This window comes from Talpa occidentalis, unplaced genomic scaffold, assembly GCF_014898055.3.
Source record: "Talpa occidentalis isolate TD23 unplaced genomic scaffold, MPIMG_talOcc4v2.1 talOcc4.10, whole genome shotgun sequence".
NCBI lineage: Eukaryota > Metazoa > Chordata > Mammalia > Eulipotyphla > Talpidae > Talpa > Talpa occidentalis.
In genome coordinates this window covers 92140488-92212576 of record NW_023600993.1, presented here as the reverse complement: position 1 = coordinate 92212576, position 72089 = coordinate 92140488, and the positions used below count along the sequence as shown (strand labels likewise).

The following is a 72089-nucleotide window of genomic DNA, read 5'->3' as shown; positions in this document are numbered from 1 at the left end:
GGAGCTGACCAGTGCACAGGTCACCATACTAAACAAGAGAACAGAGGGCAAACAACCTTCCTGCTTTATGTTCAATTATTTCTAATTCTTCTTAGGTCAAAAAAATATTCGGTCTATTGTTCTAAAGTCCCCCACCCCCCACTGTTGTTGTCTTCTAATTATTTCTGCAAATGCATGTTTTAAACAAAGATGAGAAATCTGTCAAATGTCTAGAGAGACGATACAGGAACCCCCATGCGGGCTTTGTTGCCGATCACATGTGTTTCCCTTTAAAGTTCAAGTCAGTGTCAGCAGAGAAAGATGGGGGGCAGGACCGCTGAGGCTACAGTAACATTAATAGTAATAGTATGTTTCTCTTTCACTTTTTAGGACCTCAGTGATGACATTGGGCCCATCAGGGCAATCCAGAATAATCTCCCCATTTCAAAATTATCAATCACATCTGCAAAGCCCCTTGTGTCATGTAAGCGAACATACTCACAGGTTCCAGGGATAAGAATGGTGACACCTTGGGGGCCATTATCCTGCCTCCCTCACATGCTCTTCCTTCTAGGCATTTTTTTCCTACCTAGCCTGACAATATTTAAATAGATATTAAATCAGGATGATTTTCAAATCCTCCCTCCCCTGCCTTACAAGATGAAGAGCCATTTTTATGACTTGAGAGAAAGCAAGAAGAAACTAAGAGCTTTATTAATATGTAAGATAATAGTACTAACAATAAAAATAATAGCAATAATAATAATAGCAGCTAACATTTATTTTGTTCTTAAGCCAAGCAGTGTCCTATAATCATATAGATGCACTCATTTTAATCATTAAAATAACTCTGCCATGCTCTGAATGTTTTTATCCCCTCCAAGAAATTCATAAATTGAAATCTTAAACCCCCAAGAAGGTGGTATTAGGAGGCGGGGTTCCTGGGAGGTGCTTAGATCTTGGGGGTGGAGCCCTCATGAATGGGATTAGTGCTCTTTCATAGAAGGGACTCACAGAACTCCCCCACTCTCCCACCATGTGAGAGCACAGTGAGGAAGCTTTATTTATGAGCCAGGAAGTTGGTTCTCACCAGACATAAAAATCTGGTGCTTGATCTTGTACTCACAGCATCCAGAACTGTGAGAAATAATCCTCTATTCTTAAACTCTACCCAAACAGACTCCGATAAAGCCTATAAGGCTTTGTTATTACCATTCCCATTTAAAAGGAGTGAGACTGAGGCATAGAGATAATAAATTCTTAGGAGAATATACAGCTGGGCAATTTAAGGGGCAGGATTTAAACCCACCCTTTGTGGTGCAAATGTTCATTGCTTTATGTACTAAGCTCATTAGTGTTCTCCAGAGAAACAGGCAGTGGGCTAAAGAGAGAGAGATTCTTCATGAGGAATTGGTTCACACAACGATGGAGGCCAAGAAATCCTCTGCAAGCTGGAGGCCAAGGAAATCAGGTCCAAGTCTGAAAACCTGACAGCCAGGAAAGGCAGAGGTTTAAATCCCAGCCCAAAAGCCAGAGAAGATGAGTTGAGCTGTCCCAACTCAAGCAGGTAGGCAGAAAGCAAAAGGAACACATCCTCTTTATTCTACTTTTTTGTTCTCTTTGGGGTCTTCAATAGATTGGAGGCACCTTCCCCCGCCCCCCACCCCACTCCATCTGCTTTTATCTGAGGCTACCAATTCAAATTCTAATCTAATCTGGAAATGCCCTCATAGACACACCCAGAAATAATGTTTCTTTCTTTTTTATTTTAATTGAGGGGACATTAGTTTATATCACTGTTTGCATGTTGGAAGTATAGGATCTCCCCCCTCAGGTGTTGTTACCACACCGCACCTAGCACTAAAATGCCCATGGACCTCTACATAGTGCTGTCCCCACCTTGCTCCTTCCTTCCCCCTGCTGGGTGTTATTGGACTTTGGGAGAAAGCTATTGACAATTTTAGGAATTTGTAGAAAGAGATTTTAGGATTTTTTTTCCTATATAGGAATTTTCCCCATGTAATGACCAGTGGCTCTCTCTCCCTGGACCCTGCAGGGACCTCCATGAGGCCGCAGAGACCTCCGTGAGGCCACAGCACCATCAGTGCATTTGGAGTCGGCTGGGTCTTTGCTATTTTTACTTCTCTGACTTTTGCTGAGAGGAGCCTTGAGGAAAAAGAAAGGAGACTCAGTTTAACTCAGGGTTCTGCACCATTTACTGTCTCTGCTGCTTTTGATTTGCTTCCTGTTTTTTTTCCTTTTTTTTTAATGTTACAACATGAGCAGTTTCCTGTAATAAAAATATTTTCCAAAAATGTGGCTTGAACAGCCGCCTAACATTTATCATCCAAATGCCCCATAACTGTTTGTGTAAGCGACAGTAATTGTGCAGGGCCAGGATGAATGGCCAAATTGAAGAGCAGGGTTGTCCTCGGGCTTCAAGGTGGCTCTTGCACCCTGGGGCCCAGTTGAGAGAGTCCTCCAGGCCCCGCAGTGTCCCAGACCCGAGGTGTGACTTGAAGCTAGGGTGTTCCCACCAGGGCGTGGCAGGAGAAGCAGTGATTGCCTGCAGCAACTCTCTCCAGTCTGAGCTCCTTCCCTGCACCCTCAGGAAGAACAGAATAGACTTCTTCTCTCTTGAGGTCATGTTGTAAATGTATGCAGAGTCCACAGCCCCGGGAAAGGCCCAGAGGCCTGTGGTGTGGGATTTGTACAAACTTTGGCACAGTTATGTCAAATGAAAAATCCCCAAACCAGTCACTTCCTCAGACACAGAAATAAAGTGACCCATCACCATTCATATTTTTATGATCATTATTATTTGCCCTAATAGTAGTGACACTTACTGAATGTGTGCCATCTGGCAAGTGTATTACCTGCTTTCAATCAATTCTTCTTTAATCTTCATAAGAAACTCACGGGGGAGTTATCAGTCGTCTTCGCAAAAAAGGAAGGTGAGGCTCAGAGAGTGCAGCTTCCCTACTGAGCTCATGTGACAGCCATGGTAAGTTGGGTCTCAGGCTCAGGTCTTTGACCCTCAATTCTATACCCTTGACCTTGGATGCAGTGCCACTTGCATAGGGCCTGATCTGAATGGCGTGGGTACATAACCTGACGAAAGAAACTATGCAGGATCTCCGCATTGCTGAAGTCAGGGCTCCCTACTCTTCCTGCTGTCCCCATGCCCCCGTTCCAGGGGCTGCACCTTTGTTCTCTGCACCTCCAGCCAAGCACCAGACCCCTCCTGGCATGGAAGGACAGCCCATAACCCTGTCACCCAAGTATCTGCTGCTCATCCTCTCCAACCCCACAGGACACTGTAAGATAGCAAAGCCTGGCTGAGAAAACTTGGTGTATTACCCAGGGCCTGGCCCTAAGCCAGGATTCTCCAATTTTGCCCATTGGTGGTGGGGTCCAGGCTAGCTTTAGGTTTTTATGTCTCATTCCATTGCACACACATGTGACTCATTTGCCCAGGTTTCCAGTCTGTTTACATAAATTCTGCCTTGGTATTTAGCAATGATTTCAGGGAGAAGGATGGGAGCAGGTGAGGGACTAGGAAAATAAAACATTAAGCATTTATTAGACATAACATGTTAATAGTGTTCACTTTACTTTCAAGTAAAAATCCTTATTAGCTGCATTGCTCTGGCTGTGTGCATTTCAATATTCTTTTATTTATTTTTCAGAAGTAACTATAAATTTCATTCTTTATTGCTAAATAAGGTAACTGATGCTCATTAAGAAGGTTTGAGTCTCTGTTATTTGTATTATAAATAAGACAAGAAAAAGCTCTAATATCATTGCACTAGGAGTCGAGAATGCCAGGATCTTAGGAAAAAGTGGTAATCACTTATTACTTATTATAATTCATTAAGCTTGTAGGAAATATTTAGATACTTAATTGGCATTTAACAAGATAGCTATAGAGAGTAAATGAGACATTAAATTCTCTTCTTAAATGCCCATTAGGTTTGCTTTAGAAATTAATTGATATCTAATTCATTTGCTATCAACTATTTTATCCTTTGCCAGCTGAGAAGTTCAACATATTAATGATAAAGAAAGGCAGGAGAAGGGGGGAGCTTATACTTACTGAGCTCTGCATCAGATTAATTTTAAAACCAAAGGTCTTCCCAGCACCTTAGTTCCCTCAAAGGGATACTGTCATGGGGCTCAAGTGGAGAGGGGCTCTGACCACATTGCCCAGGTGCAACTGTCTGAACCCTCAACATTAAAGGACAGTGAACAGCACCTGGGGGAGCCAGAAAGCCTTTGATGAGGAACAGGTGAGCTGTCAGCTAAACTAAATGTGTATAAATGACATCCAGGAGTGGCTAGGAAGCAGCGTGGGGGCTAGTGGTTGTTTGTAAACACCAGAGTCGGGACTGGGCACAGGGAGAGGATGTTTCACATTCCTCCAGACAGGTGAGCAGAGGACTGCAATAATGATGTGGGAACAAGGTGATGAGCCCCTCAAATCCCCTAGAAGAAAGGACTTGCTGGGCCTCCCTTGTAGCATAAGGGGTTAAGCACAGCACTGTAAAGCTATCCGCAGCTTCTGCAGCACGAGTTCAATCCTCGGCCAGGGAGGTGACCCACATGGTGCAGCAGACCTCTCCTGGCTCACCCTCTGCTCTCCTCAGCAGTGTATTTCTGTAGATCTGCCTGTTCCGCTCCTCACTCTCTCTGGTGAATTCTCTCACCCCCCACACCTCTGGCTTACTCCCCAGTTCTTGTATGCATAATAAATAAATCTTAAAAAAAAAGAAAGGACTTGCTGCCCCAGCCCAGGAGTCCAGTGCAAGAGTGCTGGCCTCAACTACATAAATCTGCTCCCAAAGCCCACTCCTCTTGGACAGGAGGAATCATTTCAGGCCCCCTAGGACAGCTCTGTTGCACCGAACATCCCTGACAGTCCCGAGAGCTGGCTGAGGCTTTGTGGGTGATGATAGTTCAAACGTCCCCTTTGTCCAGTCCTGCTTCCTCCTCTTTCCTTCCAGTGATGTGGATTCCTTATAAATATCCCACACACCTGTCTCTCTGTCTGCTTCTGGAGAACCTAATTTGTAACACAGAAGGAAGAATGAGGGTGCTTTTTCCAATGCAAGCCACCTCCCTCAGCCCGTCTGGTGGCCCTGGCAAGGCATCAGCTCTGTGTGTGTGGGGGGGGGGGGGTGTTTGCTTTTTATTTTACCTTTCCTGTTCTGTCTCTGTCGTTGTCTCTGCCTGGAGTTAAGTCTCTTACTTAAGGAAATATTTTCTCTTCTGGCAGGATCTGCCTGTCCATCACCTCATCTGTCCCTCCTTCTTTCTGGGTAGAGGATGATCCACACCCCAGCATGCATGGCAGTCAAGTATGGCCATGTGAGTGAGGCCTAAATAAAGCTCCTGGGCAGAAGTGGCATATGGTTTCTTCAGTGCTGCCACACCTGCTGCCTGGTCCTCCCAGGCTCTCCTCTTCCTCGGGCACCAATGACTCTAACTCTCAGTGAGATGTTCCCAATGGAGATGCCCTCCTCAAATGAGGAAAGCCATTCTCCAAGTGAGAGATGAACTTGTCTGCTCTCAAGTCACCAAGATTCGATGGTTTGTCAGTTACAACAGCAGGTGCTGGCCAAGAGGAGACAGTCCTATCAGATACCACCCCCCCCCACTGCCAGGCACTCTGCCACCTCCCTGCCACACCACCTACGAGACCCTGCAGACCTCACATGTCAGAAGGACTCCATGTTCCCAATGCACAGAAGTCAGGAAGAGCTTTAAAGAATATGGAAACGTTATCTTTCCCCCTCCCTCCTTGTGATGATGTTTTGATGAATGTGCCTCAGAGTAATGCTATTCATACCCTAACAGAACACCATGCATCTGGAGCCCATGCTCTAGAGTTTGACCAATCCAGCCTCCTCAGGGGTTGACGCAACAGGTAAACAGGATCCACAACCTTAAGTTCTACTCAAAATCTCCCTTCCTCTTTTGGTGGCTAGACTTCAGATTTGAGTCAAGCTTATGATTCCTGAATCTCCCATCCTCAATCAAAATTTTCCGTTGAGACTCCTCTGCTAGACCTTGGTTCAAACAGACTTCTGTTAAGAGTATTGTTAAAATGCCAATACTCGCCCACTAACACACCCACCCACTCACATACTCCCATGTAGGACTCTATGAGGACAGGGAACTCATTGGCCTTTTTCGCAACTGTCTCCCAGCATCTAAAACTGTTTTTGGTGTTTAGAAGATACACAATGATGTTTGTTGAATGAATAATTGATGCATGAAATTGAATAAGTGCACAACTTATCACCAGGAGAGATTATTTACAAGGTCTACACTATAGTCAGTATTGGGGAAGACAGTGCCAAGCAACAGAGTTTGTCAATTAGATGTCCTTGAGAATTCTGTTTCTGTTGCACTCAACTCTTAGTTATCCACTTCTGTTGCAACCTATGATGACTTTTTTAAAACAAACTATTTTCAGTGAAAAACCTCAAATATAAGCTATAAAGCATACTAGCCAAATACTGCAAAGTCTTTACCAAGACAAGGTAAGAAGTAGACATCTCATATTTCTCCCCACACCTCAAGCATAAAGGGAATTTTTCTAGAAGTAACAATGAGGGTCTTAAGAACTTAGTCCAGTGGTCCTTTGATTAGAGCCACATGACCTAGGGAAATGATCAGAACTCTAGAAACTTCAGAGGAGGTGGGTCTAGAAAAGACACTGTAGAGATACACTTATTCTCTCTTACTAGCTTCCTGAATGAGAATGGTGCCAGGGCAAGGGAATGTAAAGTAGGCAAGAATCATCACAGGGTTCCTGTGTCAAAGTCTTACCACCCAAAGTGTGGCCTGAGGACTCTCTGCACGTGACAGTTCATTTTATGTGTCAATGTGGCTGACCGGCCATGGCACCCAGATACTTAGTTTAAAACTATTCTAGATTTTTCCATGAAGGTATTTTTTGGATCCGTACACTTTGAATAAAGCAGCTGTCCTCTGTCATGTGGGTAGATCTCATCCATTCAGTTGAAGGTCTTAAGAAAAAGACTGAAGAGTGGATCTGCCAGCAGACCAACCTTGGAGCAGAATTGTGGCTTCCCTGGGTCTCTAGCCTGCCAACCCAGCATGTGGATTTTGGACTTGCCAGCCTCCAAAATCATGTGAGCCAATTCCTTTATATAAATCTCATTCTCAATTCTTTGGAGAAGCATGAATGGAGAACCATAACTCTGGAGAACCATGACTAATGTGCCATTCAAAAAAAAAAAATCTCTTAAATTCCTTTTCTATGTCCTTTGTCCTATAATCTCTTGTCCTCTAGGAAGACAGGAACGTCTGGGCCCCTAAATTCATGGTCTGTTCTTCTCATCTGGCATTTTGCATTGACTAACATATAATAAGTTTTATAAGTTATAGTTACTCTCTTTATGTAGCTGAAATGGACATTCCAGGGGGACAAAAAACTGCCTAATAGGCATTAGCACCAGTTCACAGCTTCTAGTGAAGCACCTGGCTCATTTAAGGTGAGAGAGAGTGGAATGAATTACTATACTAAATGTAAGAGGCACCCAGGAGCTCATTTTTCCTTCTTGTGTCAACTCTTGAAGGTCTCTTACGACTAAATGTGCTCCAGTATCTTCGTGATGGGACATCGAAGTCATGTGAAATCAATTACTTTCAACATTATACCAATAAAGTCTTGTCTACATGCCAACAAAGCAGCTGGAGTTTCAGTCAATTCAGCCAACTGTATAAGACAATCAATGAATTGACAGGTGGTCCCTGTGGTCCAGCTTCTGTCTTTCATGCCATGCTACATGGTCTTCACCTGCAGCACTTAGTATATATTGTCTTTAGATTCTTCACTATGAACAAGAAAAGAGAATGTCTCACTTACCCCTGGTTCTCAAACATCCCTCAAGAGAAGGATCACCTGGACATCTTGTTTAACCTGCAGAATTTTATTGCTTCCCACCATGCCCTCCCTCACCCCACCCAAGGATTCTGATTTCCTGGGTAGTAGATGGGTCCCTGGAATCTACTTGTTTAACAAATTCCCCCAGATTATTCCCAGGTAGCTTGTCCCTTGTCCTTATGGAATAACACTAAGGTAGAGAATCTGGGTTTCTCAACTACATTCATTGACAAATGTAATAAACTTGGGTTGAAATAGTTATAAGAATTACTCCTTGGCCTTTCCCCTGCAGTCAAAAGGTTATTTTCAATTGCTTTAATCCCCTTGACTCAGAGCTAGGTAGTCTTTGCTTGTTGGTTCAAAGGCTTTCTGAAATATGATCCACTGACAAATTGTTGCTTCTGTCTCAAATATAAGAAGTTTAGCTCCGCTGGCTGTCCCAGACATAAAGAAAGCCTCTCAGATCCTAGACTATGGATCTTGATTAAATCATTTCATACTCAGCAAATGCAAACAAAAGTTGTAAAAGACCTAAGAAGAAAAACCAAGGAAAAGAATATCTTCAGATTTTCCCTTGCCCTCATATCATAAAAGGATGCCTCATTATACCAATCCAATTTTGAGGCACTCTTATGAATCCTAACAAAAGAGCAGCCAGTTGATGTCATATAGGAAACCAGCCAAGAGCTCCAGATCCACCACCTCTGACTTCACTGATTCTCCAAACCAGACTGACGCAGCCCTCTGACAACCTCAACTGAGAACCAAGCTCAACTTTGCGGGTTACACAAAGCTCAGCTTATGCAAATTCTGCCTTACACTGTCAGACACAACATAAGGCACAACATGAATCAGTGAGGTTCATATCACATAGTGAAATAGAAAGTGCTGGAATGATTCCCATGCAGCAGGCATGTGGGATAAGCAACAGTGCCTGTAATAAGAAACCTCCTCCCATTTCTGCTGTTCTGTTCATTCTCACTGCATCAATTCTTTTGTTACTTCCCCTTTTATTGCACCCTAATTAGGGGATAAAAGTACTAATTCCAAGAAAGTCCATAGAAAGTGGCTCTAAAATAAAGCTGGTAACTAGATTTGGTTGATAGATTTGATGCCCATGCCAACATTTAAAAATTAGAAAAGAGAGGGAGGCTATTTTTGCTTATATCAGAGGAACATAAATGTATCCCAAAGTAGACTCAACCTAAGCAAAAAGTATAGGTGCATAGAACTTTCTAGAACAGAATGAAAGTTTGAACCAACCCTAGTTCTGTAGTCAGAACTAGGCCCAGGAACCTGGGGACCATAATAACTATTCAACAGAGCAATTAGGTTCGTAATTCAGCAAATACTTAGAACCTGGTTCATAGGTTGGGGGACTTTAAAGGAAGAAACAGGAAGGGAATAAAAAAGAACACTAAGAGAGGCCTCCCTTGGTGGCGCAGGCAGTTGAGCACCGCCCTGTGAAGCTGTCCACAGCCTCTGCAGTGCCGGTTCGATCCCGGCCAGCCGGCGAGGATCCCACATGGCGCAGCAGACCCCTCCTGTCTCACCCACTGCTCCCCTCAGCAGTGTATTTCATCAGTCTGCCTGTTCTTTTCCCCACTCTGTCTCTGGTGAATCCTCTCACCCTCCCACACATCTGGCCTGAACCCTGGTTCTTGTATAAATAAAATAAATCTTAAAAAAAAAAAAAACACTAAAAGGATGGAGGGGTTCCTGCCACAGAGGGGACCACTGTAGACCAGAGTTGGCAAACTTTTTTCTGCAAAGAGCTAAGAGAATGAATATTTTTCGTGAGCCTTAAGTCTTTGTGGCAACTATACTGCCCTCAGAGAAAATATGGATATGATTCTATTCCAGTAAGACTTCACCTGTGCAACCAGGTGGGGGGCTGGATTTGACCTTCAGGCCATGGATTGTGGGTCCCTGGTCAAGATTAAGAGCAATCAAATTTGTAGTAATTATTTCTGCTGGAGGAAACAGAAGAGAGGAAATGAGTGGAACTTAATGAGCCAGGAAAAAATATTAATATGAATTGCCAACTGTCAGGCAGGTTCTGGTGTTGGGTAAGCAGGAGGGGACACAAAACTGAAGGAGGAACTTCCTCTCAGAACCCTGCAATCATGCAAACTTGGTGCCAGATGTGCTGACTGATGTCCATTTAGATCCATTGCATAATTTTACCCCCCAGGACATCCATGGGAAATAGTCATCATTCAATCTTTTTTTTTAAAAAAAGATTTATTTATTTACTTATACAAGCACTGGGTACAGTCTGAAGCACGGGGGAGTGGGGGGGGAGAGAATTCACCAGAGCCAGAGCGGGGAGCAGAACAGGCAGAAGGACGAAGTACACTGCTGAGGGGAGCAGCTGGCGCAGCAGGAGAGGTCTGTCACACCATGTGGGACCCTCGCCAGCGGCGGGGGATTGAACCAGTGCTGCAGAGGCTGTGGGCAGCTTCGCAGCCCAGCGCTCAACCGCTGTGCCCCCAGGGGAGGCCCAGACCACCACTTCTTTTACTGATGAGGAATTCGAGGTTCAGAGAGGTTAAGTGGCTTGCTCGAGGTCACCCAGCCCAGAAGGGGCAGACTTCAAATTTTAACCCAGACCTGCAGGATCTTGACACCCATGTTCTTCAAAATGACCTTCTGTAGGCACTATGCAGGCTAAGGTCATTTTGCATAAAGACCACAATGTGAACAAAGACACAACATCACAGAAATTCTTACCATGTTCATGGATGAGCAATTGTCAGAAAGTTTTTGGAATGCTAATATGCACAGAGATAAAAAGGTTGTTGAGGAAGTGCTCTGAAGATGAAGGTGAATCTTTGGGTTGGAGGCAATAATTGGAGTGAAATCAAGGCAGCAGAGTCCCACTAGCTTTAAATAAAAGTTTCTTCCTGGAACTCGAGGTGACTGGTCTGGTGGCGGGAGGGTGCTGGCTTTGTCTGTAGCAGTCAGCAAGCACTTTTTTCCACGGTAAATTCACAGCAAGCATGCAGAGTGATAAAACGTCAGTGACAAACCCAGAGCAGTCAGGTGGGAAATCCTCCCTGAGTTATAACACCTTCTCATCGCTCACACAGACTTCCTTCCAAGCCACACTCCCGGTGCAGACACTTTGGCACTATTTTGCCTTCCACCCAGCTCTGCGTAGGTAAACCTTTGTAAGTGTTTCTCCCCAAGCCCCAGCGCACTGCGAGGGTTAATCTAGTCATGTCAAGATTCTCCTCAGATGCCAGACCAACTCAGCGTCAATTTGACACAGATTTCTTTGGGGGAATCTGGGTTAATCTTTCTGGGCGAGCTGTCCATTTGACAAGTGGGCGAGAATTCTGGAATCAGCCCTGTATACCTCCTGCATCCCCCCTCCCACACCTCCAGACTTGTCTGAATTAAGAATCTACAAGGGCAATTAAATTTAAAAAAACGATCTGATGTTTACAGGCTCTCATAGGTAATTCTGGGTCCCATTTTGTTTAAAGAATTTAATTTAGAGAGAGGCGTCTGTGGGATGCGGGGTCTGTCCCAGATGTCCACAGGAGACGAATTGAAAAATGCAAATAGCCTGGCTGGCATCGGTGGCCAGAGCAGTGAGGCTACTGGCTTCCTTGGGCTTTCTCTGCCCCTCTGTGCTTGTGGACAAACAAGTGATGCTTCCCGTTCTGTCTCTACACCTATATGCTAAATAAATTCAGGGTGGCAAGGTCTCTTAAGCATCCAAAAGATGCCAGCCAGAATGGAATGCAGTGTCCCTAATTGGGTTATGAAACAGAAAAAAAAAAAATGGACAAGAGTGAAAAGCTGGTAAAATCCAGAGGAAGTGGGGAGTTTAGTTACTAGTAATATGGCCGTGTTAATTGCCTAGTTTTGACCAGGTGACCTACCATGTTATAGAAGATGTTAACATTAAGAGAGATGGGGTGAGAGGCATGCAGGAACTCTCAGCCTTTCTCGTTGCTCCTTTTCGATAAATCTAAAATCCTTCCAAAGTAAAAGTTGTGTTTTATCAAAGTGCTAGAGGTCATCAGTCCGGGTTTCCCAAACATTGTCTGCTCTGAAGATTTGAAGAGTAAAGTTGGTTGCAGCCCCAATCCCTATAATTCATTCTCTCAGTCTTTTATGTGCTGCACCATTTGCAGTTACTCTACATATTTGTCTGTTGAATTGTGTCTGTTTCTCCCAGTAGAACCTAAGTTGCAAAGAGAAATTCAGAGGCCATTTCATCTCATCTCTGTACCCTAATTCTGCTTCCTGGGAGGGTGCCACCTTGGTATCAGTGTGCAGCAGTAAAATCTAGTTTCATCGGGGCCTCCCTGGAGGCTCAGCGGTTGAGCGCTGGGCTGCGAAGCTGCCCGCAGCCTCTGCAGCACCGGTTCTTTCCCGGGCCACCGGCGAGGGTCCCACATGGTGCGCAGACCTCTCCTACCGCCCGCTGCTCCCCTCAGCAGTGCACTTCGTCAGTCTGCCTGTTCTGCTCCCCGCTCTGGTTCTAGTGAATTCTCTCACCCTCCCATGCTTCTGACTGTACCCAGTGCTCGTATGAATAAATAAATAAATCTTTTTTAAAAAATCTTGTTTCATCTAAGAATCAAAGTTCCTACTTTCATTTCCATTCCTTCCTCCTAAGATCTTCTGGAGCCAGGAACCCTGCCAGCCATTTCGACACCAAGCACCACTGAGCCCAAGGAAGTTCAGAGAGTGGATGGGGTTGGAAACGTGTGTCATATGTGCCTTCTGTCTGTCTGGAACATGCTTGATGCATCCCAAACACCTTCAGGTTGAATTTCAGTGAGTATTGAACAAAAATAATCATGTGGATAGGGCTGCAAGATTCCATGGTTACTGAGGGAGGAATATGATTGGGGCGGGCAGGAAGAGAAATAGCTTTGGGTGCAGAAAGAGAAACTGTCTGAAAAGTTCTTCTAAAAGGAGAAAGCAAGATACAGGAGTCTGGAGGATTCCAAGCCAGTGGCCAGGAAGGTGTGTCTAGAATAGCTATTGACACAGCAGGCAACTTGCTTTTCCCCTTCACCTCTGCCTGGCTGTGATCTCTGCAACTCCTGTCTCCCTCTTATGCTACCTCAGACAAGAGACAACATTCTCTCACATTCTGACCTTCCTTCCTGTGCTTGTCATCAACTTCTCTTTGGTTCTTCCTCCAATAATCACAAAGTAATTTTAATACCAATAATTTACTAGGGACCCATTAAGACAAATTTTACAAGTATCAGTCATCTCATTTGATCTTTACGTCATAGTTCATTTATATCTTATGGTGCCTTAGCTTTCCCCCTGAAGACATATGAAAAATATATATAACTTTAGAATTGAACTGATGTAATAGTGCTGGGCAAGAGAAATGATCAAAGCTATGTAATTTCTACTGAAGTATCTCATAAAATCAGAATGCTTCAGTTTATGAGGGGGTCGCCAGTTCTCACTGGAAGCCAGAAATCCATGAGGGGAAGAAAGAGGGCTTATAGAATAAACAACCCCAAATTCAGTGAGAAAGCTGCCAACTCTGCTTGGTAACTCCTGATAACTTTGTCTTAACACCATCCTGCAACTGGTGTGAAAAGTTAACGTGCAGACAAAACTCACATCAGAAGCATATCATGAAATGTTGCAGTAGAAGAATTATTTCTTGTGACCTAAGTAAATCCACAGCAAACACTTATAACTTCCCAGATGACTGGGACAAATTTACTTTCTTTTCTTGTAATTCATGTCCAAGTTGACTGAGATAATCTGAGACACTTAGATTAATGTCAAATAATTTTGCATTGTTTGTTTTGACATGTATATTGCATTACAACCATAATTACTCTAAATTCTGGATTTTGCAGTTATTTAATACCATGACTTCTCACTAATGGATTTTTTCTTCTATGTTGAATCTCTTCCACCAGATTACTTAGATGAAAATCTTCCTTTGAAATGAGACTTTTGCAAATGGTTTCCTTATGCTGTTAAACAGGCAGCTCTACCTTAGCTAGGCAAAGAATTTTTCTCAATATTATTCAATATTATTTTCCTCAATAGCCATTTTCTATAGCATTTGGAATCACACCCCCCTCTCCCCGCCCCGCAATAGATCTGAGGTCTTTCAAGGGTTTGTTCTGTTCTAAAATATGTACACAATTGGGAGTTAGCGCTGGCAATGACAAGATTCTTTGCCCAGTCTCCTGGCCAAAAATAAGTTTCCAGTGCTAGGCGTGATCACCTAGAGTGTTTGGTGGAGCACAGAAGTACCTTCCGAAATACCCATGGGCTTCCCTTCCAATCATCTCTTGCCGAGAGATGTTGTTCTACTGGCTTCTTTTCTGGGCCTCGTGTGGAAAACTCTTGCATTACATGTGGGAATCAACTGCTAGGTAGGTCCATCCTTCAGTCCATTCTCCTCTGAACTCTATCTTCCAGGAATGTGTTGGTAATTCTAACATATGAGTGACACCTTTCCCCTGTCTCCCTTGCTGACATACAATTTCTTGTTATTTCCATCAGTAATATATCCCCATACGATTGGGTCCTGTGGTAGCTATTCATGTCACACTGTCATGTTTCTCTTTTAGTTTCTCTATAGTTTGGGAGCATAATATAGAAAAAGAATGCTTTGTCTTCAGTTATCTTTATTTTTGGAAATCTTAGAGATTAGGAACACCAGGACAGGACCCAGACATCACCAAGTGTCTAGCACAAGCTTAACTTGCTTCCCAGAAAAAGGTACCCACAGGAAAACTGAAACCTTTAAACTAATGGCAGATGTTGCAGATGTTATAGGAAGCATTGTTTTCCGGGTACCCAAATTTCTAGATGAATAGGAGAAGGAATCCATCTCTCACCTGCATGTCTGACAGCGTGTAGATGAAGCACCCATCTAAGACAGTAGGCACTAAACAAATATGTGGTGAAAAATGTCTGGCTGGCTGACTCGCTGAAAGACTGGATTTTTCACTTCTCATCCAGATGTTTTGGCTTCATGGAGGCCCTGGCAGAGTCTGCCAAGCTGATTTGTGATCTCTGAGTGAAGGGTGATCCATGAGCACGGAGCATTATACCGGCAAATGAGTACACGGCTCCGTTGTATGTGAAATGAGGTCTCCCCGGCTGCCACCAAGGCGTGTGACAGACCTGCCTGTCCACTTCCAAGTGCCTCTGACAGACGAGCCCCCCATTTGCATACATCTCATGATGACACATGCTGAAACTGTTAAGTTATTATTAGTACTGATAATGGACTCTTCCCCAGGAACGTATTCATAGTTCTAATGTTGTCACTGCAGATTGTTTTGCTGTTAAGGAGAAAGCCTATGAGGCATAAATATTTATGTCTGGATGGATGTCAGATTCTTTAATCAGGAACTGGATTGGTTCTAATTGAATCTTGGGACATATTTAGGCGCAGTGTTGCTGGTGTGGCTTTGGGCTCCATGTGAGCAGAGGCCCCTCACATCCCCCGCAGGGCTCCTGAGAGTGGTGCCTCTCTTAGATGTGTAGGTAGCTTTTCTCTTAAGCGGTGCTGGAAACTTAGCTGCACTGGGGAGAAAGCCTTTTGGAGGAGAATGACAGGGCTTTCCAGGACCAGATAAAGGAACTGTCACTGTCTAGAGCTGGCTTCCCAAAGGCATTTTACAAAGAGAACTTAATTCAAGCAGGCATGAGACTGCAATTTCCATAAAGACAGAGAAAGGTGACCCCCATGTGTGTGGGGTCAATCAACATACTGATGGTGAGAGGTAAAGCCGTCAACTCTCACTCCCACGTGCAGCACCCTTGGGAGGCTGGCTGCCTGCACCTTTCAGAACAGACTTTTGTTAATTCCCAAGTTCAGCGGAGCCTCGAAGAACTCAAACTTGGAGCCAGATCAGCTGGGTTCAGTGTCGGCTTTGCGGTTTCCCAGCTGAGCACACTTGGGCACATCATTCCTTCTCTTTGGCCAGGTTTCCTGTCCTCGTAGGAAGGGAACACTGTTGTGATGTAGGAACTAACATTCAGCGGACACTTCCACAGGCCAGGTACCCTTGCAGGTGTTCTACAGGTGCTCTTTCGCTTAATCCCAGGAAGCAGATGTGAGCACTAGCTCCCTTCTGCAGATGCGGAAATTGTGTGTCAGATCTTGGGCTCAGCAATTATAAAAAGGTGAAGATGGGGCCTCCCTGGTGGTGCAAGGGTTATAGTCTCTGTGCTATCAAGCTATCACCAGCCACTGCAGCATGATTTTGATCCCTGACCAGAGAGCTGACCCACATGGTACAGCAGACCTCTCCTGTCTCCCGCTGCTCCCCTCAACAGTGTATTTCGGTAGATCCACCTGTTCTGCTCCCCACTCTGTCCCTGGTGAGTCCTCTCAACCCCTGAACCTCTGGCCTACAGCCCGGTTCTTGTATGCATAAATAAATAAAAATAAATCTTCCAAATAAATTATTTAAAAAAAGGTGAAGATGAAGAAAAAACAACCCAGGTCTTCACAGTCCAGTGGGGTGTAGACAGGGGAGAAAGAACCCCACCCAGCAGGGAAAGGCTGGCCAAGTGCAGGAAATTGGAAGGGACCTGAGGCAGCACCTGTGGCAGGTGGTGAGCCTATGTCCTGGGGAGGAGGAGCCACAGGGGGGCCTTGAGCTGTTGTGAGGCTCACAGAGGCTGCCTGTCTCACAGCAGTACTGGTGAAGTCCTTGAGGCAGGCAGGTCAGTGAAACAGAAAACTGGGCATTTCAATTTAGGCACTTGAGGGCTCAATGTCAACCTGGCCACTTTCTTTATTAGCATCCTGGTTATCTGTATGAGGAACAGAATGTGTTGCCCTGATGATTAAAATAAAAAGACCAGCAACAAAGTGCTGGCAAGAGCATAGAGAAAAAAGACTTCTCTCATACTGTCAGTGGGGATGTAGGCTGGTCTAGCTCTTATGGAAAGCTGTGTGGAGGTTCTGCAAAAGACTGAAAATGGACTTACCCGATGACCCAACAATTCTACTCCTAGGGATCTACCTAAAGAACACAAAAACACTAATTCAAAAGGAAACTGCTCTCCTATGTTTATTGCAGCACTATTTGTAATAGCCAAGACATGGGAAAAACCCATTTACCCCCAAACAGATGAGTGGATCAGGAGGATGTGGTATATACATACACAATGGAGTACTACTCAGCAATCAAAAAGATAAACTTATGCCATTTGCAGCAACATGATTGCAGCTCAGTGAAATAATCCAGAAAGAGAAAGATTAAATATGGATGGTTTTATTATTTACATGGAATATGAAAAACCATGAAAAAATAAATAAAAGTAAATAAAAAACTATGTGTGTGAGGCACATGGTAAGTGCTCAGTAAATGCCCTGCCCTTGGCACTGGGCTACCTTTGTGATGCAGGGAACAGGCAGCATCATGATAGTCAGGGGACAAACAGGGGTGGCAGAAGCCAGTGCTGCCTTTGCACTGAAAGACCTGGACTACCTCGTGTTTATCAAGTTGTGCTGAATTGTCATCGGTCTCCAGCAGTCCGGTTGGAGACCAGGTGAACTATTTGAAGTCTCTTTCTCCAATTTCTTCAGTGCCAGCTGCAGAACCTGGTGCCTCAATGGTGCCCAATTAAGGTTTGTTGCTGAATGCAGGGGTGGATGGGGAGCAACTGGGCTGACAGCCAGGAGGTAGGTGATAAAGTAAGAGATCCCCAGAGAGGAAATTGGCCTTTAGATCTGGTGAGTTCAGCCTCCTAAGAAAGCTAGTCTCCCTAAATGGCCTTGAGGAGGACATCCAAATAAAGCAGAGGACATCCCTAAATGCCAGTCCATCCGCCGAAGGGGCCTGAAACTAAGCTGGTTGGCTTGGTCCACTTGAGGTGAAGCTATTTCATGAAGGTTAAGAACCAAGAAAGTCAAGGCCTCTCCCTATCAGGAGAAAAGAATTTCCAACACCCCAGATACCCCAGATAAGACTCATCGCATGACAAAAATATGCCATAACCCATATCAGACCCCAAAGGACACCGGTACTTTTCCCATCATTTAGCCATTTTGGGGGTGAGACTTTAAAAAAGCATTTTCAGAAGGCACATCATGTGCACTTTCAGATAAAAAGAAAATAAAACAAAGCCCTGAAGACAAGATGCCTGAACACACACTTAGAAGCAAACTGACCTTTGGGCTGGTGGTACCCTTGGGCGGCCCCTCCAGGTGCTCCCTCCCCGCTGACATCACAGCTGGGGCACTCAGAGCTGGGCAGGAAGAGATGCTTGCTGCTTCTCCTCATTTCCCAGCCCTTTGGTGCTCCCAGATGTTTTAATTACAGAGGAAAGGGAGCGGATGATTCTGGCCATATGTCTCCATTCCACACAAATAAATCTCCTCGGCGTCCCGCGCAGCTCTGTGGCATCGCGACTGTCCCACCGAAACTGATGCTGTCGGGCCTAATCACCATCTTCAACCCTTCAGTGAGCATGTTAATTCAGGGAACACCGGCTGGGCTGCTGTCCCAGGGAAATACTCAATCTAGAAACAATTAGGCTCATGTGGCAGCGAGATGCAGCCCCCTCCTCTGGGGAGCTGGGTGCTCACTCCGCCTGAGCAGGGCAAGCCCACCCAGTATGGAGCCAGAGGAGCACGCAGCACAGGGTCAGGACACAGCTCGAGAGTTTTCTGCTGGGACTTGGGCAGCACCAGCAACACCGAGAAACTCATGCATTAGGCCAGATTTATGGTATGCCCGTGGCAGAAATACCCTGTCCCCTAGGACTTTGGGAAGGACTCTAAGGAGACATCACACACACACACACACACACACGCTCACTCACTCACTCACTCACACTCACGCACAATTTACAGTGAGTTTTACTGAGGAAGTAGCAAAAGCTGACAGACGTATTTAGCATCTGACTCACTTTCACCAAATGCTAAATTTGCTTTACATCCGGGCATCGCCATGCAGAGATTAAGGAGGATGAACTCAGAAAAGTTGTATATGGTTTCTGGTTACCAGTATGGTTCTCTGTTTTCTACAGTGCTGTAGTGCCAAGGAGTAAATATCCAGAGACTGATGTTTTCCAAGTGTATCACATGCCGTAATGGAGCACGCGCATCTTCAGAGAACATCTGATGAGGTGCTAAAGTGTCTGGTCCCAGGTATGACCCTCTCAGATCAGGGTATGAGCACAGCCGGCACCCTAAGGCTTTTCTCCCACCCTTTTCCAGTCAACATTCACCCCAAAGGGAACAAGTGGTCTGACTACTCTTCTTGGGTGGGTTTTGCCCCTTTCTGGTTTACCTGTAGATGGAATCATCACAGAGTCCTTGGCAGGTGCTTCTGCCATTTGCTGTGTGAAGCCATAGTTCTCTCTCACTAGCTGCGTACATCTCATTTGAAAACACCACACTGCATTCTACTAAGGGTGGGTGTTGGGATGATTCTGATCAAAGCTGTTGCTAGGTAAGTTTTTCACATGTGCATTCATTTCCTGTGGGCATAGACCCCATATTTCAACAGTTTTCAGAGGATGTTTTTACTCCTTACTTGCTGAGATCCATTGTTTGGTAGTTATAGGAAGGTTAAGGGAGTGATTCGCAGGCAAGGATGCCATTTGTTACATTCAGAAAACAGGCAGAGTTGCTCTGAGCAGGTACCTCCAAACACTGGTGGCCTCTCCATAGTTACAAGTGGTCCAAGTATTTTGAGAGGTTTTTTTCCTAAAATCCCCTGCCACTCCACCCCATATCACCCCTTGTCCCTTGACCTGCAGGGCCCCAGGTGCTTTGCATGAATGGTGAACCATAAGCATATCCAGTCGCAGGAGATGTGGAGCTATCCCCCACAGTGTTACCTGTGGCTTGGGCAGGTGGGTACCCAGTATTCTGATGATAGGCAGTGACATAGGGGCCACTCACGACAGCTGAGATGCTATTTCCTCCAGTTGTACTATCTGTGTTTGGTCCAGGTAGGCCCCACTAATGGAAATTAGGAACACCAGGTCCTGCAATTGTCGGACTACTGTTGTCCCCAACAGAGTATTGGAAAGATGGGTTCCATGTGTGGGGGACATATGTGCAAGTAGCAGCGTGTTTACGCTTTGGAGTGGGGCTGGCATTTGAGACCACAGTGGGTGCAGTATGGCTAGGTGAGCCCCAGTTGTAATAATCAGAGTTGGAAGCAGACTTGCCTCTTGTCCCATATGTTTTGTTTGTGGTGGGAGTTGCTCCAGGTGTAGGATATATTCTTTCTCCAGCAGGGCCCAAGATGTTCTGATGGAAATTGGGATCACTGGGGTCTCCAACCATGGGAATGGTGCTGTCATTCCCTGTCTTGCCACTCATATTTTGGAAAATTGAATTCCACATGTACCAATCATAAGTAGAAGCAGACATGTCTCTTGTCATATATGTTTTGTCTGTGGTAATGTTTTTTCCAGCTATAGGAATGGGGTTGTCATTTCCTGTCTTGTTATGTGTGTTTTGCATCATAGGTTGGTTCCAGGTGCTTGGATTTACAGTGGATCCATAAGTGTGTGCAAATGCAGACATATCTCTGTATTGTCCTACCATAGTTGTACTAAAGTTAGATGGATCCTGAGTGATAAGAGAAGGAACAAAGGCAGGCTGGATGCCCTTCTTTTTCCTACTCTACAGTTGAGCATTTTCGATGTTGGAAAAGGAGTTGGGCATGTGTTGGATATACTATCCCCAGAGCTCCCACCATGCATAGGGGCCACATGTCCCATCAACCCAAGTGGGTCTGGGCTCATGGTGGCATAGTATAAGCTGTTGTCTCCGGTTTTAGAAATACTGGTAGCAATTCCAGAATTAGTGATAGTGGCTGTGCCAATGGAGACACTTGGGTTGGCAATCAAAGGCTGCTTGGCACTTACAGTGGAACCAGCTGTGGAATCTGACAATGTCAAACCCATAGAGTCCTGTTTCATTGTGTTGCCAGCAGATGGCTGGGCTACTGCAGGAGAGCCTAGGTCCATGACATTTGCTGGGGCTACTACTAGCTTTCCCGGTTGAGAAGAGCTGTCATACCCATTCATATCTTTGGTCCCCAACTTAGGCAGAGTGCGAGCTACTGGGCCTGAGAGGTTGGAAGTCACAGTCAGTTTTCTGTCTGATTTTGTAGGTAAACTGGTCGAGATGTGGCTAGAGGCAATGCTGTCACCAGGTGGAGGCACTGTACAATGTGGGATATGGCTCTCAGAGGCAGGGGGAGGTGAAAAGCTGACTGCTTTGTTTGGAGGAGTGGTGTCCAGATCTTCAGTATTGGTATCAGTGGCAGGTGCTGAGGTGCCACCTGCTAAACTGTGAGCAGCTGTAGACCCCATGGGGGATGGGCTGAAGTAAACAGGAGCCTTGGGGAGAGAGGCTTTCTGCTGTTTGTCATGAGTTGTCCCAGATTTGGGAAGGGAGGTATGGGGGCTAATGGGACATTTCAAATATATGGGGGCCATATTGGGGGCCACCAGCTTGGGTAGGCTTTTGGGAACTGGCATTTTGGCAGCATGCTGCTAATGCACAATGAACTTGGGAAATGAGGGAGATCCCTCACTGGATCGTGGGTCAGATCTGAAAATAACAGCCAGTGAAGGGGAAGCAGTATCCGTGTCTGTGACATCATCTGCATCTAAAATAGGTTGCGCAGATAGAACGGCAGATTCCTTGCTGTCATGGTGGGAGGGGCAGCCATAGGAGTGGTGGGCTGGACAGCAGAAATAAGGGTCTAGGTAGAAGGGTCTGGGGAAGTGGAACGTAGGACAATGGAAAGGGGAGAATCTATAGACATAGGTGTTAGGGATTCATTTTTGCAGGCACGTGGCTGGAGAGAAGTTGAGGGGCTCTGAGGTACGGGGATGTCTGAAATACGAGATGTTGTAACTATGATTGAATTTGAAGTGCCTCCAGTATTAATCAACAGGATCTTCCAAACAGGATTACAACTATTTGGAATAAAATTATCAACAGCAACAGGAGGTGAATTAAAGACTGTGGCTCCTCTTATCAATATTTGCTATCTGAGGTGGAAGAAAAGACACAATCTGCAGCCTGACAGATTATGTCAGCCAGGACAGAAGTAGTATTGGGGACATGCATAGTGGGTAATAAGGAGACATTTGGGCAGAAGAAAGAAGAGGTAAGTTGAGTAGCACTACGGCCTAAAGTGACCTCTGTTTCACCCTCTGAGATTTGGATCAATTGACCCTCAATATTCTCCTGTGTGTCCAAGTTATTGGCCACAGCTAGACAGGGGAGCTTAGACAGTGAGGGCATCTCACCTCTGTCCCATAGAAGCTGCAGTGGCATGGGCAGTGAAAGTAGAAGTGGCATGGGCCTTTTCCATTTGCAGGCCCTACTGCTGGCAGATTCTGGTTATGTTGATTGGATCTCGTTGATTGGCTATCTGAAGACTTTTTGCCCTGTATCTCCTTCTGGGATATCGATGTAATTGGAGAGCTAGGCAGGTGGTCTTCAGCCAACTCTTCCTTTGTTGACATCTGTGGTGACAGGAAGCCACCTAGGGTTGGGTTAGAGAACACAGTGGCATCCTCTTCAGCCTTCTTGGGAGGCAGATCATCCCTAACAAGGTCTTTGGGGGAGCTCATGGAAGGCATCTGGGAGTTCTCAGTCGAGCTTTCTTCTGGGGGTGTGGGAAGGAGATCCAGAGATCCAGGGTTACATCTTCCAGAAGTGAGGACTCCATTGGTGATGGATGAAGATGCCAAAGGCATAGCCCCAATGTGATCATCCTCCTCCATGGTTTCTCTGGATTCCTCTTCCTCCTTTGTCATCTTAGGTTTTTCTTGGACCTTCACCTCAATATCCTCTGGGGAAGGACTTGGGGAGAGGTGCCTGGAGGATTCTGGTTTTTTAGTCTTGGGTTTTTGCTTAAGTGGTAAAGAAAAGAGAGTAAGTTTACCTCGTATTGGTGGTATACTTCTGGCTCTGCAGTGTCCAAACATCATAGAATTACGAGCAGACAGGACAGGCTTCTTTGGAGGGTTCCCAAGTGATGCCAGTGGGAGACTCCCCAAAGTGGAGCACAAAGCTGGTGGGATGGGATATTGCCTTCGGGGTGCTATATGGAAGCCAGTTGATAAAGGCAAATGCTGCCGGTTGAAGTGCCTGGGAGCCAGCGGGCTGGCAGGTGCCAGAGCCACTGGGTGGTCCTGACCCAGCGGAGCAGAATGGAAATTGGGCTGTATAGGTGGGCGGCTGCCAAGCAAAGGCCTGTGGTGGTACAGTGAGCGAGGCAGAGAACGAAATTTACAAACTAAATTGCCCATTGAGAGCTATTAGTGCGCCAAATGATCTGAGTATTAAGTAAGAAACTAGGAGAGCTTTCCCTAAGCTTCCGATTACCCTGGAGATCAAGCACGCACTGGCCACACTCCTTGGAAGTTGCAGAGAAAGTGCAGCAGGGGCTGACGTGAGCCAGGGGGCCATGTCATAGAGCAAAGAGCAATACCCCAATGCCCTGTCTCATCTTGGACTTTCCCAGCAGATTCAGGGGTTTGGCATCAGATGGGTCACTCTGTGGGAACTGTTGGGGACCCCAGAGATCCCATCTGCCAGAGTTCTCCCCTCCTGGACAGGGTTTTAGCATTCGGTGTCTCGGTTGCTTAGGCAGCTGCAGGCCCTTCCTCTCCTCCCTCAATGGTCCCTAAGGACAAAGCCTGCATTCCCCTCAGGCACTCCCCCCATTCTTTTCAGCAACCCCATACCCCTCCCACCACCATTCTGCCCAGTATCTCTGCACCACCACCTTCTCCATGGCCACTCAGGTGACCCTCATCACCAGGTTTCCCAGGGTGGGCTGTGGCAGTGCTATAACCTGATGGCCTGTGGTACCCCAGGACTGGACCCTGCACCCATCTCTCTTCCCCATAGGTGTGTTCTCTTGCCTTCTTTACATAAATTTGATAAAACAACATTTAAATTTTGACCTTCCTTAGGTCACACAGGTAGTAGTGGCTCAACCAAGATTTGAACCTAGCCTGTGGGATTCCAGAGTCCTGCTCTGGATGGTGGTCCCTCTTTATGGCATCATGAGTTACCTATTATTTTTTGCAGTAGTTTTTGGGGTATTTATACCTGCAATAAAAAGAGCACATGTACTCCCCAACTCCCACAGCGACCACAGTCCACACCATTCTCTAGTTTCAGCAGGCACAGGTCAGGGGTCATAATTGTCAATGTAACACCATTCCACATTTCTCTAATTGAGCCTAGCAGGCTGATTCTGGTCCAGTTTGAAAAGCTTAAATATGTGAAGATTATATTCTAGATAAATGGTGGCCTATCATAAAACAATTCACCAAATGGATTATAGCATGTGGATTAGAAGCCAGTTTCTCTGGTTTTCCATGTATTTCTAGGTATTCACACCTAGAATTTACTATAAATTTACTCAATTTACTATAAATAGAAAATGGAGCAAAATATTGGATTAAAATAATCTAACACAGTTTAGTCGCTATAAGCAGACAAGATGGTATGCACTGCATGTTTTTGGAACCTAAATGTGACCCTAGAGAACCTTATACCCAAGAGAGGAGACATATTCAGGCCACAGAAAAGCAAGCAAGAAAGAAAAGCTATGTGTAGGCCAGGAAAGAAAGAAAAGCTATGTGTAGGCCAGGATTTCTATAACCTACCTATCTTTCTTCAGGTTATTTCCAGTGTTTTTCTCTCTCAAGACTGTTGTGTATTAGCTATATGACTTGCAGAAACTTTAGAACCAAGTGCCACACTAATCAATAAAAATATTTATATGTATTTTCAGTTAAAATTTTTATTTAAAGTAATGTTGGACATAATTAATATATTACAAAATTAGTTTTATTCTTTTCTCATAAGAGTATTTTTGATAGTATATGAGAGCAAATGTGGGCTTCCATCACCCAACAAACTTTGAGATTGGTTAAGAAACAAAAGGTTTTGTTCATGGCCTCCCCTGGTGGCACAGCGGTTGAGCGCAGCGCAGCCTCTGCAGCGCCAGTTCATTCCCCGGCCCCGGGGGAGAGTCCCACAAAAAAAAAAAAAAAAAAAAGAGGTTTTGTTCACATCCAAACTGTTTGGAAAAATGAGAAATATAAGCCTTTTTCAACCTCTCCAGAAGCAGAAATGATTTCCATTTATAGAATTTAACCATCATTTCTTGCTATCATTTGAGGGGAATTCAACAAGGCACAATCGATGCTCCTGTTTGTTTGAACAAAAATAGCCAGTTAGTACATGTTTTGGCCAAAGAATTCCTCAGGAATTCTGAAAAAGATAGTCACATCTTGAACTTATTTGAAAACATTAAATTATAGTCATGTTACTTCCCTTTTTTTGTTGTTTTTTTGAATTTTTTTATTATTATATTCCCCATACAATTGCAACCCCCTGATTTTTTGACCTCATCCCTCCTTTCCCCGCCCCCCCCCCAAAGTGTGTCTCTGGTTCATAGTTGTTTGTTGATTTTGATTTTTTTTCTTTCTTATAGTTATTCATTTTCCTGGTCCCTTATTTAGGTTTTCTAGATTCCTGTTATGAGTGAGACCATCCGGTATTTTTCTTTTTCTTTTTGGCTTATTTCGCTGAGCATGATCCCTTCCAGCTCCATCCATGTTGCTGCAAATTGCATGTGTTTATCTTTTTTGAATGCTGAGTAATATTCCATGGTGTATATGCACCACATCTTCTTGATCCAGTCATCTATTTTTGGGCATTTGGATTATTTCCAAAGCTTAGCTATTGTAAATTGTGCTGCTATAAACATAGGGGTGCAGGTGCTCTTTGGAATTGATGTTTCTGTGTCCTTTGGGTAAATACCTAGGAGTGGAATTGCTGGATCATATTTCCTTTTTTTTCCTCCAAAGAGGAAAAAAATTATTTGACTGTGATGAGTGTTAGGACTTCCAAACAATAAAAAGAATTTGGACTAGAGTATCCTAGTGAATCCCACCTCTTGATTTTCCTTATCAAATGGAAATAGACGAAGAGAATTTAGGGGTGGGGGAATATAGGTTTCCCCTGCTATGCAAAAGTAGAATATTCCTGGGCCTCCCCGGTGGCGCAGCGGTTGAGCGCTGGGTTGCGAAGCTTCCTGCAGCCTCTGCAGTGCCAGTTCGATCCCCGGCTGCTCCCCGGCCATCGGAGGAGGGTCCCACATGGCGCGCAGACCTCTCCTGCCGCCCGCTGCTCCCCTCAGCAGTGTACTTCGGTCCTTCTGCCTGCTCTGCTCCCCGCTCTGGCTCTGGTGAATTCTCTCACCCTCCCGCGCTTCTGACTGTACCCAGTGCTTGTATAAATAAATAAATAAAAATAAATCTTTAAAAAAAAAAAAAAAGTAGAATATTCCTGTATGGTATGATTTGGTAGGTTATTTTGGAGGTTCTTGGAATGGAGAAATTTTCCACATATATGAATGGTAATAGTGTTCCCAGACTCCAAAAATAACCTACCTATTATTTTGGATAACAGGGAAAACCAGTATAGAATAGTCTCTTTCTTAGCCTTGTAGGGTAAAATAACAGACGCCAAATGGTTATTCTGAGATAATTTGGCTTAGATGAAACAAACATGTTGAGATAAAATTTGTCAAGAAAAATATTTTCAAAATATAATTTAATAGCTAAGAAAATATTTTAACTATAACAGCACTTAATAGTTTTCAGTGAGATTGCTTTCAAAGTGACAATTTATAAAGTACCAATAAATAATCATATGAAATGAACCTAAGAGTGTGCAGCATTGAATAGGAATTTGAAGTTGTGACAATAACCATAGCTGACTCCCTGTGTTTGAGCATTCTTACTGCCTGTTTTCTTCATTTGATCAAATAATCCATTATAATTTGCACAGTTAGTTGGGGACAAGCTGAGGAACCCATGGATCCCATTAAATAAACTTATTTTCCCTAACATAATTTTTGTTTCCTTGCTTTCAATAACGCTTCTCTCTTCTGTCCTCAACTGCAATCAACTAAAGCAGGCTGACATTTTATGGCCCCTTCTTAGGGCAGTTTCTTTCATTTTAAAATTTTTATTATTAAATTTTAATGAAGTACCTTTGTTTCACATCCTAGTTAGTATTGTGACAATATAGGTGTGGTCTTTGTAGCTCTCCCACTACCAAAACACCCACAGTCCTCCATCATTGTCCACTGTGATCTCCTCCCCTGCCCTCAGCCCCCCTTTATCACCCTTCTCCTGTGCTCCCCACCCCCATGCCTTAGTAGATCAGTATTCAATGGTTGGTTTTATGTTTTGTCTTTGACCCTTTGTTTGATGTCTACCCAGAGGAGGAATAGGCCAAAATCATAGGCTCCAGTCTTTCCCCAGTTTAATCTCTTCTCACCTGCAAGGCCAGTGATTTAGCTATTTATGGCTAAAATATGTATTGTCACTGGTCCTTTCTGTATCTAAAATCCTTCATAATGCCTCATTACCCTTGTGGGGAATCCCCCTCCATGCCCTGGAGCCCATCCATCCCTTCTCCTTTGAGCTTGTGCTACACTAGAAACGCTGAATCCTCAAGTGACATTCCTCAAGTTTCCTCTTGTCTTTAGTCCTGCCTCCCCTCCTAGCCTTTGCCTCTGTGGGTTCATTAAACTAGACCTGTGCTTGCTTCACTCTGGCTATCTTGCACCCCACGAGAACTGAGCATAGTTATCACCCCCAACACCTCCCCTCCACTTCTTGTCAGCTTGTTTATTTTCCAGGAGCCTTTTTCCTCCATTCTGTCTCTGCTCCGTATCTTTGTTTTGATGCCTCCTGTACCTTGTGTCCTGGTCTGTTCAGATATGCTTTGTTTCATTCTGTTTTGGTTTCTTTGCCTATATCTCATTTTATTTATGAAGCTCCGTTAAAGCCCATTGTCCCTTCACTTGTGTGGTTAGAGCATATTCACCTGCAGGCACTCATTCAACAAACCTTTATTGAATATGTAAGAATCTTTGTTAGTGAAATAGGGGTGGAGGGTGTGGGAGCACTGAGCTGTGTTATCTCTGTCCTTGGAAGCTCCCATCTAGAGAAGTTTTCAGAAAAGAATTTTTAAGATACAATTGCCATGGAACATTCTATTAGTCTCAGGTGTACAGCCTAAGTTTCATGTATGTATATGTTGTGAAATGATCGCCAAATAAGTCTAGTGAATGTCCATCATCAGGCATGGTTATTGTTTTTTCTTGATAAGAAATTTTAAGATCTACTCTTTTCTTATTAATAAGGAAGAATGAGGGACAGTGAGTGGGTTTGGGTTCTGGAAGAAGTTTTTATGGCACTGGAGCTCCTGAGAGCAATGGGAATGAGACAATTCCAAATTAACTTAAGCCATATAGATATGGGGCATGTAGATCTGCGTGACCCCATGCGAACCCAATCCTCTGAGCTTTGCCTGTGGGCTTTCTTTACCTGTGAAATAGCTGTAATTCCTGACTCACAAATAAATGAAAACAAACCTGTAAAACACCTTCTACAGAGTTAAGAACATATTAAGCTCCAAATTAAAGATCCTCAATTGGCCCCACATTATAAAACATATATAAGTAATAATGAGGGCCATAGAGGATTGGCCAGGGAAAGGATCTGAGATCACAGAAATGAATTTTTGTTTCTATAGGAGTCAAACCAAACATCAAGACCAACAATTAAAACAGAAAAAAAAATTTCAATACTGAGTTAATTATTTGTTCAAAGCGAGGTCATTGTGCATATGTGACTTTGTGTAAAAATGTGTGAAAAGAGAAAAAAAGTGCCAATCCAGGGAAAGAGTGAGACAGTAGAGGCAGCGTTTCCTGCCTGCCCATCTGCAAGGCCCAGTAGGTGGGGCCCAGCAAAGGCATTCTCTGTTCCTGAAGCAGCTTTTCACATGGAAAAGAGGGAGTCCAGCAGACCAGCTCAGTTCTCACATTCCACATAAGACACACCTAAGGCAGGGCAGAGTGTTGTTCCAGGGGAAGTCTCAGCTCCACTGCATGTCACTGTTCCTTGAAAGACTGGAAAGTGCCTTTCACACACAGAAAATGTAGAAAGCTATTGCTCTGGGGAACTCTACAGAACCATAGTCTGTGGTCTGGAGGACTCACCCCCTTGGCCTGGTACAGCTGACAAAAGTTTTTGGTTAGTTCTGAGTCCAAGGGACACCAAGAAAAGGGTGGCACTGATGTCAGCTACTCCAGTCAACAGAAGTGTGTCCCTGTAATTTACTATTTTGGCCAGTGGGTGGGGGAGGAGTAGGAAAGTTTAAGAGACTTCCACTTACGTCTCACTAGAAGCCAAGAAAGCAACACGGGGTTCTGCTAGCTTCCAAGTATGTGAATCCCAGTTGCATCCAGGGATCTCCAGAACGAGCCCTGGGTAGGTACATGGTCTCTATGGCTGCACTGTGAACTGAACTTGGGCCAGGACTCTACTTGATACCTGGGTCCTACACACCCTACTGCTGACAGGCAGGCGGGCAGAATAATGCTTTTAGTCTGTGGTCACACACTGTATCCAAATACAGGTCTCCCACTATCCAAAAGTGGAACATTCCTATTTAGAATGCTTTTAGGAACAACATCTATAAGAGGATGTAGGGAACAGAAGGAGAAGGTGGACCATGATGCAGTCACAACAGAGCCTTCAGTTAATCTCAACAAGGAACTCTGGAGCTGGGATGACCCTTCAGAGCCCATCCTATTCAAGCAAGGTCTTTGTAAACCCTCATTAGCCAGTCATTCAATTTAAGATGCCTCCCTATGGAGGAGCATAACCTAGGGCAAGGCGCCTCATCTTTGGTCAAATGACATTCTTAAGGAGGACTAAGCTATAAGCCACACTAATCTTCATCATTTGTGTATGAGTGCATCATTTGTGAAGAGGTGCTCTAGGTAGCATATGACAGTATGTACTATACTTTGTATGGATGTAAAAACAAGAATTACATTATGAAATCTTAAATACTGTTAAATCAAAAGTGTGTCTTTGGGGTCTGGTAAACGACTATTATGGATCAGGGATGAAGAATTACAAACTGAGTTCAGGCAGAAAAGGATGGTGGAAAACTTGATAAATTCAAAAAAGGATCCCAAGAATGTTTGCTACATAACATGTTTCGGGATTCATTCACTCAAAATTGTTGGATGAGAGTTTATAACATGCTAGATACTGTAAATAAAACCGTGAGCAAGACTAAGAGGTTCCTGACCTTCAAGAGGAGGCAGGAAATGAACAAGCCACATATCAGTAAGTAAGATAATTTCAGATAACGAGTAAGCTTTGCAGCTAATAAAACAGGCCAATTGCACAGAACAAATGGAGAGAAAGAGAAGCTGCTTTAGATAGAAGACCCAGAAAAGGCTTCCTAGAGGAATAACATTTAGGCTGATCTCTAAATACAAGGTACTTGTCATGTGAGAATTAAAGACAAGAGCATTCCATGCAGAGAGAATCAAAGCTGCGAAGTCCTTGAGGCATGTGGTGCTGGGCATCTCAAAGGACGAAAGATGTTGAGGGTAGCCCAGGGGGAGCTGGGGCTTGAAGACTGAGACTGTGAGTACATGACCCTGGGAATCAATGTGTTCAGCAGAGAAAACAGTCTAGGCAAAGGCACAGTGTGGGCAGAAATTGTGGGAAGGGGCAATGAGCAATTCCTTTAGGCTGGACCAGTGGACATGATATCACGTGAACAAAGATACTCCACGCTTTAGACATTGCAAAGCCAGTGTCCATTTTAGCACATAGGATGACATAATTCAAGATTTTTGAGATGAGGCCATCAGTTCTGTGGAGAAGCAAAGACTATGGATGGAAAAAATGAAGACTGTGATAATAATGGAGATAAACGCCATGAATTCATTATCTTTGATTATAGAACAAATTACAAACAGTGGCTTAGAAAACACAAATGTATCATCTCATAGTCTCTGTGGGTCAGGAGTGTGGCAGTGTAGCTGAGGTGCCCACACAGAGGGGCTCCAGGCTGAAAGAGTCCCAGACAGCTGTGTCTTCCTGGGGGGGGGGGGGGAGAGAGTCAATGCCAGTCTCCCTGAGGACTGTAGGACTGAGGCCTATGTCTTCTTGTCACTTCAGCTCCTAATGCCTTCTCGTAGGTCCTTGTCACATGAGCCCTCCTTAAGTTGGTTGTTCACTCCGTCCAAGTCAGCAAGGGCAGCATTTGCTGCAGCTTCACATCCCTTTGGCTTTGGGCCCTAGACCCTTTCTTTCTGGCTCTAGTACCTTCAAAAAAAAAGAAAAACTCACTTGATTAGGTCAGGCCCACAGCACTCATGGTATTGCAGGGTCTATACACCAGGGAGGGAATCTTGGCAGCCATTTTAGAATTCTGCCCATCACATTCCTAAACCCAGCGATAGCTGTTGCACTTCAAGGTCAGAAATATCTCCACAAGTTTCTCCTGAAAAAGGCTGAGAGTTGGTCATAAGGACATCTCAGAAAAAGTCCAATTTCATCTGTTCCAGGCTCCTCCCCACACCCTCAGCCGCTTCCACACAAGACAGCGCAATAGAAATATTCTGAAGCATAATTTTTATTCTCCACTCAGACCTGAGTCTATTTAGCACCACAATCTCTTTTTCAAATTGCCAGACTGTTATTTCAAGTTCTTTGCTCTTTGCTACAAACTCACATACTTCTCTTTTGTAGGAGATGCAAAGAGAGTTCTGCTAGGTTGGTACCTCCCAGGAGAGCAGCAGAGGATTAACATAAACATTTAGCAGTGTGGTCCAGGATGCTGCAGCTGGGTGAGACCCCAGCCCCAGCCCAGGGGTCAGTCTCTGAAAAGACAAGGGGAGGGGTGGGAAGGGGTGAGCCTCTGCCCCCCACCCCCACCTGGGGGCAGTCTTTCTTTCTGTTCCTAGCCCACTGCCTCCACAATTTCCTGCATACATTCAAGAAAATGTATGGGTGCAAGAGCCTGGAATTCAACAGCTCATAACTACAATTAACCACCATTAATTAATGACTGTGAGATAAATGAGCCATACGATCCGTTTATTCCTGGGTTGTAAGTATTTAAATTCACAGTAGGATGCAAGCCCATTTTTCACCACTGTGAATTTAAAACAGGTCTGAATCAGCTGCGTGTTGCAGCAGACAGGGGACAATTTCCCCTCTGAACACGGCCAGGGGCCGGTGGAGGCAAAGCCGCACCCCACGCAGCAGAAGTGGGAGAGGGGCCTAAAATCTGAGCACAGAACTTCCTGTGGAGACATGCTATGTGGTGAAACCAACTCAGTGCCAGGCCCTGTGCTATAGGCAGTGTGTGATGTGAACTTCCCAGAATTCTTATGACAATATGGACTTTATGCTCAAGGACACTGATGCTCAGGTAAGTGAAGGACTGCTGGAGCAACCAAACCTTTCCTCCCCCTCTCTGGATTTCCTCCAGGGTCCCCCAAAGGTGTACCTTCAGACATCCTGGTCCAGGTTTTCACATCTCACCTGTGGCCTGTATCCTGAGTTACCAAGACTCTCCAGGTAATAACTGAATAGCCTATTTGACCCTAGGTTATCAATCCATCACTGGCTGTAGACACGACTCAGAACACGGGAAAAGAGGAAAAGGAAAGATTTTGATCTTACTTAGTAGAAACCAAAATGAAATGTAACTTCTGGGGAAGAAACTGGGCAGTCATCGTCAAGGTCCCATCACCAGCGATAAGACGCAGCAACATCAGGGGACCCTGAGACTGAAAAGCACATAACGTCTCTTCTGTGATGCTCACCACCCCCAAACACCGCCTGATTGTGAGGGAGAAAAATGAGGCAAATCCAAGTGGAGGGACAAAATACGGACACCAAAAGGGTCAAGGTCATAAGGACAAGTGAGGAATTTCAACAGTTTCGCGGACACTGAGGAAGCATGACAGCTAGACACAGAATCAGATTGTGGATTAGTGCGCGAACAGAAAAAGGACATTGGGACAAGCTCTCAACTTCCAAATACAGTCTGGTTTAACTACTAATGTAACAGGGGGTTCCCCAGGAAAGGGGGAGGTTCCAGGTTTCCTACCTTACCCAAGGGAGGGTGGAGCTGAAGAAGCTGCAGAGGAGACTGAGGAAGGAAGGAAGCAGGATGGAGCCAGAAGGAGACCTGGAGGAGGCACATGGAGCCGAGAGACATGTGAAGAAACTGCGCTGGCCTTGTGGTCATGGACTGGGTGACGCAGACGTGGACTAGAGACCTGTGGGGAGGTGACAATGACAGTTTTTGTCTTGATTTTGATTTTGCTCTTTTCCTCCCAGACTTGTCCGGTCGTTTCTGATGCTTTTCTGTGGGTCCCCAATGGATGCTTTAGACTGTGGCAGGCTTTGGGGCCTTGCTCTGGGCCCATCCTGCTTGGGTGGACTTTTACCCACGAGGGGATGGGTCACTTTGTGTGCTTGATTTAGAAACTAGATTCTCTGCCTTCCCTGCATTGTTTCCTAAGTGTAATAAAATTAGTTTTCACTAAATAAAGTCTCATAAGTTTTGTGTTGATGCGGCAGATGGCAGAACCTATTTGGAGCAGGCAGGTTTGGGGGGTCTGGGGGGTCCCTCTCCCTGCCTGCAAAACAATAACACTGTATCAGCATTGTTTCTGGTTTGATGATTATACTATGTTTATAAAAGATATTAATGTCACAAAAAGCATAGTGAGGGATGTATGGGGACGGCACTATTTTTGCAGCTTGTTTCAAGAACTTCTTAAAAATGAAATAAAATCTTGAGACAAAACTTGAGATAATATCCAATCAGAGAACTTTTCTAAAAAGTCACTCTCTTTATGCCTAGTCATGAAGAAACCACTCTATTTTTAAAAGTTTCATTCAGGAAAATTTGCTCCATTTTCAAAATTAGAAGGAAATACATCCTATTGATTCACAAAAGATTTTGAGAACAAATATAAATTCTGCTTGAGGATCGCCGGAGACACAGCCTGGAGTCTGTAAATAGTGTCTGCTCTGGTCCATTTAACAAGGCGCTCCCATGGTGGAAGCCACTATCAGATCAGAGAGGGGGGAAGGGAAGCAGCCCAGGAGACCCATGACTTGAGAAAAGAGATTGAAGGAAAAGATAGTCTGAAAGTTTTGCTGGAAGAAACAGAATTTTCCCTCTTCGCCTACTACCTACTTAGCCATCTTTCCATCAAATGGCATTTTAATTGTTTGTGTCTGCATAGTAGCTCATGGAACGTAAACTGAAAAAAATAATTTAAAAGCGGAGAGAAGGCCTCCCTGGTGGCTCAAGGGGTTAAGCACACCACTGTGAAGCTATCCACAGCCTCTGCTGCATGAGTTCAATCCCCAGTCGGCCGCAGAGCAATCCACATGGCGCAGCAGACCTCTCCTGGCTCACCCGCTGCTCCCCTCAGCAGTGTACTTCAGTCAGTCTGCCTGTTCTGTTCCCCACTCTGTCTCTGGTGGATCCTCTCACCCCCGCACCTCTGGCCTGTACCCCAGCTCTTGTATAAATAAATAAATCTTTTTAAAAATGTGGAGGAAGTAAAGTCAAGAAAGTAAATTCAAGTCCAGAAAGTCAAGAAAGTAAAGTCAAGCCAAGTCAAGAAAACAGTGAAAGAATCATGGGTTTTTTCAGTCTTTTAGGCAAAGGGAACAAGCAGATCAGCAACGAGGAAGCCGCAAGGACCAGGAGACACCATGAAGGTGAGGCACACCTGAGAGGAGCTGCAATTATAAACAAATCCCAGCTTTAAATCTCACAGGACCAGAATCACTGAGGTCACAGGCCAGCCGAAAATGAGCAGCTGCTTCCTGACCTTCCCAGGCTTGGAAGAAGTCTTTTTTTTTTTTTTTTTCCCCCTGCTCAGCCCTGGAGTACAATGGAGCAGAGAAGCCAGCTCAGCTGGGGATCCTGCCTGGCCCCAAGGCCACAAGTGCCTTCATGGACTTGCCAGCACTTTTGCAAGACTGGAGTGCCCTCCCCCAACACGCACCCAGTGTGATTACCCCCAAATCTCCTTGGTATTGCATCAGATGTGAACACTGCCTCGTAGGGTCGGGCAGCATGGTGACGTCAGGCTTCTGGTGCTCTGGAGAGCTTCATGGATACCCACGTCCTGGCTGAACTCAAGTCTTGCTTATGAAACAGAAATATGTGAGCACACCGCCCCTCTGGTCTGCACCCGAGGGTCAGGCATGCATGCTTGTCTGTCTGGCCCAGCACATGGCCACCCCCTTTCAGCCTCCCCCAGCTTCAGCATAGCTAGTGCCACTAGCTCTTAGCCTGGACAGTCATCCAAGTAGGACGAACATCTGATCAAGCTGGTGAATATTGCCGGCTGAACTTATACAGAAACATGTTTAGATCATTTTCCAAGTTTGAGAATTTTATTCAGAGAAGGGACTCATTTAAAAACAAAAAACAAGAATGGTTAGAGTGCTTGGATGAAGATGTTTATTTCTGTGTTTGCTTAATATGTATTATTCAAAACAATTATAAATAGCGTAAATATTCGACAACAGAGAAATGGTTAAGTGAACAAAATTCTATCAACTTGACAGGATAGTATGCACCCAATAAAATGTTAATTAGCCACATGACAAAGAAACTCAACATTTGTTTATGATATAATGTTAAATGAACAAAGTAGAATACAGAATTACATGTACGCTATGAGTAAAACTATAAAAATGATGTCTGCATGTGGACAGGGTCTGGAGTAAACATGAAAAATGAAAACAGCTTTCTTTGGGGTTTTTGTTATTGTCGCTATAATGCTGTTGCACAGTAAATAAAAAACTTTCAAATTAAAAGATGAAAGCGTTCCACCAAAAATGGAGCCATTTTCGGTGTGTGTGGGGGGATACTTATTTTGAGTATCTCTAAATATCTGAAAAAAAAAAAAACAAAACTCAAGCGTTGCTGCTTCAGGTTAGTATCTCCAAATAGCCCCATGCTAGCTTTCCCTGCAGGACTCTGCAGACCAGTGGACATGCAGAGGTAACATGTGTCTGAATCCCTCAAAGACCTTTTTTATAAACACAGAAACTCATCGTTCTGGTCACTGCAGACACTGGAGCTCCATCCTGAACTTGGGAAAAGCACCCCAAATAATTCAGGTTCCTCCTGGCCTCCCACAGAGGGTCACAAACCTGTGTCACAAACCATCATTGCATTTACTCTGCAAAAGGAGGGTCAGGAGGGACAATCCAGGTCTTGTTCCCTTTGCCCAAGAGAAGGAAGGACCTGGGGTTCCCTGACCGGTCCTTGTTCTAGAGCTGGACCATGAAGAAGTGGAACCTGAGCAAATGGTGGAGGCACCGCTCCTGGCCACAAAGGGTAGAAATCTGAGTGAATGAGATCAAGTCCAAGGGTTCTGCAGCCAGAGGAGTCAGAACCTGCCTCTTCTCAATATGGAGCTTCGAGATTCAGAGGGTAAGGAAAATTCACTTATTTCTTAAAAGAAAAAAATTAAATTCTATCCCTTAACTTTCTGCCCAGTTGTAACGTGTCGGTCACATTTTACTTCTCCATGACTTTGCAGAATACGCTGCTCCCTTCCCTGTGTGACTTGAGCCCAAGTCTTTGTCTATGAAGCTCCCATTTCTTCTCTGACAGGTGAGTCATGCTAACCCCCATCTTACAGGTGACAAAAATGAAGTTAAGTTAAACAGACTGCAGGCCTGAGATTCAAACCCCGATCTTAGCACTTAAAACCCCAACTTCGTTCCACCAACCCATGCTCCAGTCAGATGATAACCACATAAAGGGTTTTCCAGGCAATCTCGTAGTTATGAATTGTTTATATGTTAGCCCTCCCCACTGGGCTGTTAGCCCACATTACACACCTGGTACCCACTGAAGGAGTGCATTTGAAAGCTCTTAGCTGTGTTACATATACTCACAGGCACACTCACCGGGGCCTAATTCTCCACCTCCTCTACTATCTTCGCCAGGGGAGGGGCCCACAGTGGGCACTCTGCAGCCTGTCCTGAGTCTCAGCCTTCCTCAATAAGCCTCTAAGCTGGAATTCAGTCTCTCTTTTCCCCCTCAGCAAAATGGTGAAACCACAGCTTTACAATATTTCAATATTCTGGAAGGAGAAAAGATGCCAACTGCAAATATTGTTTCATTTATTTCATGAACTGCGTATTTCCAAATGCAGAAAGATGACCACACACATCCTTTACTAATACAAGAACAGACCTGCTGGCAGGAGGAAAAGCCTCCATGATGTGGTACGGGTCACTATGGAGCATGCACAGGCGCCCTTGTGGCTCTCCCTGCTCAGGGGCTTACCTACACACCTGTTGTCAGCCCATGCACCCCACCAGGTATAGCAGGTGGCAGGTGGGCAGAGGAAGGACTTGGCACTGCCTGGGGTGTGCTGGTCGATGTTTAATAGCCAGCTTTCTTGGGGACGGGTGGGGAAGTATTCCCTCATGTGTAGTTTTTGCCAATTTCCATGGCATAATATTGCCAATCTGGCCATTTTCAGGCCACCAATGTGACACTGCACAATTCTTGAAAAATTCATTCTAGGTTCTTGTGGGCCAGCCGAGGCCCTCTCAAGCACAGCCCAAGCCTGCTGTCCCTTTGATGATGGCATTTTATTTTTTTTAATTTTTAAGAGTTATTTATGCATATAAGAGCTGGAGTATAGATCAGAGATGTGGGGGATGAGAGGATTCACCAGGGAGAGTGAGGAGCAGAACAGGCAGATCAACTGAAATACACTGCTGAGGGGAGCAGCAGGCGAGGCAGAAGAGGTCTGCTGTGCCATGTGGGTCAGCTCCCTGGCTGGGGATCGAACTCATGCTGCAGTGGCTGCAGGTAGCTTCATAATGCTGAGACTTAACCCCTTGTGCCACCAGGGAGGCCCTTTTGGTGGCATTTTAGATGAACACTGTTGAGGAGATGAAGGGCTTATCAGATGTGGCTCCAGAAGTTCTCCGTAAATTCTATAAGCCAGGTCGGCACCACAGAACCTTTTTAACACACCAGTATTGTAACAGGGTGGTCCCCAGGAAAGGGGGAGGTTCCAGGTTTCCTGCCCCACCCCAAAGGAGGGTGGAGCTGAGCAGGAAGAGGAGAAGCTGGAGAAGAGACTGAGGAAGGAAGCAGGATGGAGCCAGAAGGAGACCTGGAGGAGGCGCATGGAGCCTAGAGACACGCGAAGAAACTACACTTACCTTTTGGTCGTGGACTGGGTGACACAGATGTGGGTGAGAGACCCGTGGGGAGGTGCTAATGGTGGTCTTTGTCTTGCTTTTGATTTTGCTTTTTTCCCTCCCGACTTGTCTGGTTGTTTCTGACCCTTTTCTGTGGGTCCCCACTGGAAGATGCTTTAGACTGTGGCAGGTTTTGGGGCCTTGCTCTGGGCCAATCCCATTTGGATGGACTTTTTTTTCTTTTTTTAGATTGATTTATTTATTTATACAAGCAGTGGGTACAGTCAGAAGCATGGGAGGGCGAGAGAATTCACCAGAGCCAGAGTGGGGAACAGAACAGGCAGACTGATGAAATACACTGCTGAGGGGAGCAGCAGGCGGCAGGAGAGGTCTATTGCGCCATGTGGGACCCTTGCTGGCGGCCGGGGATCGAACTGGCGCTGCAGAGGCTGCGGGCATCTTCACAGCCCAGCGCTCAACTGCTGCGCCACCGGGGAGGTCCCTGGATGGACTTTTACCCACGAGAGGATGGGTAACTTTGGGTGCTTGATTTAGAAACTATATTCTTTGCCTTTCCTGTATTGTTTCCTAATTGTATTAAAGTTCCTTCCCATTAGCGTCTCATATGTTTTGTGTTGATGTGGCAGATGGCAGAACCTATTTAGAGCAGGCAGGTTTGTGGGGTCTGGGGTTCCTGCCCTGTAACAGTATCACTAACCCGGTAAAACATGCTCTCTCATGATAAAATACAATGTTCACTACTAAAACTAAACTAAAAACTATAAATAAACTAAACTAAACTAAAACTATAAATAAAAATGCATATTTCTTCACATTTCTCCCGCATTGTAAAGGGGACTTATTCTTTGAGTGGCTCTGCTGGAGTAACCCACTCTTTAGTAATCTGTGTAACACCCTCCTGCTTCTCCCGAGTCTGATGACCGACCAACCTGTTTCTTAGTGAGGATGAGAAGACAGAGGGGACAGTGTGGCCCCTACTGGTCCGTGATACTAGACAGATGAACAGCTGCGGGCTGTCTGGAGGGAAAAGAGCAAAATCAAAATCAAGATAAAAACCGCCATGGTCACCTCCCCACTGGTCTCACCCACATCTGTGTTACCCAGTCCACGACCAAAAGACAAGTGTAGTTTCTTCACGTGTCTCTAGGCTCCATGCGCCTCCTCCAGGTCTCCTTCTGGCTCCATCCTGCCCTGTCCCTCTGGTTCCTAGGTGAAGGGAGAAGACAGGCAGAAAGAAACCAAGTAAGATTAATTTTGCAGGCATGGGAAAGGCATCCCCTCACCCACCCTATCTGATTTTACAAAGTCATTCACTTGACTGCACAGAGAGGGATTATAGGGGACTTGCAAATCTACATCAAGAATTTTTTTTTCCTTCTCCCCCCACCCATGCCTCCTTTCTTTCCCTTTATGTTGTCCAGGCATCTGCCTGGCTTCAAGCTCTCCTCAGGATTCTTCACCTATCTCTTTAGGGAACAAGTCTTGACTTGTTTCTCCAGAGGCCAGCCATGAGGACGTGTGTACAGCAGTTTCTGAGGGCAGTACTGGGGGGAGCCTGGGAAGAGAAGGGCAAGGAAGACAAAGGTGCAATTTCAGGCCACATCTGGCGGCCTGATCCCACAGGGGAGGCCCGAAGCATAAGTTATCCCTCACAGTTGTCACCCTCACCACAGGCAAGGAAGCGTTCATACCCCAGCTCCCCTTAGCCATTGATGGCAGGAGTAAATTTCACAGGTCTTCATACTCACCTCAGTGCGGGCAGCAGAAACAGTTGTGGTGCTGGCAGGAGGGAAGGGAAGGCGCCCTGGAGAGAATGCCATGAACCCTCTCACTCCCCGTAACTCTGGCCCACACCCCAGTTCTTGTATGCATAAATAAAAATAAATTTAAAAAAAAAAATGGCAGGGCCTCCACTAGTGGTGCAGCAGTTGAGCACTGGGCTGTGAAGCTGCCCGCTGCCTCTGCAGTGCTGGTTCAATCCCCGGCTGCTGGCGAGGGTCCCACATGGTGTGACAGACCTCTCCTGCCGTGCCCGCTGCTCCCCTCAGCAGTGTATTTTGTCAGTCTGCCTGTTCTGTTTCCCACTCTGGCTCTCACCCTCCGGCATTTCTGACTGTACCCCCCAGTACTTGTATAAATAAATAAATAAATCTTAAAAAAAAAAAAAACGGCAGAGGGAACCAGCAGGGGCAAACTTCAGAGCAGAAGAAGAGAAGGAGAGTAAGGGAGAGAGCACAATGTTTGATGACCCTCCTGTTGAACAGTTTTAACTGGGGTTCCAGAAACCCATCATCATACCAGGAGGCAGAACAATAACAAAAGAGAACTGGAAACTATGCGAGTCTATCTGGCTTTTTTTCTCATCACAATTTCCTTGCCTAGAGGCTAACCACAGGGCCAGGCTTCTTAAAATTTCCTTTTGATTCTTCCCTGTCTTCAGCCTCCTTGCACGACAGTGGCAACCTTGGTCCCTGACAAAATACTCCTCAGCTCTTCCTTTCTCTGCCTTTCCTTCCTGACTTTGGTGTAAACCTCAAACTTTACCCTGTCTGACCCGAGACTCTGGAAATGACAGATAGGAAACAACCCAGCACAAGCCAGAAAGCTCTTCAGGGAATTAGGGGACTAGCCTTAGGCCCTATGGTTAGCCTCTAGGCAAGGAAATTTCCGTCAGAATGAAATGGTTCTTTGAGAATATAATGGGGACAGGCTTCTAGACCTTTGTTACTAACTGATTGGATGACCTTGGACATTTCATCACTCTGAGCTTCAATATCCTCATCTGTAAAATGGGAATGATAATGACAGGACCCAGTGTACAGGCTCGTTACAGGATTAAATGAGTTAATTCCTATAAAGCACTTAGGTCTGGACTGAGCACAGAAACCTCCACATAAATGTTGATTAAACAAAATCCAATTGTTGCAAGCTGCTAGAGCTCATCCCCGAGGTCAGGCATGCTGGAATGAAATGTTTATAAAGACTAAAATGATAAAAGACAGTAACAAAATTTTCCAAAGTTATTGATGGCATCAAAGAAAAAAAATGTGCAAGGGAAAAATAGGCTAAAATGGTGTAGTAAAACTTAATGGAGTGGAGTAAGATAACATTTTAGAGCTTACTGGAGAGCAAACATGGCTTAAACAATCAGGAGATCAGTGCTGGTCTTTAAATTTTAGGATGTACTCAAGTCCGGGGAATGCTGTTCCGCGGTTCTGGTATGAAGCGAGGCCCTGGGTGCCTGCTTCGGGAAGCAAAGACCAGGTAAGCACATTTCCCTGTTCAGTGAACTTCCTGGAGCTGATTCCTTCCTGAAAGAAAGCTTCCCTTGCTGGGAAATACCTGAAGATGGAGAAAGTTCTACCAGATGCTCAGGGGTGCCAGGCGTGAGCGCCACATACTAACTGGTAACAGGCAGGCCAAGCTATTACTCACTGATGTTAACAATTAGTGTCACTCAGCCGCCTAAGACCCTGCAGTACCTTCCCAGTGCACACCCCGGCTTGCACCAGAAAGCCCATTATGATCCACCAAAAAACCCTCTCCATCCCGATTTCTTCTACTCTGCCACCCCTCGTGGCCCCAACCCTCCTAGACCTACCTGTGGGACCACAAGCCATGCTCATGCCCCCTCAGGGCTTTGCATGCTCTGCTCTCTTAGTGGGAAGCCCCTAACTCCCTCTCATCCCACAGGTTTCAGCCTTCCTGGGGACCCTGCTACTCCTGCCCAACACCTTGTTTAATTTCCTCATTTAATTTACTACAATTTTTAACTGTACATTTTCTTAGTTATTTTTAGTTTGCTGTTGTCTGACTTCCCCACTAAAAAAGGGATGGTATCATGTCTTATGAGAGATAGTGTTGCTCTTAGTTGTATCCTAAGCACCTCCTGTAGGTTCTAACACGTGGTAAGAGTTCAGTAAATACCCAGGGAGTAAAGAATAAATGAATGAGTGAATGAATGGTGAATCAACAGTTCAAAGGGAGTCGCAAACACAGGCATGAATTCAGCACATGACTCTGACACTCAGTCTGTCACCGAGTGTTGACACGGAGTTACATGTCACAAGCACGATATACCTGTGTCTTTTGCTCGTACCTGCCACAGGTTATCAGAACAGATCCTGATCCCTGACAGGCACACAGTAGGCGCTGCCATTATTATCGCTCCCCATTGAAGTGTTGATGGTTCCAGTGCTATCTCTGTTTTCCAGTACATAGAAAAGCAACCTCTGGTCTCACTTGTCTCCTGTCACCTGCCCCTCAATAAGCAAATGACAATAACTCCTATTTACAAAGGTGAACATGTAGCGCTGTCCGTGTCTAGAAGGCGACAGGCCAGACCTCACCCCAAAGGTCTCCACTGTTGCGGAGAGTGTGTTCAAACACCAGGAGGGTGTGTGGTGGCTCAGCTCCCTGCTTGTGACATCAGACAGGCAGCCTCAACACTGGCAAAGGGGGGGACCAGCCCACACAGCATATGGACCTGCAGCAGAGCATATGGGTCTGATCCTAAAGAAGGGGCCCCCATATGCTCCAGGAGCTGGATCTGCCTTGCCCACTCCCAGCCTCCCCACACTTTTGGCTGGTTCATAAATCAACCGCTCCCCACTCTCCCAGTGCACCGGCTGATCCATGTGTGATTAATGCACACATTTGCCTGCAACCTGGAGAGAACTCCAGGTACAGGTGGAGAGGAAGGAAAAAGACTTAATTGGTGTCGGGGAGGAGGAGGAGGGAAGAGGAGGTCATCCCTCATTGCCATCGAGCCAGCACTATCTTTAGAAGTTTGGCTTTGTGAGAATGAGTTTTCTTGGAAATCTTTCTTACAGTCTCCTCGGGAGCCCCTCTGCAACCTGGGATATAGCCTGAAACTTATACGTGAAGACTCAGGAAGGCGAGTGCTCCCTTCCATCCTGTCCTAGCCTCTTTGACCCTCCTGGTCTCTTCCTCTGAGCTTAAACATGCATTGGACTCTGTAAGGAAGCAAGAGGCTGGGGTCCCTGGAGACAGGGAGACTAGATGTGCCAGGCAGCAAATCTACTCCGCTGTGTTTTAGGCCATGTTTTTCCAGATGTGCTCAATGGAGGGTAAATGGTTTTGTGCAGTTACCACAGAAAGGGAGGAGCTGGTTCAATCAGAGCAATTCTGCTTTTGCTGTGGTTTTACACACTGGGCTTTTCAAACACGACTTAATTGTGATTTTTGTGAAGAATTGCATAGCTAAAAAAGTTGAGATTCACTCAAATTAGAACTACTGGCAAAGACAGCTAGAATTGTAGTCTTAAAAAGATACAATAATAAAATGAACAATGGCTACCATTCTCTGGACAGGAGACAGGCAGTACTTTGGTTGACTGTAGAAACAATGGACACTTTGCCATTTGGAGGCTGAATAACCTTTGGCAAGAAACTTGCCTCCCTAAATCTCAGTTTCTTCATCTATAAACAAAAACATCAGACTTTCAGGGGACACTGAGATGACCTGTGCATGGCATTTACATGAGGCCTAGAACATAATAAATAATGACCCCTATATATTTGCTATTACTTTCCTTATTATTCTGTATGTCATTTATTGTCATAAGCACATTAATTATGTCATCATTAGTCTTCACACCTCTATTACCTGAAGCTTTATTCCAATTTTATAGATTTTGGAAACAGAGGGACAGAGGTTAGCCTTGAACATCAACTCCCATCACTGAGAATACAGGTGTTCTAAGGAACCTCGCTTGATAATCATCCCTCTAGCTCCTCTGTTTTATTCATACTTCCCTAAAAACATTAGGAAATTTGATGTGATTAAACCTTTTGCTTCCTTTTCTTGCATTTTTTCTCCTGTAGGCACTCATCCATCTCTCTATTGAACTGCCCGTCTGATTCAATCAACTTTTACAAAATGCCTACTTAGTGGCAAGATTCTTAGAAAAGCCACTACACTTCTTTGAAGAGCAAAGTTCCTTTCAGTAAAATGGGGGTATTGAGATGAACTCTACTATAGGATTTTTACAGAGAGTGAAATAAATTATCTAGAAAGACTTTTTACCTGCAAAGTGTTCTCCCCACCCACCCCAGCTGCCTGAGACATTCCTGTTACTGTAAGTAGCATCCTTTTATTCTCACAAAGGTCCCCTTTGTAGGATAATCCTATACCCACCTTTGTAATGAAGATGGCAGTGCGAGATGTGTGGATTCACACTGGTTTTGCCTAGAGGGCGGTGGCTACTGCTTCCCCTGCAGAGGTTGCAAGACCATATTAGGGATAAGAATGACTCTGAGCTTGTTTGAAGCATTGGCTGTTCACTTCTATTTGCAAGGAATCCATGCAACACACAACTCTCAAGGATACTCAGGTTTAAGAGATGAATTGGTGGCGGTGGAGGTGGGGGAAACTGGGAAGGGCTGTTTGTGGAATGTAGTTCTCATTTATTTACCAACCCTGAACTTGTACATCCCTGGAGAGTCCCTTGTAGGAAATAAGGAATGATTTTGCTTTCTGCTTGTTGTCTAGATTTCACCTACTTGTCAGTGCATTGGAATAACGCATTCAAAGCAACTACAAAGGTTCGGAGATGGTTTGTGAACAGCTACCACTGACTTCCTTGGCACCTTGAAAGAGTCACTTAATCCTCTGTGACACTGAACTCCCTCATCTCAACAGTGAGTTTGTAATCCTTGTCTCCTTGATTCAGCTGAGCTAAAGGATATAACAGCTGAGCTAAAGGATGTAACAGTTAACTTTTGCTGTGTAACAGATCATTCCACAACTTATTTCACAACTCTGTGGTTGGGCTGGACTTCTGGCTCACCGTCTGCTTGGAGACAGGTGAGCAGCCAGTTGACCTGGAATGGCCTCAGGCATATGTCTGTCCTTGTTTCAACCAAGCTGTTGGCCAGACAGCCTCAGCTCCTCTCTGTGTCACCGTTCATTCTTCAGCTCATTAGCCCAGCTCATCTATCTGGCTTCAGTTTTCCAAGCAAAAGAGTAAGCTCCAGGCTCACTGTGCTGAGCACTGTCTAGTGTTTTGCCTTTTGTCCTCACACCTCTATGCCAAGTTGGTAATATTTAGATGAGAAACCAAAGGGCATGGTCTTGTCAGTCTTTCAAGTGCCTGCTTGAATCAGTTCACTTTCTCTATGGCCAAAGCAAGCCATGTCCAGATGAAATCAATGGCAAACTGACTCCCCCTCTCAATGGAAGCAAAGTCATCTCACAGTGCAAGGGCTTGGAAGCAGGAGGAAAAGAATTTCTCACCATCTTTACAATCCACCACAAAAATCAAGTGAGATATGTGAGGAAACTTCCTATGAACCACCGCCACATATAAAACCTATGTATTCTGGATCAAAGAGCCCCCTTAAAGCATTTTGGGGAACCCAATAGCTCTAATTAAATTCCCAAGCTGTAATTAAGGGCTCCGTCTGCCACTGATAGGTGCCGATATATGCCTCTTCCATCTTCCACTGCACCTTGTTCCTCTACTGGCCTCAGGGGTTGCTGTTCCCATCAAGCTGCAGTGTTCCTGACAATAGTGCAGCCCTCTGCCAGGCTTGGCAACATCTCCCCAGAAATTCCATCCAGTTCTGGTCCCACAAGATCCAATATTGTCACCCTGGGTTCCAGAACTTACAAAGTGGATGGAAATGCTTCCCCTTCCTCCTTTGATTGTTACTTTCTTTCAGGGAAACCTCAAGGTAACTTTGCTGGGGTCCTCTGCCTCCTGGCATTTTCCAGTAAAATAATTCTGTTCATCCTCACTATAGGTTCCCACTCCAGGATCATAGACATATTAGCCTGGAGGCAAATCTAAGACATCAGCCACCAGGAGGGACCCTCCAGTGATTCTCCCACTTACAACTCTTAAAGGTTTTATAAGGCAAAGCTTGACAAAGTTGATGTGTTGTTTCTATGGAACGAGCTCACTCCCAGGAGGTTCCTCAGAATCTCCTTGAAACAGATTTGAGTTGGTTCCTCTACTCTGTAAGAATACAGGCTCTGGGGGCAGAAATCAGTTCCAGGCTGGACTCTTTACTGTGATCTCAGCAAATCAGGAGTCTCTCTGAGCCTCAGTTTCTTTATCTGTGAAATAGAGATAATGAAACCCCTAATCTGTTAGAACTATCATGATGGCTAAATTACATAAAGCTATAAAGGAATAGAACAATGCAGTGGAACAATAAATGTTGATCTTGGTTTGTAAGGGCTTCATTATTCTTACAGAAAGTGAGCACTGCTGAGCCTCTCGCTGGGAGAGGACAAGGACTTGCCAGTGAAAAGCCAAGAAGATGGGGGTGCTGTTTCTGTCTGCATGCAGCGCTCATGCCTGGCCCTCAGGACAGAAGGCCAGCTCTTATCAATAACTCAGATTTCATGGGATCCAGCAAAAAACCCGCTTTCTTTTGTCTTTCCATGGCAAGTCCATTTTGTAGGGGAGTTAAGGTGCTCCGGTCCATCTAACTATTTCAGTTCCTGTCTGAATGTCTGCCAGGCTGTTAGGAGAGTGTTGGTAACAAAGATAAAAAAATGTATTTATAAAGAATGTGAGTGAGTGCGTATAGATGTGTGGGTGTTTTTGAAAGTCTGTATAAGTGAACTCCTGATTCAGGATTTGTCTGTGCTGGGGGCAAAGGCTGTCTTGTGCAAGTCTCGTTAGGAGAGTGACTGGTTGAAAGCCAGACCCAGATTATCACAAATGGATGCAGAGGGAGGCTGAAAATCAGGCCTCCTGCCCACTCAGCAGTTCTTGGCGCTGGCCCCATCTCTGCCATATAATGCTGTTCCTGCATTAGATGCTGCAAACACAATTGACTTCTATTACTTATAAAGCCAACCACTTTACTTCATTTAAACATTTAGGATGGACTTCAGAGATTTCTGAGAGGCTGGACGACACAACCAGCCACAACCAGTCCATCCTCAAGCCACCACTCAGACTGCATAACAAGAGAATATTCCTTCATTCTACATTCAGCATCCAGTCTCCATTAGAGAAAGCTTTAAAGGTTGCTATTTCTGCATTTGAAAGGTTTAATCCGAATATACACATTCCAAAAATCTTCTGTTCTTGTCATTTATTCCTTAGATCCATATTCAATGTGCCATCCTTGCACTAGACTGGGGAATATAAAAATAGATCATATATTGAAGAAACCTTCAGGATGCTCACAATCTATCATGGGAAATAGAGGCAAAGAAATTGGAATGACATAATGGTACTAATGCTTGATGATGACCAAAAAACAAGGTCACTAAAACTCATCAAGGAAGATATGAGAGAATCAAGAATGGGTTAAGAGTTGAAGAGATGTTCCAACGAAATTCTAAAGGAGCTTAGAATTTTTTTTTAATGAGAAAAATGGAATGAAAAGTGTTCTGGGCCAAAAAGTGTTGGGAAAAAAGTGTAGAAATTGAATTCAGGCAGATTTGGCTAAAGTCATGGCAGCTGGCTTGACCTTGGTGAATTTCTTCATTTTCCTCAGATTAAGCTACCTCCTCAACAAAATGGGGCTAATTGAGCTTCCTAAGATTAAGGTGGAGGTTAAACATAAGCAAATGACTAAGAGGAATGTGACCCATGGCGGACACTCATTACATAGTGTCTGTTATTATTAAATTGTGAGGCCAGAGCTAATAGCAGGAGCAACAGACCACAAAGGGCTCCCTTGGGGGGATTTATCCTATAGACAAAGACTCCTACTGATGGTTTTAAGCCAGGAAGTAGCATAGCCATGTTTTGATTTCATTAATGATGAGATTAAAGATGAGCTGAAGGGATAACTAAGGACTGATGACAAAACCATGAAAATACTTAGCTTACCCTTAATCATACAAGGACAAATTTTCTGAATAGGAACCTTCCATCGCAAGATGCTCATCCTTTTCATGAAGTCTTTAAGTTTGGGGCATGAATCCTATTGGACATTTTGTTCAACATCTGAATTTCTTCACCATGGAAAATTGACTCACATGTCATCTAAAAATTATGAAGCGAGAGGATCATCACTTTCGACTCCTAGTGTTTCACCCTCCCTGCTTCTTCACACCAAGACGTGGCTCAAGTTACACCGGCATGGATTGAGGAACAGGCATTTCTCTGGCAGTTTCTGTTTCAGCTTCAAAAACTCCCAGTGGAATACTGTCCTCTTGGTACTTCCTCAGGGTATATGCTTCCTGCAAAGAAAACAAAAATTCTAAAGACTGTGTGTGTGCGCATGTGTGTGTGTGCATGTGTGTGTGTGCACTCCTACCCATGAACATCCAGTGACCTTCCATCATGAACCTCAAACATCATGTCCTAGGGAACAGTCCCTGACTCAGCCTCCACCCCCTTCCCTGTGGAAACAGTTTGCACCTACCATCTCATTAGTTTCATGGTGTTGCAATTAATTCCTTGTCCATGCCTGCCTCCCTAACTCCCAAATCTGAGAAATGAAAATTTCCCTATCTTTACTTCCACCACAGGGCACAAAGCCTGGTAGACAGGAATCAAATCTTCTTGAGTAGATACATGTGAGTCCAGTATCATTTCAAAGTCCCCCAGATTCCAGTTTTGTCCTGAGCGAGGTTAGGACTTACACACCACTGGGATGACAACATAAATCAGGGAACCTCCAGGCCAATGCAGGCTCCTAACTACTCTGCCTTCTGCTGTCTGTACACACGAGCAAGGAAGCTGCTTGCTCACAGAGCCATGTGGATTAGCGGAGAGTAGATGTGCATTTCTGGGACAAGCTCTGACCTGTGGGAACTGGAAGCTGTTCATCCTTCATGCCACCAGTGTCCCAGGAGAGGGGCTATATTATTTGTGTTAGAACATACCTGGCTCACCGAGGCTGGAGCTGCTACCGGTGACTATATGTGAACTTTCCTGAAATGTAGGCTGGTTTGAATCTGTGGTCTCTCTGTGAAGGGCAGGTCCCTTTATCATTCAGTTGAGAGGGAATCAGAAAACTATAGTTATGTGCTAAATCCAGTCTGCAATCTGTTTGTATAAATAAAGCAACATGCATGTGTTTATATAAATTCTATGGCTGCTTTCAGGCCAAAGCACTGGCGTTCAGTAACTGTAACAGAGAAAACTTTTTGTGGGCTCTGAAAATTCTATAGGAAACACCAGCAGCCCCTGCTCTACTGCTTGACTTCAGCTGTGGTCAGGGACAGGCGCAGTCTCAAGGCTGAGCCCCAGATGCCCATGGTCTTATTTAATCTTCATCATGTCCTGAGAAGTTGGTCACTATGCGGATGCCCATATTATTAACTCCTTTACTGGGCACCTACTGTCTGCCAGGTTCTATGTTAAGCACTGGTACCCACACAGAAAGCACCAAAAACTCAATCCCTGCCTTAAGTCAGATTCTGGCTGTGATTCATCTGAACGATAGCCCAGAGCTGCCCTCCACTATCACCTTTGGGAGTGCCTTCTCTTCTGAAATCCTGTGATCCCACCCAAGGACCCCAACTAGACCATGGAAGATCTATGACTTTCCAAACTCCCTCCAGGAGTGGGTTCAGGCTGTCAGAGGAGCATCCCCGGCAGACACAGTCAGGACCCTCCACTCCACCAGGAATGTTGGCTCTATCCACCTGACCGGCAAGGGTCAGAGCTGGGGCCACCGCCCACGGAAGACCCTCTGGGACAAAGGACTGAGAGAGAGAGCCCAGTCGGGGCCTCCTGGAGCAGTGGCAGGATCTCCGGGCAGGCCTCAGGCTGGCTCCAGACAGATGAGGTGGTGTGTGAGTCCCGTTCTCCCATCAGTGCTGTCAGCAGCTCTGGCCGCGCGCCCCTTGGCGGACTCCGAGCCCACTGTACTCTCCCTTTTGTTTTAAATGGCCCATGATAAAAATGCTCACGATGCTAAATTGCTGTGTAGGAGGCAGACAGCGGAGGGAGGGGGGGAAGTGGAGGAGGCCTGACCGCCCAGCCCGGCCACTCCGAGCACATCCTAATGAGAAGGCGGCCCTGCGGCCCCCGTGGGCAGCATGGATCGTTACTGCTGGCACTGTGGCTCCCACAGACGCTGCCACGCTGGCACCACGCAGACCCCGTTCTTGGCTGCCACCTCTGAACAGATGTGCAGAGAGGGGTTTTGTTTTTGTTTTGTGTTTTTAGGGATTTTTTTTTTTCTTGAAGCATTGTCTGACCTTATGCCAGAGATTTCTTGTGCCAAGATAAAGGTTTTTGATGGGTCAAGGAAGCCAGACAAGTCAAGAGAGAGTGAAGCAGTGCAGGCTCCCAGATTGCATATCAAGGAGAAGTCAAAAGAACCTGGATTGTTCTATTGGGATTGAGAAGTTGATCTGGAGATCCCTTTCCTATCGCCCAGGGTAGCCTGAGAAGGTGCTTCCAGAACATGCCCACCTCCTTAGTTCCCATGTCCAGGGAACCATCAACCTGGTCTCCTCAACAGCCTCCCGCTGCCCATTCCTCTGTGTTCCCGCTGCTAGAGACTTAATCCAAGGCGGCCCTGCCACCGCTCGTCTCCATCAGGGGCTGTCAGCTAAGGATTCGTGGGGATTCCTTGTACAGTGAGTGTGTGAGCAAATATGCACTGTGTGTGTGACCATGTGTGCACAAATATGAACAAGCCTTGTAGAGGCACACAGCATGCCTCCCCCTCGTGATGGAAAATGCACAAGTGACTTGTACTTTATCAATGGGAAACCTGAGGGAAAAGGGTTTATTCAATGAGTCTTTGGATATTGCCAAGTAAATGGAACCAGATCTAAAATTCATTGTAAGCTTCCTGCATTCTATTCAAGGCCTCCAAGCAAATGTGAACCATACTGCCGCCCAAAAAACTGGGGCATGTCTTTGGCCACAAAAAGAATGGAAATTTTCTTTCAATCAGGGCTATCGTAGAACATGCAAACTGTATATCTTCTAGCAAACCCAGCACACACGATCTGGCATAGAAACTGTAAAGGTATCTAACTTCTTCTTGGGGACTGGCTTCGAAACAGAGACCACATGGCATCAAAACATTCAATTAAAATTTCATTCGTCCAGATGTTTGACCATAGAATGCCAACAACTGCTTTGACTAATGTTTTAAATTTACTTGACCAGATGTGTTGGTGGTAGGTGTCTTAATGAGTAGAAGAAGTGTTTGTGGAATTGAATCAAATTTCCCTGGAACTAGCCAAACTCACTGGGCACAGAGACATGAATGTTGTTAACTGCAATTAATCAGAGCTCGTCAGAAGTTCTGAAACATTCTCTCCTTCGTACTCAGTCCATTGGGAAAACATGTTCTTCACTGGCTAAGCTTGTGCCTTAGTTTGGGTTCTTCCAGGAGCAAACCCTTAAACAAGAAGTCAAGGGAAAAATTCAAAGCCATGAGTAAACTAAACATGGTTAAACACAAACCAAATAGATTTTATTAAAGAGCAGAAAGTAAATGAAATTGGGGGCAAAGGACTTAGATTCCATGCCAGGTCTGTCACTTATTTTAAGTGAGATGATAAAACAGCAGCTTTTATGGGGGCTTACTACATACTCAGTGCTTTGGGTGGGTTTGCTGCCTTCCACGGCAAAGCCACCTGCATGTCTTTCACAGATGAGAAAGCCAAGGCATCTAAGCATCAAATGACTTCTCCAAAATTACCCAGCTGGGAGGAGGCTGAGGTGTAGCCAGCCAGTCCCAGGGCTCTCTGGCTCAAAGCCCCTGTAATGTGTGATCCAGGCTCCTTAGAACCTCAGTTTCCTCTTCACGAATGCAAACCCACCTAAGATGGCAGACATAACTACGGGAAGGAGGAGGGCTAAGTATGATAAGCCAGAAAGCTTCCTTTTCAGGGCCCTCCAAGTCAATAAAATGGCCTGTTTCTTGAGATCAGTGTATTCCCCCTTCACACAAAAGCATCCCTCCCTTTACTGCTCAAAGCTGTGATAAAGGAGGCCAAGGACCACCCACCACATGTTCTTCCTCAGCATCTCCCTCGATTCCCACTACCTGGGCTTCCCTTAGGATCCACGGGTCTGGAATGGCCGCGTGGTCCAACTTAACGCCACCCATGCGTAGGATCGAGCAGTCTGAGTCCTATTTAAATAACCCATAGATAGAGGACATTATCTTAGATTCCTAACCCAACCAGGTAGGATTTTAGCCATAGAACAAGCATTTAATAGCAAGAAAAAAAAGAAAAATCAAAATCATTTAAGTTGGGAAGAAAAGCATCTCACGATGGTTCTGGGTCTGCAGATGTCAGCTCATGGGAGAGCAGATGAACACAGGGTACCTCACTTCTGCCTTCAGCAGCCCGGACAGTGCAGAGATCTTCACTGTGGCAGGTGGTGGGACCAGAGGAAGACCGTAGGCAGTTTCTTCCTGGCCTAGAACAGGGGAAGGAGGAAGAGTTCTTAGGAGCTGTGCCCAGGGGCTTCGGGCGTCTGCAAAGGTAGGAGACCAGAGTGTGGGCCACAGGCAAGGATTCACTCTTGAGGAGGAACTGTCATAATGCAGGTGGCCTGACAAAGGGTCCTTTCTCCGGGGGCCCCACTCCTGGAAGGTGGCCTCTGTCCCACACCAACCACTAGATCTGACTCCCTCCCAATCACAGCCTGATGCTCCTCTTTCCTAGGGGTTGTGGTCATCCAGGGGCGGCCCCATTTAACATCAAGGACATAAGGGTACTTTTTAAATTCTTTAAATCTTCCTCAAAAACCCCCCTTTTTGGTATCTGGAGGGCTTTGGTCTCCTTTCTTAGCTTATGAGGTCATCTTTCAGCCAAGGGAGCACGCACCTCATTATCAGGGACTTTTGTCTTGTGGGAAATGAGTTGGCTTCCATAATAACCAGTGATTCTTTCGAATTTTTCTCAAAGAATCTCAGCCTGTATGTTATAGGGGTCCAGATCCCCGCTTGCATTGCTGGTCTTGTCACCGGCTTTCAGAGGATTCTTTTCTACCTTTGCAGGATAAATTCTCTCTAAATCAGATATTTGGTGCAATTTCTTTTTTCCTTTTCCCTTGATTCTGTTCTAAGAGAACTTGAGGTTTCCGCTGGAGTTGATCCCTCTGCTTTTCTAACGACTTTTTTTTTTTCCAGACTGCAGTAAACCTACGTCAGTTTGGAGAATTTTCATCTTATTTTAAGGATCTCATTTATTTTAACCTTCAGTTAATTTAGTGCATATACAATTTCTTTATTCTTCAAGAGTTTTTAAATATGATTTAACTCAGCCACATCAATCATTGTATCCAAAGTTCCTTTTGTTGAGGCATCTGCTGTGTGGCTCTGTGCTTGCTAATGAGTCCCAACCTCCACCCATGCTGTGTCCTGCAGGTTCAGCAGCCCACTCTCGAATATTCCAGGTATCCATCCAGAGACTTGGTCTGACTTTCTTTGGCATGTTCTACTATTCTTCTCTCCCATATATTAAGCTTACTCACTCTCCTTTTCATTCCTTCAGCTTCTCATGGAATGAGTTCTAGACATCCCTGAAGAATGGAATTTGCCTTCAAAGAATCTTTTGGAGCTGCCTGAAGCTATTCTTCATTCTCCTGGTGGATTTTTAAAAAATATTATGGTAGCAGTCACTTCATTTTGGATGTACTCTGATTTAGCAAGATCTTTCTGGAAATGTCAACTTACTTTTTGTATTCTAGTAAACTATGCATAACACAAAATTTAAAATTTAACCATTTTCAGTGGCTTTCCCATGGTGGTGTATCACCACACCACACCATCATCCATAGGACTCCTTTGTCTTCCCCGACTGAAACTCTGTGCCTATTAAACAATAACCCCCCATTTTTACTTCCCTCCAGCCCCTGGCAACCATAATCCACTTTTTTTCTCTGAACTTGACTGCTCTAGGTGTGTCATGAAGACTTTCTACAGTACGACGTGTCCCTTTGTGACTGACTCACCTGTTCAGCATAATGTCTTCAAGGTGCATGCGTTTTGTGCCCAGTGTCAGACCATCCTTTCTTAAGGCAGAAAATTGTTCTATTGGATGGGTAGATCACATTTTCTTTTCCATTCATTTCTGATGGACACTTAGGTTGCTTCTGATTATTGTGGATAAAGTTGCTATGACAATGGTTGTATAAATATCTCTTCGAGTTCCAGCTTTCAATTCTTTTAAACATACACTCAAAAGTGGAGTTATGGGCAACTTGGTAGTTTTATGCTTAATATTTTGAGAAAATTCCATACTGTTTTCCATTTTCCACTTCTACAAATGGTGCTCAAGGTTTTTAATTTTGTCCTATCCTCACCAACACTTCTTATTTCTTTCTTTTCTGAGACTAACCATCCTAAGGGATCCAAAGTGCTATCTCACTGTGATTTTTGTTGGCATTTCTCTAATGATTAGTGATATTGTGCATTTTTCTGTGTCCTTATTGGTCATTTGTGTAACTTCTTTGGAGAAATGTGTCTTCAAGTCCATTGCCTAATTATTAATCAGTTGTGTGTTTGTTGTTGAGTTGCAGTTCTTCACATATTAACCCTTTATCAGATATGTGATTTGCAAATATATCCTCCCATTTGGAGGCTTGCCTTCTCACCTTGCTCAGAATGTCCTTTGATGTACACCCGTTTTTAATTTTGTTGCAGTCAAATTTATCTGTATCTGTCAACCCATTTTAAATATTGCACTTCATCTTCCTAGGAAAGTGTCTACTCCATGCTCCAGTAGGAGCAGCATCTTTCTAGCTCTCAGTGGATGCCTCTGGTTTTTGTGCATCTGACACTGTGGTCGCTAAACTGTCCTCTATTAAAATTGACTGCACAATTGTCTTTAACTAGTCTGAGCTCCTCAAAAATTGTCTTCCTCCTAGAAGGGCAGAGACTCCACATGCTAGTTTGGCTCTTCCTTAATGATGTTGGTCCTTAATAACAACAAAATCACGATAGTCACCAACAGCACAGTCTCATAGAGTAATCCATGGGACACTGTGCCAGGTCTGAGGTCCCTGTCAGCACTGCCTTCCCCTGGCACCGTGACGGCTGTCAGCCAACCCTCCGTGGTCCAGAGTTCAGGTTTCCTCATGCCTGTTAGACACAGCAGATTTCAGAGAAAACCAAGAAAATTTAACCTGTAACCAAATGCTTACGGGTTAATCTGTTTGTGACAGGTTATATTAGTTCCTTCACCTGAAAATGTCTTGATTTTCCCTTCATTCCAAAGGTTGTCATGTCCCCTGGATGGAGGAATCCAAGCTGACAGTTATTTTATCTTTTCTTTCTTCACTGAGAATTTTTCTGAGGTTTTCTATTTTTAATTTTGTTTCAAGCATGTTTATATTTGTTCATTGAAGCATTTTTATCGTGGCTCCTTTAAAATCTCTGTCCAACATTTCTAACATATCTCCAGTCTTATTATTAGCATTGATCAGTGTTTCTGTTTCTTTTCAATTTGTCATCTTCTTGGTTTTCAGTATTTTTGTAGGTGATTGAAATATGGAAAATTTTGTAATCAGTTCTAAACTCTGGATCTTATTTAAACCCCAGTTTACCTGACTTTTTCTGACAGTGCTCTGGCGGGAGAAGGGGGGCTATCTCTACTGCCAGGTGGAAGTAGAAGTTCAGGAGCCTCCTGATACTGCTGGGCAGGTGGGTGGATTCAGACTCACCCTGTGGTCTCTACAAGACAACAGTAGGGGCCATGCTGTCCGTTAAGAACTGACAGGGATGAAATTACCAGCCCCCTATTTGGCCTTCTCCAACACCACTCTTGTGGGAATCTTGGGGCACCTCATTATAACCCAGATGGATGAAAATCTAGGCTCTCCATTCAGCCTTTGCTGGCATGGATGGAAGTGTAGCCACAGCCTTTTCTGTGGTATTTGACTGAAGTGAACAGTTATTGTCTCAAAGTTCTCTGTCTTCACAGAGACTTGACTCTGTCATTGTCCTTGGGCTTCAAAGAGCAGGCTGGTGTTTTGGGTCGTGGCTTCTCTGGTCACGTCTAGTCTATATGAGAGACAGGAAACCCAAAGGAATTCACCACCATGTCATTCCTCAAGTTTTGACATCCTAGTCAGTTGACCTTTTCCCCTCCTTTCAAAATATCCTTGAATTTGCTGCATAGGTAATGTCCAGGATTTTCAGTTGTGGCAAGTGGAGAAAGTGGAGCAGTGCAGATGCCACATCTTCCTACCATGGGAGTGTACAGGGCAGGCCAAGCACACCAAGGCCAAATTTTATTTTAATGTCACCATCTCTCCTCCTAAAATTTTTGAGGGTGGTGCCATGTCTTATGATTGTGAAACTTCTTAGTGCAAAGTGTGCTGACAGGTGCATGGAAAGAGCTTACCACATAGTTGTGAAATTAATGAAAAAAAGGAATTATGCTGGAGAAGAAGAGTTTCCTCTGATTGGGGGGGCTTTATTTAATATTTTTATTCATTTCTGTAACTCTAATCTGCAAATGAAAAGAGGGATTGCTCTGGTTTCTTTCAGAAGAAGAAAATGCATGTCTCTGTATCGAGGAATCTGTGCATCCTGAATTGGTCTTATATGGATTTGCAGCTAATGAGCAATAATGGGCTCTTCACACACACACACACACACACACACACACACACTCACACACGAGTGCCCAGGAGCTAATAGCTCAGGAGCAGCCAGGGATGGACAGAAGTTAGAGGATGAATACCCCCAAATCCTCAATCCTTGATGACCTATATTGCCTCTCACAGATTTCCAATCAGAATGAGCCCAGCTGCCAACAGAGAGCTGGCCACCAGTGGACCCTAGTTTTCCTCAAGATTGAATAGTAAAATTTCACATGACAATAGGTCTTGAGTAACTACCAAGTCTCAGTCCCCTTCTTTCTAGAAGGAAAGACTCCCTAAGGAGGGGTGGGTGCATCCCATGAAGTCCACCAGTGGCCACACTGGGACTAGTACCAAGTCTCTTAATTCCTAGTCAAGGGTTTATTCCTCTTTGCTAAATAATCCACATAGGCTCCTAAGAGAGAGTCCCAAAACAGACTCAGATATCAGTGATATTCTATACACACTTGACATATATTAATCAACAGAAAGTAAATCTGTCCACTTGAAGAGTATCAGAATGCAAAAATTTAAATGAAGCCTTCTCTCTAACTGGGCCTGACCTTCACTTCCTTCTCCTCTGTCTTCCTTCTCCATTCAGTTAGCAGTAGCTTCCTGGGGGCAGGCCCTTCCCAAGTCAACTATTTGCACTTAAATGCTTGTCTCAGGGTTTGCTCCTGGGGGGGCTCAACCTAAGACAGTGACTGCCTGGAGTAGGAACTTTGCGAGGACAAGCCTGCCAGGGGAGAGAGTGAAGGGAAGAGGCAGGCCGGGGACATGGGGTAAAGTTAGCCATGGTTTGCAAAGCGTCCTGCTTCCCAAGTACTCAGTCTCTTATCCTCATATTCCCCCAAAGAATTTCAGACTGTAAGACTCTTGGTATTGCTCTGTCCTTATGTGACATCTGCACTACCAACAACTCCCAGCTCTGCATTGTCTGCAGACTTCATTAGGGAGCCAGATTCCCTTCCCATCCTTCTATTTTGCACATGCTTTGTCAAAGCAAAGCAGAGGTAGGAACTCCCACCTCCTCACAATAACCTGGAGCTGGCCCGGGGGGTGGGGGCCAGTGTTGGAGGCATCTGTATGTGCTGTGACTGACTTTTAATAAACATTAACGCGGAGGAGGAGATTGGTTAGAGCAAAATTTGCTTCAAATTAGAGCTGGCAAAGCAGGATCTAGTTATCCACGGGAAAGAGCAACTTGTGAGCAGGCCAAGATTATCACGCCATCATCAATCAGGGGAAAGAAAAACACGCCTCCCTCCTCCTCCTCCTCCTCCTCTCACTAATGCGTTCCAGCCCCAACCACGGAGTGTTTTGTTTAAGGAAAAAGTTGTTGGACGTAATTAGTAATTCTATTATAGTAATATATCTTTATCTAAATAAACACAACCTGCTTTCCCACTATGAGAAATTATGTGATGGAACTGGGGGAGGAAAGGCTCAGGCTGAGGTTTGGGGGCACTGAGTGAATCCGCCCCGGGTTTCTGAGTCAGGACTGCTGTCCCGGGCAGGTTGTGGGGTACGTAAATGGGCTGACAGGAGATGTGCCATCAGAGACTGAGTAGGCTCAGCTGCTTTGCTCTGACCCCTGGCAGCATTCTCCCGTCAGCCTCTCCTGCAGTCCTCCCTAAAGCAATGGTCCTCCTTCCTGCTAGAGAAGCCCAAAGAATACAGGTGAGAAGAGGCTAATGCTTGTTAACAACCCACCTACTTTGGGGGAAAGCAGACTAGAGGGCATGGGAAGAAATCCAATAACCCCTCACACCCACATGGAATTGTTACAGGGCAACCCAGATATAAAATGGGTTGCCTGACTATGGATCCTTAAACTGCAGGCACACACTAAAAGCGAACAAAAGGTTTATTAACAAGGGAAGAGGAATGAGGAAATGTACTACTCAGGGAGAAAAGAGGGAGATAAATTCTTAAATGCATTCTACTCATTCCGCCAATCTGGAATCCCAAATGACCTGCCTAGACCTAACATACCTGGCCAAGAGCATGAGCCAAGTGCCCGCGACCCCACTAACATGGCTCGTTTTTATTTACAAACAGAGAAAATGGCTGCTTAACTCCACCCTTAGGTCCTTGCAATTTCCCTTTGGGGATCATGGGATTTGTAGTTCCCAGTATCTTGATGGAGTGGGGGTGGCATCCGCAAAGCCTGTATTGAGTTTGCTCAGGATATCTTTTCCCCCGAACAGAATCTGTTGCCTGAAACATCTTCCCACTTGGGATTTAATGAACCTGCCTAGGGGGCTTTGTCATTTGTCCCTGAAGTCCCCCTACTAGTAAGAGGTGAACAGCATTCCAGGATGTAGGTCAGAGAGGTTGATGCAACATACTCAAAAGGTTAAATCAACTAAGAACAAAAATATCATCAGGCACCTCCTCTTATCTCTCCCTTTCTATTCCAGAGAGCTGTCAACATTCTTTTTTCTAAGCAATGGAAAACAGACTTTCAATGAATAAATGTTTGCTTATACATGAAGGGATTTTTCCACATTATAAATATATAACGCAAGTTCATTTTAGAAAGTTTAGAGGAAAAAAAACATCACAAGAGTGTTTATAAAGTAATTCTTAGTCACAATGAACTATAGATAATAATTTTGTCACATTTCCTTCCAGTCATTTTTCTATGCAAGTTTCTTTGGTTTATTTGCCTTACCTAGATATACTCAAGCCATATGAACAATGTTTGTTGACTACTGGTATTATGACAAAGGCATGAGCTTTGACATCAACTTCTTCACTACTCAGTGTTTGACCCTGACAAAGTAGCTTATATCTCTCAGTCTCAGTTACCATGTCTGTAACATGGGGTAATATTGGTCCCTGCCCTACAAGGTAACAACATTATACAAAGCACTTAAAGCAACATCTGACATGTGTCAAGTGCTCATTTATGGCCAGTTGTTACTATTCAGACTCTCAGTGAATGAACTCAATTGCCATCCTTCAGCACTGTCTAATTTTCTGTTGCAGTAAATGTTTCTTTTGTTATAGGATCCTTCTAGGTAAGACTTGGGTATTCCTTATGATTTCTTTCTCTATCCTTTAGTAACATGTAAATGGTCGTGACATTATTCAAAATATGTGAATGTCCCATGAGGTTTTATTTATTATTTTTGACTCAGTTTGGTAGAGAATTTAGGAAATGAAAGAAAGCAAAAGAGATAAGAGAAAAAATTACCCATGATTTCAACCACCACTCAGATATGACCTAGGCTCTTCCCTTATCATGCTTCCAAATATATGTGAGCTCACACTACAGAAACAACCCCATGACCTGCATTTTTTTACACATTTACTTACATTTTCCCCATAGCATCATAAACATCATTTTAAGTGATTCCATTATATGCCACAACAATTTGGCATAATTTATTTTACTATTCCCCTGTGGTTGGGCACTTAGGTTATTTCCAGCTTCTTGATATTATAAATAATACTGTCGTTAACAACCTTGTGGATAAAATCTTTCTGCATTTTGGATAATAGATGTAACTGAATATCATACTTGAATATCAATTATTCCACTTTTGGTCCTCATTTATTGTTCTCCCTTTCAAATGCTTCTAGTACACCCCTCTGTTTTCCTTTTATAGACGAACCACACTCGTGATTACTTGTTTACGTTCTCTCTTCCCTGATTGCTCAATGTCTGTAGCTACCCCCATGTCTGGCACAATGACTTGCTCAGAACTGTTGCTCAACACACACTTTTCAATGAATGAATAATAAATTCTATGAATGAATAATAAATCAGGCAGGCCCAAGTTTGACTTCCACATAGAGTTTCCTCTCTGTGTAAATTCAGACAAGCCTTTAACCTCCCTCACATAGTTGGGGGAACTCAGCTTAAGAGAGGGGTCCATTGCCACCACAGCTGATGATGCTGGAGCCAGGACCTGCACCCACAGACTCGGGAGCCACATCCAAAGCCTTCCCACCATGGTGTTCTCCTTGGGGCTGTCCCAGTGCATAGTCACACTCCTGTCTACTCGTGTGAACAATCCACATTCACATCTCATCCATGATGCCAAACAGTCCAGAAGCTGCCCAACAGGCTGCCAGCAAGAGGGGCCCACAGTGAGGTCCCCATTCGCCCAGGTCAAAAATCACAGCCAAAGCCACTGGGACTTAAGGTTGGCATTGCCCCTGTTCTAATTGGGAAAGACAGAACCAAGAACATGTCAGGTGATTAGCAAAGATGCCAGCCTGACAGCAAAGCCTCCAGCTAGAGAGGTCTGCCACCCAGACAATTCTGAGGCCATTGCACTCTCCTCGCTGCGTAACTTATGGTCACGTTGCTCTGTAACACTCAGACAGGCTGTGCCCCTTGCAATCCCATTACCACCTAGTCAGGGCCACCAAGCCTGTAGACTCTTCCACTCATATATGCAGGAGACATGGGGTGTGAGACTAGAGAGAGCGTCAACCTCCCTGCACTTGGCTCCATCTGAATCATCTGTTAAGATACGTATTTTTTTTTTACATTTGAATTTATTTATTGGTGGCATGCATACAGATTTCACTCTAGGATCCTGAGCATGTAGGAAATACAATTACTTTGTTTTTCTAAATTCACATTATTTCTGATTCTTAACCTTGATGCCAGTGAAATTATGAGAAATTTGATCTTAAATATTATAAAGTCTCTTTTCTCCTCCAAAAGACTCCTAGAGATGTGCAAGGAGATTTTGTAGCACAGAAACTTTTGTAGGAACCCTGGAGACTTGGGTTACTTCTGTGTTCCTGCTCTTATGTCTGAAGCTGAGAGACTTGTACTGAGAGTCAAATCTCTGGATGCTCCCCAAAGCCCTGTCCTACTTCCCTCCTAGGTCCTATAGGGGTTCAGTTCTGGGGCAGAGATCCCAACTACTCCAAGAACACAAAACCACTGAACTGCTCTAATTCTTGGAGTATATCTCCTTTTCATCCTTGCAAACCCTCAAAAGGTACTTACCTCTTATGCTGGGTATTTTCCATTTCCCCTCCAGTGTTACAGGTCAAATAAAGATGCAAGCCAAAGGCTATGGAAGAACATAGAAAAGGATGCCTGCAAGGCAGCTGGTGAGTGCAGAATGTAAATTACCATTAGAATACAGATGTCTGTTCTGTGCCAAAACACATCTGGATGCACCCACTTATTTCCAACTCAACTGCCACCATCAACTCATGCCTGGAAGACTGATCCCTGACTTCCACCTCCCTACACCCCTCCACCCACCCCTCTAGTTGCCACCAGAACCCAAAGGGATTATTCTTTTAGGTCAAATAGACAATGTTACCTACTCCATAAATCCTTTAAAAGTTCCCTTATCAATTGGTATTTTGGTTGAATTGCATCCCCCGCACCAAACAAAGGTAAGTTGATTTCCCATTATTTAGAAATAGGGTCTTTGCAGATTTAATCAACTTAAGATGCAGTCTTTAAGGTAGGCTTTACTCCAGTGTGACTAGTGCCGTATAAGAAGAGAGAATTCTGGACACAGACCCAGACACAGAAGGAAGACAGCCAAGTGAGGACAAAGGCCGAGACTCAAGTCATGCTCCAATAAGCCAAGAAATGCCTGGGGCGACGAGAAGCTGCAAGGATCCTCCCCAGAGACTCGGGAGAGACTATGTCCCCGCCAACACCTTGGCTGAGGGCTTCTGCCTCCAGAACTCTGAGGCAACAAATTTCTATTGTTTTAAACTTCCCTGTCTATGGGACTTTGTTATGGCAGCCCCAAGAAACTAACATACTTGGGGTACCATCCACATGGTCACACATGACCTGGCACTTGACATTCCACCTTCATCTCCTGACATTGAAAAAACAATCTCCCTACGTCCCCAAAGCACTGGCTTTCCTGGAGTGCACTGAAGTTCCCCCCACTATAGCTTCTTAGACTCTCTGTTCCCTCTGCCCACATCCGCCCTGTCCTCATCCTTCACATCCTGGACAAGTGGCTCTTACTCAGAAAAGCCACCCCTGACTTCTTGGTTGGATCCCTGCCCCCCACAACTAGTGTTATCTTCTCTGCAGGCCTCCACTGATTTATTTCATAACACATACCACAATCTGTATTTCTTCATTCCTTTATCTGTTGACTTTTTTAATACCTTATCTCCCCATTGGAATGTTCGCTCCCAGTGAGCAGGACTTGGTCTGTCAGATACAGCACGTCCCCCCAACTCCCATCCTTGCCTAGCACAGACCCGGGCACCTTGCACTGTCCTAATGAATATTTGTCAAATGAGTAGATGCATGTTGCAGTCAGGGAAACTGTGCACCTCGCCAGGGAGGGCAGGACTGACCCATGGGTCTGAAATATGGCAGGAGGCAAGAGGGTGAGCGCACTGCTCAGAGACACTAGTAGACAGACACTGCTGGCAGCAATGAGGCCTGACTATGGATGTTTCAGAATACCCACAGAGGCATTTGGACCTAATTCCATATTAAAATTGGAGTCATCAAAGATTTTTGAGCAGTGGTGACCCTAGATAACCTATGCTTTAAGAAGCTCTCTCAAGTAAGAGCATGGAGAGTAGATTAGACAGGTGGGCAGCTGGAGCCCAGGAAACCAGAGATGGCTATTAAAATGTTCCGGGTGAGACAGGAAGGGGGCTTGACCCAGGGCAGGAGTAGCAGGGCTGGAAAAGAACAGAAGACTCAGAGGTTGAATGACAGAGTTGAGCAAATGATTGCATGTGGGGACAGAGGGACGGGACGCTAGGCAGGCAGCCCAGTTTTTCTGTAGAGAGACTGGACAAGGGGAAGTGGCCCTGTGTACCTGTAGAGGTAGCTTCAAGGAAATAGGTCCAAAGTAAATGTTTTTATTGGTTCCTACTACATTAAATGACTCAAGATCAACTAGCATCACCAGTTGAATTTTTAAAACTTGCCTGCTCAAAATGCAAGAGGTAAGAGTTGGTTCTTCTGCATGTCCTCCCTCTTTCAGGGGAGGGTGGCCATCAGGATGAGGAAGGGATGGATGTGGGCAGAGAGGACAGGGGAAGCCCTCAAGCTCTGTCGGCCAAGCAGGGCCAGCAAGGACCAGCCTGATGCTTGAGCCAAAATCACTTCGCTCAGAACTGCTCGGAGACCTCACCCTTCCCACTGAGCCACAATGAATTTTTAACTCACTATTGATCAGGCAATTTTAAAATCAATTTTAATTAAATGAAAGATTTCTATCAGGATTGCTTCTTTCTGGACAGTAAATTGGACCTTGTAATAACACTTACATTGGAACATCTCTCATACAAGGAATGGAGTCCATCATAAATAAGTAAAGACCCTTCTCCTTATTATGCATTTGGGGGAAACCAAGGTTAGAGGTTTTGCCCAAGGCCCTGCAGTAATGGGGACAGAAATCGGGAACTTGAATCATGGGGAGACCCACATCAAATCCCACTAATCCCACTGTCAGCCTCCCAAATGCCTCTCTTTGTATATGAAATAAAGAGGAAAGAAATCCTTGTCCGTTACAGGGAAGGGGAAATTGGGAGCATTTAACTGACAAGGATGAAGCAGGTGCAGTAATGGCAGGCATAGGGTAGAGATCATTATCCGATGGCATCTCCCCAGTTAAACGTGGTGACTCTTGGTTGGCTTGTGGAAATATTGCCCCCACAGGGTGAGCTCCTGCTGAAATTACTGCCTTGCATGCAACCCTGTGCTTTTCTTACTGCACAGCTTGCAGCTCACATTGGGTACCCCGGCCATTGAGGTCAGAACATCAACTGACAGGGTCTGTTTTCCCCAAACTGCTCAGCTGGACTTTTTCACATCGTGTCTCTGCAGGCTCTGTCCCCTGAAGCAGCCTTTCCTAGTCCATGGCCCACCACATGTGGGGTGCAGACTTTATCTGGCTTCCAGAGGCCCTATGCCCCGTGATGCAGGCAGGATCCCTGACAGGCGAGCGTATCTCAGACCTGCTATGCATTCTGGAAACTTCCTCCTCTACTCTCTGGAATTGTCCAGTGTGCTCAACTGGACAGCTCCTTCAGATTACAGCCCCAGCTGTAGCCTGACATTTTGCTTTAGTCACATTTATAAAGATATATTTTATATATAGTCAAATTTTCCTTTTTTGTATACATGTCTAGAAAATTTAACAAATGTGTAGTTGTGTAAACACCACAACAATTGAGATTCAGAACAGCTTCATTACCCCCCAGAATTCCCTCACACTTTGTACACAATCTGGCCCCAGAACCCGTGACCACTGATCTGTTTTCTCTTCCTAAGGTTTTGAATTTTCAGGCTGCCATGCATTTGGAATCACTGTGCTTTTGAGTCTGGCTTCTTATCAGAGAGCATTTGAGAGTCACCTATATTGTTATATGAATCAGTTGCTCTGTTCCTTTTCGTGGCTGAATAGTATTCCAGAGTACGAATGTGTCTTTGTCTGCTTATCCAGATACCAGTGGAAGGGCTTTGAGTTCTTTCCAATTTGGCTTGATTATTAAAAGGTGGCTGCAAACATCCACATATAGGTTTCTATATTAAGATGTATTGTCTTTACTCTTGGATAAAAGCTCGATAGTGAAAATCATGGGTGACAAGGTAAGTCTGTAACTTTCTGAGAAACTGCCCACTGTTTACCAGAGTGTTGTACCAATTCTGTATTTCCACCGGCAGTGTTCACTGTGCAGGATTCCAACCTCGTAACACTTGGAATCTGGTTCTTTAGTTGCCAACTTAATAGGCAGGATGCCTGAGATTTCAGTTTCAACAAACCAATGCCACTAGTTTCCCGCCATTAGCGCCACAGTCAGTGACCCTCCTCTAGACATGCCTCCTTCTTCCTTGCTAGCAGAGGCAGATTTTGTTCGCCCTCACCTTAGCAGCCATGTCCTTTAAGGTAAGTTGGGAGTGTTCCCACCCCCAGTCAGAGGTGAGTCCAGTTTTCTTCTCTTGGGCATACGTGCTCAGCCCAGGCATTTGCTCTGCTTCCCAGGAAAATATTTCATCAAGTGGAATTGGAGAGTTCAAGGTCCAGAGTCAATGTGTGGGCTTAGTTGTGGCTGAAGATCACCAGCCGATGCCCCTGCCCAGCCATTTAAACTCCTGGAGCCTCTCCCACCCTCCTGCAAGAACAAGGGTCAGTGCAGCACCTTCCTGAGAGGTTCCTATAAGAGCCAAGTGAATCAATGCATGGCAGGTCTTGCTCTTGTGTCCAGCAGATAAATATTATTATATTATCAAGTGATTTTTCATCCCCTGCATTTCCTTGACTATCTGTAGTACTTACTGAAGAGGTTTATAAACCCAGGCGAATGGTATTTAAAGACAATTAACCAGATTAAAATCTCACACAGATGTTTCAAAGCCATTTACTTGTCTCTTTAAACAAATAAAGAAACAAACCTAAGAGGGCTTCATTCTCTGAAACTGAAGTCACTGCTTCACGTGGGCCGTTCTAATTGGCTCATTGAAGCAATGCCTGACTAGCTTCATTGAATCCAGTGTCTGCCTGGTGTGGGTCTGCACAATTATGCACATGTGGCAGCCACATCAGAGTCTGGCATCAGTGGGCAAGGCTCGGCTGCAGTGTTTTCTTCCCTGGTCATGGCCACCAGAACTTGTGTTGACCTTTAGAAAGAGGAATCTCCTCTTAACCGAAAACTAGATGGATATAATTTCATTTGGGAGATCATTTATCCTTTACCCTGGATGGGTGATAAAACATTTATTTTCTTAAAAGGATGGTCTAGCCCTCCCATTTAATTGAACTTCTAGTAATGTATGGGTGTAGCCAACACCACCCAAGTAAAGAGTACATGTACTCGGGCTGGGTAAACAAGATGGCCAAGGTCTCTGTCCTCCATTTGTGATTCAGGCTCTTGCCCTGGGCTCTAGGAGCAGTTTCTAGAAGAGTTGCAGGTACCTTCCAAGAGTGATTACTTCTTCAAGATGCCATAGGAGTGTGTCTCAAAGAGAAGATCACTGTGTCTATTGCAGTCACTGGGAGGTGGGCTCGGGAATCTGAAAATATAACAATTTCACTGACTCACTATTGAACACACTCAAATTTGAAAATGACTGCTGTAGAGCAGTTGGCAAACCAGGCCTCATGGGTCAAATCCTGCCAGCTGCCTGTTTTGGTAAATAGTTATATTGCGACACAGTCATATCCATTTACTTGCATATGGTATGTAGCGGCTTTCACTCCAAATCAGCAGAGTTAAGTAGTTGTGACAAAGACTGTCTGGCCCACCAGACCTAAAATACTTACTACCTGGCCCTTCACAAGAAAAGTTTGCCAGACGCTGTTCTCAAGAAAATGCCCTGCATTTAAAGTCATGGTGTGAGGGCCTCCCCTGGTGGCGCAGCAGTTGAGCGCTGGCTGCGAAGCTGCCCGCACCCTCTGCAGCGCCGGTTCGATCCCCCGCCACCGCAAGGGTCCCACATGGCGCGCAGACCTCTCCTGCCGCCCACTGCTCCCCTCAGCAGTGTATTTCATCAGTCAGCCTGTTCTGTTCCCTGCTCTGGCTCTGGTGAATTCTCTCACCCTCCCGCACTTCTGACTGTACCCAGTGCTTGTATAAATAAATAAATAAATATTTAAAAAAAAAAAAAGTCATGGTGTGAGAAATAGGAAATTACTTAGGTCTATTACCAGCATATCGCTATCCCTCCCTTCATTCTTGCATGCATATTATTTTAAATAATATTGCAAAATAGTCAACACAAATGTTTTGAGCATCTGTAGATCAGGAACGATAATCTGTGTTAAAAAGGTGGTGATCCCCATAGAACGCATGTGAGGTTTGTAGCAATAACTTGTTTTATCAAATCTAAGTCACCATTGATTAAAGACGTCATTATTTTATGTGCTATTAAGGAGGAAAATACTACCAGTTAAATCATGACACAGTATTTCCTTATGCCTTAGAAATTTTATTTTCTAATTATTAAAAAGCTCTTTTAAATTTATTTTTATCACTCTTGGCACACATAAAAAATTACATGCAGTATTTCTGGTTAAGAGCCACAATCTCTGGGGTATTCATCCCGGCTGCTGACCCCCACATTGCAAGTTACATGCAGACACTAGCTTGATCTTATCAGAAAGTATCAACAAAAACTTTTCAGGCCAAGTTCATGCATGGGAAGGCAATGACAGCTGTGTCACAGCCACCACCTCGCCATAACGTTTGTGAGAGGCCATCAATCACCCTTTTCAGCTATGTTAAATGGCTTTTGAAATATGTGCATCCTAGAACTGATAAGATATGGTTTACTGCTTGAAGAGTAAGAAGTCAAGGCATACAGGCTAGCGAGACTGCCTCTCAGGGAGCAGTGGGGCAGGGACCGCAGGGAGCAGGAGGTGGAGGACTCCTCTGAGATAGGAAGAACCAGGGATGTCTTTAGCTACCCCCAGGCCCCATGCCACCATGCCACCTGTGCTTCCTAAGTCATCTGGTATCTCCTGTGTCTGCCATATCCATCAGGGTACAGACTGAGTTCATTTGCCCCAGACCCACAGAGTGCCTGGCCAACAGCCCCTAGTCCTTACAGTGGCCACACATGATCAAGGAAGGAAGGTGGGAAGAGGAGGCCCCAGAGGCAACATCCATCCCAGAGTCTGCTCAAAGGATGAACGTGGGAATTTCTGAGAAAAAGGAAGACCTGTGGTAGAGCAGGACTGTGTCTGCTCCTGGACTTTCTAGCCCTGAAGGGACTCCAGGGGACTCATGGGGGGAGGCGCCTGATCCTGTCCACTCAGTGTCATTTGGCAAGGAAGCCACCCTTCACGTGATTTTTGTCAGGAATGCCAGTCACAGGCCTTGTCTCTTCTCTGAGTGAGCGCAGAAATGGCCCCGCCACCTTCCCCAGGCACCGTGCCGCAGCCCAAACTACTTTGAGGAATCCAGGGAAATGTTTTGATTTCTGTGAAAATTACAAGAAAAAAATACAGATAAGCCAGCTTGGATTATATTCATCTTTATATCAACACAACCATGATATACAATAGATAAATATATATTTTAAGAAAGAAACCCACAAAGGCAAAATTGCCTAAGTCCAGCGACAGTCACAATAGGGTGTGGGAGCAGACGTGTGACCCAAGTTACACCCATCAGACACTCCCAGGAATGTGACTCCAGGGAGATGAATTACAGCCACAGCAGGGCCAAGACAGGGACTGTCTGCCATGTTGGTTATGGAGACGCACATAAATCAGGGCCCGGACAGCTGCACACACCATGGCGTTGTTTACCCTGAGCAGTGGGGAGGGAGATGGCTGGAGACCGCAGAGCTGAGTTGGTTTTGTTTCATTTTTTAGTACAAAAAGAGCAAAAAAAAACTCACAATAAATAAATATTGCATAATAAATGATAAACATTACTAAATATGGGGAAGATCAATCTTTGATTTATTCTTTCTCTTCATGTATCTTTTTAATTTCTCAGAAGTAAATGGCATTCCCTCTGTCCCTGAACCAAAGATCACAGGCGTCCCTGGTCCTTTTCCTTTCTGAAGCTTCATTTTTCCTTTGAATAGATGAACTGTCTTTATCATTTGTCTCTTTCCCCACCTCCTACCACTTAATCAAATTGTTGATTCCGTTGCTTGCAGTCAAGGAAACTTAATTCATCGATGTTCTGCCTGCTGCTAACGACAGAGGTGACAAACTTTCTAGAGATTAGGGGCCCATTAACTTGGCTCTCACCCAATCTGGAGGCCCCTGGCATGCCAGTCACATGTGCCCCAGGCCTACCCTGACATCACCTCCTGGAAAAAGGGTTCCTCATGAAAAAGGAACCTTCCTGACCTGGGGAGTTGGGCTGGGAAATAAGAAGGACAGCACTAGGACAATCACACCAAGTACCAGGTATTATGATGGGTTCCCTGAAAACCCTGAGTATCTTGTGATTTAGGTCTGAAAGTAAACAATAGTGCCATATGCTTTATCAGCCGTAGATGATAATGGGGTGCTCGTGTAATTACATTGGAGTAGGAGAAAGAAACGGGAATGTCCCAGGCAAACTGAGACATGTGGTTACCCTAGTTTTAAAGTCCAGTGAGAAGGTCACACAACTCATCAAGTTTCAACTGGAATCTGGGTCCAGTTGGTTTTATCCCTTAGGAGAGAACATTTCTTGGGAATTCTGAGAGTCCCATGTGTTCTGGACTGAATTGTATCCCCTCAAAATTCTTATGTTGAAGCCCTAACCCCCAGCACCTCAGTGAACAATATTTAGAGAAAAGGATAAAAGTGATTAAATTAAGACTGTCTTTAGGGTGGCCCTTAATTCAACCTGACTGGTGTCCTTATAAGAAAGGAAATGTGGACACAGAAAGAGACACTAGGGATGAGCTGGCACAGAGAAAAGACCGCATGCAGACACAGCTGGAGGGCAGCCATCCGCAAGCCAGGCAGAGGCCTCAGCAGAGACCACGCTCCCCAACACCTTGGTCTGGGACTTCTGGTCTCAGAATCATGAGAAGAAATGTCTGTGGTCTAAGCCACTCTGTCTGTGCTACTTTGTCTGTCGTGGCAGCCCCAGCAGACCGATACCCCCTGGTCTGAGAGCTGGAAACAAAGAGCAATGCCAGCAAGAACTCTGGGATTCCAAATTGATGCCTTTCCACCGTGCTTCCCTGAGGATGAGCAGTGAGGCCCATTTTACAGTGAAGAGGCTGGTGTGGTTTCATTCAGTGGAGAGGAGAGTGTCAGTAGCTGTGTAGGGGTCAGAGACACCCAAAGGAACAGGATGTGTGGGGGCAGCCAGAAAGGGGAATGGGAAGGAGGCAGGGCCCACGGGTGGAAAGAAGTACTCAGGGAGCTGGCTTAGCCCGGAGCAGCCTCTCCCTGTGCCTCCTTCCCATCCCTCCCACACCACACTGCAGACTAAAAAGTCAGAAGGTCTGTGCTCCATCCCCCACCCTCAGCAGACACCAGGGAGATTCAATTACATTTAGAGACACAATGTCTGCCTCCCCTGGATTAATTTCCGGATCCTGCCAAAGCTTGTCCTTATCTCTTTTTTCTTGCTGAGAGTAAGAACCCTATAAAATCATCTCTATCAGGGACCAAGAAATGAGCCAGGGCAAGGCAAATGCAAGGATCAGGGCCTTGGGTCTCGGAGCTACAGGCTTGTCTCCTCCTACAAATTTGGAAGGGGCCCAAGTCTGACCATTTCCACGATGCTCACACACCTCCTTTGTACCTCAAAGGGTCCTTTCTGTCCATTCTGTCTGGGCATGAGTCCCAAAGGAGGTCCCCAACATGCCAGGCCAAATGCCATGCTGTGGTCACAGAGCCTTCTAACAATAACAGTGACAATGGTAGCTGGGTTAGCCCTTAGGGAAAACCTACACAGGGGAAATGAGTTAATCGGGCTTTTTACACCGCTAGCCTCTGTGGTCATCACCTGCGGCCCAGAAGGCACTTGGGAGCATGGGCGTGGGGAATGCATGCCTAATTGTGGACCCCTGGAGTATGGTGTGGGCACGCGTAAGTGTGCACATCTGAGCTTCAAGGCCAGGAATGTAAGGGCGGCCTCACTCAGAGACAGGATGCGGCCACGAGCGGGCGAATGACTGCAGGAAAGGTAAGGCCGCCAGACACAAGAGAGCGCGTAGAGATTCGCAGAGGGCTTGGAGGCCCTGTGCCTCCTGATCCTCTGGGCTCCCCTGCCTCACCAAGCTGCGGGCTTGCCACTCCACCCACAGAGTGCACCCCCTTCACTTCCATTGTCTCATTTACTCTTCACAACAGCCCTATGAGATAGGGTTAGCTGTACGTCTAGGTGCTAGTGTTTTGTTTTGTTTTTTTTTTAAAGATTTTATTTATTTATACAAGCACTGGGTACAGTCAGAAGCGTGGGAGGGTTAGAGAATTCACCAGAGTCAGAACGGGGAGCAGAGCAGGCAGATGGACAAAGGACACTGCTGAGGGGAGCAGCAGGTGACAGGAGAGGTCTGCGCGCCATGTGGGACCCTCGCCGGTGGCCGGGGATCGAACCAGTGCTGCAGAGGCTGCGGGCAGCTTCGCAACCCAGTGTTCAACCGCTGCGCCACCAGGGGAGGCCCAACTAGATAGTGTTTGTATCCCTACTGTGCATATGAGTAAACTGGGGTAAATTTTATTAGTGAAATTAAACTGGCCACAGTCCTGTCACTGGTAAGAAGAAAAGCAAAAATCTCTCATGCTAACTAATACCAATGTATTAACTATCTGAAAAACCAGAGGGGCAGGGCAGTGCTCTGGGGCAATGCGTAATGTCCAAATTTTGACTGATACAGTGAACTAAAAACAAAAAAAAATTCACGGAGTCAATATTACCTGCTCACAGTTTTTGAGCCTCATCTCATTTTATTGTCTGACTAGGTACTTTATCAGCATTGCCATTTTATGATAAGAGCTGCAGCTTGCTGAGGTTATCCAGAACTGATTAGAAGACCTCAATTTTGAGCCAAGTTATCCTGAGCTCAGAAGTTTTGTTCTCAGCGCACTGCACCACGGTGCTTCCTGGGATGAGATGCCTGCAGGCTGCGCAGAGAGGTTCTAGTGTAAGGTAAGGGGGAGCTGACGTGGTGAGACCAGAGCTGTAACAGG

The 72089-nt window shown here is 45.1% G+C and overlaps 1 long non-coding RNA gene across 1 annotated transcript; it reads left to right on the top strand.

Annotated features, from left to right (window-relative positions):
• The first annotated feature begins 17348 nt into the window (after positions 1-17348).
• On the top strand, positions 17349-44072 carry LOC119254320 (uncharacterized). Its single transcript, XR_005127284.2, has 6 exons — positions 17349-17498; positions 18902-19022; positions 36090-36248; positions 36358-36431; positions 41185-41269; positions 43853-44072. It is a non-coding gene; the product is annotated as an uncharacterized LOC119254320 (long non-coding RNA).
• The last annotated feature ends 28017 nt before the right edge of the window (positions 44073-72089 follow it).